We start from the raw sequence: 72,089 nt of genomic DNA, 5'->3' as shown, positions 1-72,089 counted from the left end.
AAATAATATGAAGTTCCACAAAACCAACATGCTTGCATCCATATTCCATGCTAACATGATTCAATTCTTATAAATAAAGTTCTATGCTCAACGCATTAATTCAACGACATTGAACATGAAATTCCAACATAAACAAGTTCATACATATATTCATCATATTCTCAATACAACACACATCCAAGCACACAGGTATGTACGTACCTTGCGTAAACAAACTGATAGGCCACTTTAACGAATTCAAAAATCGCCTACAAAGAATTCTCCGCCTAAAAACAACCAATAAAATTCCCCAATCAATATCCAACAATTTACAGCAATACTAAAGTATTCTAAATACATCCTAAACATATTTTGAACATTCCCCAACATCGAAACTTAATTCATTAACTTCCTAGAATAGTGATTACTACACTAATGATCACCAATTATCATAAACTCCAATAAAGCATCCCTTTTCAAAATTCCAGCAATATAAAATAGTTTAAAACTTTGCCAAACCATAATTAATATGCTTAAAATCATAAAAACAATAACCTTAATAACTCATAAACATCATACCATGATTTTAAAACTATTAAAACCTTAAAAATTCATGCTTTAATAATTAGAAATCATTACTTCAATGTAATCGCATAATCTGAAAATTGAATTTATTATTTAAACATATTATATAATCTGAAAATATAATTTAATCATAATAAATTATAATTTAAATTCAATAAACATGAATTAAATCACTAAACTAATTTAAAACCCTAACTCACATATTAATCAACCAAAACTGAAATTAATTAATTTACAATATCAATATCAAATCTGAAAATTATAATTTAACTATAAAGATTGATAATATAATTCAAGAAACATAAATTAAAATCAATAAACTTAAATCAAAACATTTCAATAACTTAGGGTTTAAGAAAGTTAACCAAATAGGGAGGAGAGAGAGGGGGCGGCCGACGGTGAGAGGCGCGGCTGGAGGTGGCAGAGCTTGCTCGGCGGCCGCGAGTGGTGGTGCAGGCACGGCAGGCTTGGTGGTCGCGGTGGCTGTGCAAGAAAACAAGGCCTTGAGGTGGAGAGAAAAACGAAAGGGAGAAAGAAGAAGAAACAGAGGGGAGATGAGGGAGTTACCGGCGGCGGGGTTGCAGCGACGGAGGCGGTTGTTGCGGCGGCTACGGTGGCTGAAGTGAGGAGGGCTGCAAGGAGGACGAGAGGGAGGAGGCTCACGAATTGCTGTGCGTGAAAGCTTAAACAAGAAGGGGAACGAAGAAGGAGATCGAAGGGTTACCGGCGGCGCGGCGGAGGGGAAAGCTTCCGGCGGTGGTGGCGGCTGAGAGTAAGGGACGCAGTGACGGAAGAGTGAGGGAGGAGGGTTTGAGAGATCCTGGTTTACGTGAATAGTGAAGGAGAAGGGATGGGTTTGTTTTGGTTTTTGTTTTCACGTGAATTAGGAAAAGAGAAAGGGAGTATGTAGTTTGGGTTTTATTACTTTGGGCTTCACCAATTGGGCTAGAGTTAGGAGTTTAATTTTAGGATTCGAATCCAAAACCGAAATATGATCGTTTTCTAAATTCAATCGATTTTCGTAATTCAAATTCTTTTTTTTTTTAACTTAAAATTCTAAAATTATTCTTTATTGCACAAACCGTTAAAATATTTAGAATATACTTAAATAAAATTAAATATACATTAAATATATAATAAAGTTCTAAAATCGTTAAATATTTAGAACGTACTTAAAATAAAATAAATATACGTTAATTATATATTTATTACTTAAAATTCATAAATTCTATTTAAATATAAATAATGTACGTTAAAATATATTAATAAAATTTATAAATTTACGGGGGATTACAATCTACCCCTCTTAAAAGAAGTTTCGTCCCGAAACTTGACACGAAATTTCCCACATTTTCCCCAAAAACTTTTAACTTATTCTTACTAGAGAAGTACTTGTGCCACCTATGTGCACTCTTTTGCCAACTCAAAGCTGTTTGTGTTACTCATGAACACCTTTTCTTATGCGGAGAGTCTATTTGTCTTGCCTAAACTTGTAAAATTTGCTAATATAAGCATACAAATGCATAAAAATGCCATAAAATAGGTAAAAAGCGCGAATTTCTATCGCAATCTACCCCCTTAAAGAAAACGAGTTACGCCCTCGTAACTCACCTCAGGGAATAGCTAACTAAAATTCTCTTTCGACGAATTCTATCCTCAAAATTCCTATTTCACTAAAACTACTCACTTTAGACTTTTCACAACAGATGACGAAACAAAAGAACAAGTCACCACGAATTAAATAATGCTTGACTTGCGCGGAGTTAATAGAAAAGTACCAGAATCCATATCGGCAGATCGTTCATCCTCATTCTGATTCATCATGTACAACTTTCCTGGAGCCTTATTCGGGTTGTTGTTATCGTTTGCAGGCTTATTATAGTTCTCTTGATTGTTTTGTGCCCCTCCAGGCTTTGAATTTTGACCTCCAGACTGGTTAAACCTCACTTGGTTTCCACCTCCATTACTATTTTGTTCCTTTCTGTGCTTAGTGAAGCACTCATACTCCCTATGTCCCCTTTTCTGACAATAGTTGCAGGTCACTAATTCTCCTTTGCAGTTCTTACCAGGGTGATTGTTACTACACATCTTGCAATGATGCACTCTCTTAGATTGGTTCGAGTTGTTGTGGTGCCCCTGATTGTTTCCTCCTTGGAAATTTCCATTTCTATTCCCATTTCCGTTTCTATTCCTTTTTAAGTTTTCTTGGTTACCCTCAGCATTAAAATCTTTTCTCTTTTCCCCAATTATTACAGTTTTCTTGTCCCTTCTAAACTGCAGACCATAAATATGAGCGGCTCTCCCATACACTATGTCTAAGGATGTAAAAGTTTCCCCACCTAATCCCAGTTGAATTTCATCAGTCAGCCCTTGCTCGAACCTTTGAGCCTTTAGCTCCTCAGTAGCTACCACCTCAGGTGCAAACCTCGATAAAGCTATAAACTTGCTATAGTATTCAGCAATAGTCATATTCCCCATCCTAAGGTTGATGAACTCCTGCGCTTTCTGCTTTCTCATAAAAGGAGGATAAAACTTCCCCCTTAAGGCAACTATGAATGAATTCCAATTGAATCCCTCAACAGCACTTAGTCTATTTCCATTTTCCTTCCACCAAAGGTCGGCCTCATCTTTCAGATAAAGGACAGCTTGACTTACTCTCATACTCCCAGGGCAACTCACAGCCTCAAATAGTTTCTCAAACTCCCTAATCCAGTTTTCCAGGAAGGTTGGGTCTGCTTGCCCATTGAAATACGGTGGCTTAACCTTAGAAAGTCTTTCAAACATTTCCCCTGCAGAATCGGGGCGCTCAGTTCTCTCCTGGGTTAGCTTTTCCGCCAAGAGGCGAATCGCAGCAGCTAGATCATTGTTGTTGGCCATTCTAGAACGCGACCTGCAATTAGTATATTCTACTTTAGGTTTGAAACATCACTTATACGTTATCCCATACAATTTAATACTTGAATTGACCATAAAGATCGCCTCAACCAACAATGTTCACATTAATACACATCATTTACGAAGGCACGACAATCGTTTACGAAGGTGCAGCGATCGTCTACAAGATGCAATAATCATTGGAAAATAATCATCCTCAATAATTCGCGAAAGACATTTACGCACTACACATAAGGCATAACATTTTGAATCATATTGGTCATGAGGGTCTAGATTGGCCCTCACTTCCTTTATGTACTCAAATCATTTAATATTTTTGTGGCAATTGAATTGATCCACAATTCACATTGAGTATGCAACCAATAGGAAGATTAATCCACGACGTACTACCTAGAGGTTGGGGTATTATGGAATCCTCAAAATAGAATAAAGAACAATTCCTTGAAAACTTTAACTTTTATTGCTAACTCCATAGAGGTTTATTACATCCTTGAAAATAATAAAGAATATTTCAAACTTCAATAAACTTAAGCCTTAAACAGTTGTACTTTGCTACTTATTCTTTAAAACATAAAAGTGCTAATTAACTATTTATGACTTCAAAATATTTGTGGCCTCTTGCCTATTCATTGCTCCTGAAACTTGCAGAGTGAAATTTAGATCTCAAGATCATCGAACTCTTCTTCAGGGTCTTCATCTTCTTCCATATCTTCATCTTGATTAGGCTCCTTTGCCGCCTGTTCACTTTCGAGCTCTGCATCTGAATCACTAGAAATTTCAATGGTTGGCTCATGGGCCACTAGGTTAGGATTCTCTGCCTCAATACCTACATTCTCATTCTCCACAGCTACATCATTTTCCTCTAGGTCATTATTTACACTTATTCCCATAGGTTCTTCTGTAACTGAATCCCCAACATGACTCCCTACGATTTTACCGTCTCTAAACCCACTTTCTGCCGCTTCAATAATGGTGGTCAGAATTTCTGAATCATATTTCCATCTACCATCCCAAGTCCCATACTTAGTCAAGTTTGGAGTTCCATTATCAGAATGCATGTCTTTAAACTTTTCCTTGAGTTCTAGGTATGGAAATTTGTTAGGTAAGCAATTAATGATAGTGGCTGCTATGATATCCTTTCTCATTAAGATAGGTTGCCCTTGAACCTTAGCATAATATTCACATCCAAACACAATTTTCTTCACATAAATATCTGGGGTTTCTATATCAAGTTTCTCGAAGGATCCTATATTGGTATACTTGGAAAGAAACATTTTATTCCTGAAATAAACAATTCAAGGTCTCACTAACAATTTTCCAGCCAAAACATAAACAAGGTTCAGTAATCGATAAGTTTGGTGGAATAAAACAATTCTTTATGCACTTGTAAATGTAACACTTAAACAATTAGCACATGCACATACATAAAAATCAATTTCTTATCATTGACTAGCTACTAATATACATATAATTCTATCTTATATGCCCTTCTTATACTACCCATCTCTCATAAACTAAAGCATTAGAATCATTTATATAACGAAATAAAAGAACGAAAATATAATAAAATTATAACGTAGCGAATAAATTCGAGAATAAAGTTATTAATTCAAAAAGATTTATATTTCCTAATTAACGTATTCTAACTCTTGAAACAACTTTAAAAAAATTGAACTCCTTTTTAAAAAAAATGTATTCATATTATTTTTATTTATTTGTTTGAATAATAAATAATAAAAAAATAAAAATGTCCAAAGTATCACTTTAACTTGGAAAAATAATTTGATTTCGAACGTAAATAAGGAAAATCGTATACTTTCAAACAAGGTAAAATGAAATCGGCCCCCCAAAAAAAAGTACCAATTTTTGAACACTATAATACGTAGAATCTCGATTTTTTAAGAAATTTATTTTAAATAACTAGATAGTTAGGCGCCTAAAAATTTATTAAAGTAAAACCTTAGCTTCTAGATACCACTTTGTAACACCCCGACAATTCTCTCTTTTCTAAAATAATCTTTTAATATAAAACGTAGAGAATTATCAAGGCATTATCGCCCGTGTGAAAACGTAACGGCTTATTCAGAATTTTGCAGCGGAAAACATAAAACTAACTTTAGGTTTATAAATAATCGATTACAGATTTAGTCCCCAAAAATCATCCAACGAAAATAAGGAAATATAAATAGTACGACAAGTTTAAAGTCTCAATTAACAAACCCAAGTTAACTTAGCAAATCAAAACTAAATACAAGCTCTCTATTCCCGATCCCAATGATGCAACATCTTCAAACCTGCAGATGGACAATGCTTATTGATCCTTAGAGACTGCTCACCAAAGATTGGGTCATCACAGGATCAATAAGGCATAGCCATGATCAACATGCACAAGCAAAAGCACGTAATCAGCAAAGCTGAGTACTACATACTAAAACAATAATAATCCTAACATGATACTGTTGAACGAACACACCTAACATGGTACTAATAAAACACGAGTAAGGGTAGACAAAACATGTTAATTTGACGACCACACTTTACTAGGCTAGGCTACACTGGACTAGACTTTTACGACAATAACATTATTTTAATTGAAATAGTCAATGGACCGAGTTGCTACTAGAAACTTCTTCTTCTTCACTAAGGAAGACGAGGTACGGGCGCGACTCCGTAAACCCCAATGACCTGCGATATCGAGGGACTTTTAAATAAAAATAGAACCGGTGATCAATCCGGCCCCAGAAAAAGTCATAGGCTACCCATGACCCCAACTCCTGATTGTCCGTCACTTTAGACGTGCACAGTCTAAAGCTATTGCTACTCATTTTCACTTTACATGACTTAACTTTTAATACTTGGTTATGACTCATCAAACATAAATATTATATTCAACAAGTAAACACAACTTCTTTTATCTTTGAATTAAATAAGTGATCACAACGTTCAACCAAGAGCCAATTCCAACTATTTTAATCCTTCCTTTATCCATATTTAAAAACCTTTATTAGGTATAAGGTTCAACTACCAAACAAGGTCCTCGGCCCTTATAAAGTAGTGAAAATCTAAAGAGGAACAACGATCAATAAAGATCTAAACCAATATTAAATAATATGAAGTTCCACAAAACCAACATGCTTGCATCCATATTCCATGCTAACATGATTCAATTCTTATAAATAAAGTTCTATGCTCAACGCATTAATTCAACGACATTGAACATGAAATTCCAACATAAACAAGTTCATACATATATTCATCATATTCTCAATACAACACACATCCAAGCACACAGGTATGTACGTACCTTGCGTAAACAAACTGATAGGCCACTTTAACGAATTCAAAAATCGCCTACAAAGAATTCTCCGCCTAAAAACAACCAATAAAATTCCCCAATCAATATCCAACAATTTACAGCAATACTAAAGTATTCTAAATACATCCTAAACATATTTTGAACATTCCCCAACATCGAAACTTAATTCATTAACTTCCTAGAATAGTGATTACTACACTAATGATCACCAATTATCATAAACTCCAATAAAGCATCCCTTTTCAAAATTCCAGCAATATAAAATAGTTTAAAACTTTGCCAAACCATAATTAATATGCTTAAAATCATAAAAACAATAACCTTAATAACTCATAAACATCATACCATGATTTTAAAACTATTAAAACCTTAAAAATTCATGCTTTAATAATTAGAAATCATTACTTCAATGTAATCGCATAATCTGAAAATTGAATTTATTATTTAAACATATTATATAATCTGAAAATATAATTTAATCATAATAAATTATAATTTAAATTCAATAAACATGAATTAAATCACTAAACTAATTTAAAACCCTAACTCACATATTAATCAACCAAAACTGAAATTAATTAATTTACAATATCAATATCAAATCTGAAAATTATAATTTAACTATAAAGATTGATAATATAATTCAAGAAACATAAATTAAAATCAATAAACTTAAATCAAAATATTTCAATAACTTAGGGTTTAAGAAAGTTAACCAAATAGGGAGGAGAGAGAGGGGGCGGCCGACAGTGAGAGGCGCGGCTGGAGGTGGCAGAGCTTGCTCGGCGGCCGCGAGTGGTGGTGCAGGCACGGCAGGCTTGGTGGTCGCGGTGGCTGTGCAAGAAAACAAGGCCTTGAGGTGGAGAGAAAAACGAAAGGGAGAAAGAAGAAGAAACAGAGGGGAGATGAGGGAGTTACCGGCGGCGGGGTTGCAGCGACGGAGGCGGTTGTTGCGGCGGCTACGGTGGCTGAAGTGAGGAGGGCTGCAAGGAGGACGAGAGGGAGGAGGCTCACGAATTGCTGTGCGTGAAAGCTTAAACAAGAAGGGGAACGAAGAAGGAGATCGAAGGGTTACCGGCGGCGCGGCGGAGGGGAAAGCTTCCGGCGGTGGTGGCGGCTGAGAGTAAGGGACGCAGTGACGGAAGAGTGAGGGAGGAGGGTTTGAGAGATCCTGGTTTACGTGAATAGTGAAGGAGAAGGGATGGGTTTGTTTTGGTTTTTGTTTTCACGTGAATTAGGAAAAGAGAAAGGGAGTATGTAGTTTGGGTTTTATTACTTTGGGCTTCACCAATTGGGCTAGAGTTAGGAGTTTAATTTTAGGATTCGAATCCAAAACCGAAATATGATCGTTTTCTAAATTCAATCGATTTTCGTAATTCAAATTCTTTTTTTTTTTAACTTAAAATTCTAAAATTATTCTTTATTGCACAAACCGTTAAAATATTTAGAATATACTTAAATAAAATTAAATATACATTAAATATATAATAAAGTTCTAAAATCGTTAAATATTTAGAACGTACTTAAAATAAAATAAATATACGTTAATTATATATTTATTACTTAAAATTCATAAATTCTATTTAAATATAAATAATGTACGTTAAAATATATTAATAAAATTTATAAATTTACGGGGGATTACACTATTGGTGTAACCATAAGGTGTACCAAATTATTTAAGAACTTGCCTTTGAAGATAAAAGACTGCATTTTTCCTTCTAATCTTATAGAATTTATTTTGGGGGACCTAGATGTAATTCTGGGGATGGATTGGCTAAGTTTGTACAAGGCCAAGATAGACTGTGAAATTCAGAAAGTAATTCTAAGGAACCCTACTAGGAAGTTGATCTCAATAAGGCGTTTTGAGAAGGCCAAGAACTTTGGGGTGATCTCCGCAATGCAAGTGAGGAAATTGGTTAAGAAGGGGTGTGAATTATTTTTTTGTAGTGTCCAAGATGTAAGTAAAGAAGTTGGGGTGCAGATAGAGGATGTCCCAATTGTGAATGAATTCATGGATATATTTTCGAGTGAGATTTCGGGTATGACACCTGCTAGAGACCTTGAGTTCACTATAGAATTAAATCCTGGAACGGCACCTATATCCAAAGCACCTTGTAGAATGGCACCTCCCGAAATGAGAAAATTGAAGACACATTTGCAAGAGTTGTTCGATAAGGGGTATATTAGGCCTAGTGCATCACCGTGAGGAGCTCCTGTGTTGTTTGTCAAGAAGAAATATGGGAGTATGAGGTTATGCATCGATTATAGGGAGCTGAACAATGTAACCATCAAAAACAAGTATCCTTTGCCTAGGATAGATGACCTGTTTGATCAATTGAATGGGGAAAAGTGTGTTCTCAAAGATCGATTTACGTTCGGGGTATCACCAGTTGAGAGTAGCTGAGAAAGATATACTTAAGACTGCATTTAGGACTCGTTATGGTCATTGAGATTTTACAGTAATGCCTTTGGGGTTAACCAATGCACCTGCCATATTTATGGATTTCATTAATTAGATTTTCCACGAATTCCTAAATAAGTTCGTTGTTGTATTCATTGATGATATCCTTATTTATTCAAAGAGTGAAAAATAGCATGATGAACACGTAAGGGTTATATTGGAGACGCTTAGGAAGAATCAGTTGTATGCCAAGTTCTCTAAGTGTGAGTTTCATTTGGAGAAAGTAGTATTTTTGGGTCACTGTGTGTCCAAGGAAGGAGTCTCTGTAGATCCTGCTAAGATTCAAGTTGTGAGTGAGTGACCTACTCCAAAGAATGTGTCTGATATCCGAAGTTTTCTAGGTATAGCTGACTATTATAGGAGATTTGTGAGGGATTTTCAAAGATAGCATACCAATGACCAATCTGATGAAGAAGGAGTCAAAATTTGAGTGGAGTGAAAAATGTGAGGAAGCTTTCCAGATCTTAAAAGAGCGTTTAACCTCCGCACCTATTTTGACATTACCTGATGGGAATGAGGGGTTTGAGGTGTATAATGATGCTTCTAAGAATGGTTTGGGGTGTGTGTTGCAGCAGAATGGGAAGGTGATTGCATATGCGTCGCGTCAAACCTTATGAGGCTAATTACCCTACCCATGACCTAGAGCTAGTTGTTATTCTATTCGCTTTGAAGATTTGGAGACATTACCTTTATGGGCCAACATGTAAGATCCTTACCGACCATAAATGTCTGAAAATTTGGCAAAAAGATCCAGTTGAATCTTGGGGACAACATTGAAAATGAGTACTGCTTTCCATCCTGCAACTGATGGTCAGTCTAAGAGGACTAATCAAACAATGGAAGCTAGGTTGAGAGCCTGTGCTATTGACTCTAAGGGTAGTTGGGAGAACCATCTAGATTTGATTGAATTTTCATACAACAATAATTACCATGCGAGTATTAAGATGTCACATGTTGAGGCATTGTATGGAAAGAAGTGTAGAAGTCCCACTTGCTGGAATTGTTCAGTGAAAATATAGTATTGGGGGAGGAATTCGTTGAAGGGGATATATCTAGAGTTATTCATGAGTTGAGTTACGAGGGTGTAACTCGTTTTCTTTAAGGGGGATAGAATGCGAGAAAATTTCGCGCTTTTTACCTATTTTAATGTATTATAATTCATTTTTATGCTTATTTTAGCAAATTGTACATGTTGATGCAAAGTAAATAGATACTCCGTATAAGAAAAAGGTGTTCATGAGTAACACAAGCAACTTTAAGTTGGCAAAAGAGTGCACATGAGTGGCACAAGTACTTCTCCGGTAAGAATAAGTTGAAAACTTTTGAAAAATATGTGAATTTTCTGTCAAGTTTCAGGACGGAACTTCTTTTAAAAGGGGTAGATTGTAATCCCCCGTAAATTTATAAATTTTATTAATATATTTTAACGTATAATTATTTATATTTAAATAGAATTTACGAATTTTAGTAATAAATACTCCGTAAATAATTAACGTATATTTATTTTATTTTATTACATTCTAAATATTTGAATGATTTATGCAATCAAACAAAATTTTAGAATCATACTTCGAAAAGAATTTGAAATACGAAAACATGTTGAATTTGGAAATATTTCTAATCGGTTTTGGATTAAAACACTAAAAACAATTCTAATACTGGCCCAATTTGTAAAGGCCATAAGTACATAAACCCCAAGCCCCAAATATTTACTCACAATTATTCTCTCTCCTCTCAACTCACAAACCTAAAAACAATTCACGTGATTTTGCTCTCCCTCTCGGTGGAAATCACACGCACAACTCAACCTTCCTCATTGCTTGCAGCGCCGCCACCTTCGTCGATCAACCACCACACGACCACCGGCGATGTCCACCTCCGCCTTCTGGTACTTGTCCTCCTCCTTCTCTTTCGTTTTTTCTTTCTCTCCTCCTCACTCGCTGCTTTGTTCACTCGAGCCAGCACCACCTCTTGCAGCCGCACCACCACCAGCCACGTCGCCTCCCCTCGCGACTACCTGTCGCCGCGCGCCACCCTTGTCCGCCGGCAGCCCACTCCTCACCTCTTTATTTGGTTAATTTCTAAACCCTTAAAACCAATTAATGATTTAATTACGTTTTAAAATTTTAATTTATGTTTGTTGAATTAAGTTTATGATTTTTATGATTAAATTATGAATTTTCAGATTATACATTTTGCTTAATAAATAATTTAATTTTTAGATTATGTAATTGAATTGAAATAAGAGTTTTTATTATTTAAGGCATGATTTATAAGGTTTTAATGGTTTTAAATCATGGTAGGATGATTATGAATTATTAAAGTTATGATTTTGAGCATGTTAATTTAGTTTTGGTGAAGTTTTAAACTAGTTTATATTGCTGGAAATTTAAAAAGGAATGTTTATTGGAGTTTATGATAATTTGTGGTCATTAGTGAAGTAATCACTATCCTAGGAACTTAAGTAGTTAAGTTTTGATATTGGGGAAGGTTCTAATTATGTTTAAGAAGGGTTTGAAGCACCCAAATGTTGCTGAAAATTCAATGTTAATTGATATGAATCTATATTGGTTGCTTTTAGGTGGAGAATTCTCCGTAGGCGACTTTTGAATTATTAAAGTGGCCTCGGAATTTTCTTACACAATGTACGTTCATACCTACATGTTTGTGGTGTGATACTATGAATGGAAACTTTGTTGAATTCACGTATGAATTGATTATATTGGAAATTGAATGTTAGATGCCCTTGGATTAACATGTTGAACATAGAATTTTATAATGAGATTTATATTATGTTGGCATGATTTATTTATGCAAGCATGATTGATTTGAGAACGTTATATTATTTATATATTGGTATGGATCATGATTCATCGTTGTTCCCTTTTAATATTTCACTACTTTATGAGGACTGTGGACCTTATTTAGTACGTTGATATTTACACCTATTAAAGGTAGTTAATCATTGGTTAAGGGATGATTGAATTAAAGTTGGAATTAATCCTGGGTTGTAAGTGTTAGGTTATGATTCATATGACAGTTCATAAATCATGCGGAAAAACCATAAAGCCAGGAAACATATTATTTACACATAATCATTTAGCATAGTTTAGATGCATACTCTTTGTTGCGTGCCTTCCCTAGCTGCGCCCGAACCGAACAAGAACAAGTCTTTAGGACTCCAAGTGTCGTCCCTCCGTAGATAGTCCACAGCACGTCCGGATCCGCCTTAAGATTGACCAACTAGAATCGCCCTTAAGGTTCTAATATTTTCGGTTAGGTAGGCAAGAATATTGGCTGATTTTTCTGCTTAAAAATCTTAGTTTTGAATACTTAAAACTTGTGTATAAATAATGACCCCTAGGCCTTTATTTATAGAGTTATGGAAAAGGAATCGTAATCCTAGTAGGATACGAATTAATTGAAATTAGAATCCTACATGAATTCTATTTAATTAATTTATCCAATTAGGAATAGGAATTTAATCATACACTAACTCTTGTAGATTTAGGAATCACGCATGAGCACAAACTCACACACACACGGCAGCCACAAGGGCTGCCCATGCGCGTGCGAGCAGCAGCCCACGCAGCGCGGCCCACGCATCCGTGGCCTTGGTGCGCGCTGGGCCTGCCTTGCGGTAGGCCTGGGCGCTGCCTTGGCTGGGCTTGTGGCGCGCGTGCTTGCTGGGCGATGGCCCGGCTTCGTGCTGGGCCTTCGTCCGGCAGGCCTCGTCCGATGCTAATTCGTACGATACGCTTCCGATTAAATTTCCAGTTCCGGAATTTATTTCCGATACGAACAATATTTAATATTTCCGATTCCGGAATTAATTTCCGTTTCGAACAAATATTTAATATTTCCGTTTCCGGAATTATTTTCCGATTCCGGTAATATTTCCGATTCTGACAATATTTCCGTTTCCGGCAATATTTCCGATTCTGGTAATATTTCCATTTCCAATAATATTTTCCGATACGTACCATGTTTCCGTTTCCGGCAACATCTACGACTTGGATAATATTCATATTTCCGATACGATCCATATTTCCGTTTCCGGCAAATATCATCGTTTCCGGAGTATTCATTTCTTGCCTGTGACGATCTTAGCTCCCACTGAAACCAAGATCCGTCGGTTCCGAATATTCATAGATGGAGTATTTAATGCCATTAAATACTTGATCCGTTTACGTACTATTTGTGTGACCCTACGGGTTCAGTCAAGAGTAAGCCGTGGATTAATATCATTAATTCCACTTGAACTGAAGCGGCCTCTAGCTAGGCATTCAGCTCACTTGATCTCACTGAATTATTAACTTGTTAATTAATACTGAACCGCATTTATTAGACTTAACATAGAATGCATACTTGGACCAAGGGCATTATTTCCTTCAGTCTCCCACTTGTCCTTAGGGACAAGTGTGCATTTCCTAATTCCTTTGTCGCTCGATGCTTGCTCTTGAACATAAGGTAAGAGTTGTCATCCTTATTATGTCCAGAGGTGTTCCTCGGTTTCAGAGTTCAACTGATCAAATAAACAGATAATCATAGCCTATGATTCATCCGAGCACGGCCATGCATTTCACAGTTTCTAGCTCTCCGAGTGGCCTTGTACAACTTTTAAGCATCTCATCCCGATTTATGGGAGGACAATCCCAATCTTGCGATCTTGAGATTAGACTTCGTTTGATAGGTGATTACCTGAGCGTTGCCTTTATAGCCTCCTTTTACGGTGCGACGGTTGGTCAACGTCAAAGCAACCAGTTCTCAAACAAGTAATCTCAAATCACTCAGGTATTGAGGATTTAGTGTCTAATAATTTTAATGAAATTTACTTATGACAGATTTTCATCTCTTACAGTAAAGTTTCATAGGTCTTGTCCGATACTAGTCTTCCCAAAGTAAGTATCTATGCAAATGATTATGACATTGCCATGTCCACATAGTTCAAGAAACAGAACTACTAGTCATCTTGCATTCTAGTCGTCTAACGTTTTCTATGCGTCCAATTTTATAGAAAACTCCGACTAGGGACCATTTTCAACTTTTGACATTCAAGTTCACTTGATAGACATTTCTTAGTCACAGGACTGGTCCTGACAGTCTATCTTGAATATATTGTCAAATTGAAGGGACTCATTATTTAATACTAAACCAAGATTAAATGGAATATGAAAACACATTTCATATATGATAAATGTTCAACCCCAATGTTTTACAACCATGGGCCTCTAACCCATCTTTAAAACATTTCATGGAATTCAAAGCTATGTTTGATTTCCAGTGCTACAACGTGAGTGTTGCTTCTCACTTGTTGCATAGGTTTAGTTATCATGCTTTGCCAATCTTAATATCCTTTTCATCGAATGTTCTTCGAGATATGATGATAAGATCTTTTGAGTTTGTTTATTATGTGATCTTGTCTTTCTTACTTCGATAGTGGTTCTACGCATTTTGCAATGAAGAATCATCAAGTTAGCAGACGTTTTTCTTGCTTCAAGAGTGGTTCTACGCATTTTTCAATGAAGAACCATCAAGCCAGCAGATAGGTGATCTTCCCAAGTTCAGTGAAGAACTCTTTAAACAACCCTGTTTTATTGCTTCTTAGGCAATAATTACTTTTACTTCAACTGTATAGGTTGCTAGTGATGCTTTGTTTGGTTTTACCTATCCAAGCAGTTCATAGATATGTGGAAGACTCTCCAACTATATCTTAGAACATAGAAATTATTATTTTAATTTCCCACGCAACAACTCATGGTCTCCAACCCATGTTGCCATTTCAAAACACGATGCTCTATAGCTCGTCCTTATCAATGGTTAACTCCAAAGGGTCTTGCTTGATCCTTTGCCAGTGTTTATGCGTGTAGCATCAATATTTAGCATATCTTTATTTCCTTGAATCAAGAACTATTCCTATGTACCATTTCAAGTACCATAAGTATTCTTGATCTCAATCTAGTTGATCTTCACTTAGATCAATAGAGATTGGTATATGTTCGTCATGCCTAAAGTCATACGATACGTTTTTGGCGATCCTCATATTATATCATACATGATAAATTCTTTTGCAGAATAATTCCCAATTGAATTCTATTCATGTAACTTTAGCTTATCTAGTTTCAGTAGATACTAAATTCAGCTAAATTCTTTGACATATAATATAGGTTTAAGAATCTTACTTAGATTCTTTGATGTTTAACTTAGTAAATGCTTATACATAGTTCAAACATCCTTTACTTAGATTTATTCATATGGGTCGAATATCTCCAATGGAGTCTTTCGTGTTTGATTTAGTAAATGCCATTACTTAATCCAAAACAATATCATAAGATCTTTGTAAATAGATCTTAATACCCAGTATGTACTAAGTTTCGCCATGGTCCATCATTGATGAATAATCTCAAATCTAAGTCATTAGCATTTGAATGTTATTTTACAATAGAGAGATATGTGTGTGATACACATAGGACCAATTAAGTTTTTATGTACTCCCACTAAACTTCTTATATATCTATAAGAATCATGTACATTTTATGAAACTAAAATACTTATTAGCTTCACTAAAATACATTTCTAATTCCCAATTGCTTTCTTAAATCTGTACTTAGATTTCATAAGCTAGCTTTCTTTTTCAAGCATTTATTTGGATCCACAAATCCTATGACATACCATGTATATAGTTTATTCCAACATTTGATTGAGGAATACGTTTTGTCATCCAATTGCTATATGTACTAATATGCAATCATTGCTTGAATTATAGACTTGAGCATTACGATTATGCATGAGGTTTCAACACAATCCACATCGTGAATTTGCTTGTAACTTTTAGCAACTAATCTAGCTTTGTGTGTGAACACAATTCATGTTTGATGGTTTTTATCCTTAAAACAAACTTGCAACCAATAGGTGTGAACCTATTCTTGCAAATCAACAAAATTTCAATTTTGTCATCAAAACATTGAGTATGTTTTATGGCCTCTAACCATTTAAAACATTTGAGTCTATATATGGCCTCTAACCATTTTAGGGAATCTAGGTTTCGTCATAGCTTTCTTACAAGTCACAAACTCATTAATCTACAGGATAATAGTTTGACTGCAAGTTGTAGGTTTCTTCACTATTTAATAGAAGAATCTCATAGTTTCATTGACCTGATCTCTATGTTTCTTCACTATCTAATAGAAGAATCTCATAGTTTCAGTGACTTGAATTCTATGCCTACTTGGGTATAGAACATCAAACAATAGAATATCAATAGCCACTTGAAAGTCCTTTAAAGCCTTCTAGGAGATATCTATTCTTTAAAGCCACTTCTAAAGTCCTTAAAGAATAAGTTCGGATTTTCTGAAGCACTTCGAAAAGCCTCCGGAATGTCCGTTTATGTTTGTTGTTCGCCTCGAAGACTTTCGAGGTCTATTTTCTCCCACTTGTCATTTTGGAAACGAATCTCCAAAAGGACATTATTTCGAGCAAACAAACATTATGTTCTCAAAAAATTCGTGGTAGAAACAATACCCTTGTGTTTCATTTGAATAAATCATAATGAAACATATATCTATACTTGAGCCTTAGTTTGTCGAATGACAAACACTAAGCTCCCACTGAGTTTTGCAACTCTCTAGATATATTTTATGAAAAGTTATTCTGAAATTACTTTTCAATAGCTTTGACGAATTTGGTTTAGTTTGGTGGTAGTTGAGCATTTTGTTTTAGAAATTAAAGGAAAAGTCTTTATGATCCATCATTGATCGAATCAAGTACTAATCGACTTCGATCATTCCAACTTAGATATGCCATATCTTATGGACCTAGATTGTGAAATTACACCACACAATCATTGATGATCATATTTGGTCTCAAGTAATCATCAACATGATCTAACCTAGATCTTTATGATTTCTTGCCAAGTGGATTTTATACTTCTGAATCTTTGAACTAGCCAAACAGATTCAACTTATATCACATTTGAGTAAATAAACCTACATTCACTCAAATCCATGTGAAATAATAAAGTCATAAAACCTTTCTTTAGCTTTGAACTCTATCGTCTAGGCGTTCTAACAATAGTTCATATTCTTTGTTACTTTCAACAAGTAAGACTAGTTGTCTTAAAATGATCTAGAAATCAATCAACTTTCAAAAGTCCATCAAAATAGAGCTTATGAATGTTAACTTGTTGATATGGTCTAAGCAACAATGCCAAAGATTTGTGGAACTCAAATCAAGGGGTTGATTTGAACCTAGTAAAGTTCTTTAAAGAGTTGTTTGTTTTAATCAAGCATATTGACTCAACCTGTAATTGACCATTTTATTCAAATAAACAAACAAACATTGTTTTTGTTTTTCTTGAATGTGAGTCTTTCTGTGTTTGAAGCAGAAATTTAGGTATGCTGATTATGGAACAAAATAGCCATTAAGTTCCAGCCTTTGAAAGGACTTAAAACAGACTAGATGACCCTACAGCTAATGTAGCATTGCCATGCTTCATTTCCCACTTGTAGGTCATTAGTGTAGCCTAGCTTCCATTGTTTGAGTTTTTACCGAAGTAAGAACCTCAAGCGGTATATGATACCAAGGAAGTTTGATTGCTAGGTCACTTCTCTTTAAACATAAACTTATAGGTAGAAACGGAATCGTAAATTCCTTTCATTTGTTCCTCGCTTTCCTATTTCTTGTACCCTTTCTTATAGTCTTAAGAATTGAATTCTTTAGTGTTGACTTTTATACTTTGTTAGACATGTCCAATGTCACCCCAACAAGGTTCTTAACATTTAATTTATGTTGAATATTAAGTTTCAACTAGATGATCTTACAAGAAGCTTCTAAAGTTCTCTAAGCATCGATCTATTCGAATGTCTAGGGACTAGACTCATTCGAGAAATAAATGGACAAAGATATTAGGTTGTTAACCATTGGTAAAGCTGAGCGTTTAAGCTCAATGCTTTATGATCTCAAAACTACAGTGTATTTTGAATTCACAAGCACCAATTGGTTTGCCATTCGATTTTGATATTCGAAAACAACCATAAAAGTCGATATAAGAAATGTACATTTTAAATTGCTCACTTTCTCTCTTTTTCCGTAAATCATTCTTGGATTCACTACCAATCGAGGAAATTTACTGTTACCTTTCTAAAAGGATTTATTGCAGTGCAAGATATTTAATTATAAACAATAATTAAAACATACATTGAAGCATGCAAAGTCTAAACATTTATCATGAATAATAACTTGAAATTAAAGCAACCATGCAATTCAAACAAGTTATTAGCATTTTATTCGAATTATGTGTTCCGGCAGGTGTGAATAAAATGATTCCAAGACCCTAAAACCATTGAAGAATTAAGCACAGTTTGTCGACTCAATTCTAAAACATCTTAGGTAAGCAAAAGCCTTTTGCTAATAGTCTAGAAACTACTCTTGGTTGATAGGTACGTCTAAGAACTTATTAGGTAAACCTATCGATTTTGCCACGACATAAAAGGACTCCTTACTTATATCGTTGAGTTTCACCAAAACTAACATGTACTCACAATTATTTGTGTACCTTGCCCCTTTAGGACCAATAAGTAACACCTCGCTGAGCGAAAACTATTACTAGATTGATGTAAAGGATATCCAAGCAAGTGTATATTTTGGCATGGCACCTTTTAACTCAATTTTTAAGTTTGGAACTTAAGGCTCTTACTATGTTGGTTAGATTTTAAGTGAACTAAAATCCTTAATCATGCAACATAATCAAGCTTTTGATCTCATGCATTTTAAGACATATTTAAAACAATAAATAACTTAAAACATGCATAAGATATTTGTGATCTAGTATGGCCCGACTTCATCTTGAAGCTTTGACTTCAAAGTCCGTCTTGAAAATCTCCGTGGGAGGCACCATTTTCTTCAAATAGGATAAGCTATAACTAATTACAACTATTTGATGGTACGCAGACCATATTTGAATTGAAAAATAACTTTGGTACTTTAGACCAATTACATTCAAATTAATGGTACGCAGACCATATTTTCTATCCTATTTGGGCCATACTAGTCACTTCATAACCTGCAAAACAGTACATATACAATATATACCATTCACCCATTCATTATCATGAATGGCCCACATAGCTGGTTAGTAAAACACATTATGCATCACGTAAACATTTGCAGCAATTAATCAAGGGCACCAATAATCTACCAATTATTCAGTCCTTATTAATTCTAATCAAGTTGTTTTAACCTTAAGGATTTGTAGACCTAATCAAGAGTTTATGACTAAAAGCGCTCCCACTCAAACCAATAAATTCATATGCTTTACTAATTTTAAACATAAAAATGTATTTCTAGTCTAACCGGAAACATACAAATTTAATTAAAATTTAAAGCTCATATAAATTTATAATTGAATCCAAAAGTTTAATTTAATTTCAGTCGTATTTAAATTAATTCATGATTTTAATTTTAGTAAAATAATTAGAATAAATAAAATTTATTATAATTACAATATTCAAAATTAAAATCCAAGAAAATAATTTAAATTAGTAATTTTAAAATTAATTAAAATTACGTGAACTGAAATTTTCAAATTAAACATTCAAAACGATCTTTAATCGTAACGCAAACACCCTACGCGTTGCACGCCCATGGGCCGCACGCACACAGCCATTGCTGGCCATGTGCGCGCAGCCCATGCGCTCGTCGCATAGCTGCTGCATCCCCATCGTAAGCCTCCGCACGCATTGGTGCTCGCTGCGCGCGCCAGCGCTCATCGCACGCGAGCTATCGCTCGCAGTGCGCGCGCGCGACATCGCTCGCTGGGCGCGCGACATCGCTCGCTGGGCGCGCGACATCGCTCGCTGTGCGCGCGAGCCATCGCTCGCTGGGGCGCGACATCGCTCGCTGTGCGCGCGAGTAATGCTGGGCGCAGCGCTCGTGGCACGCGAGCTTGCGCTCGCTGCGCGCGAGGCTGCGCGCTCTTGTGCGAGGCAGCGCGCGTTGTGGCGCAGCTCGCTTGCTGCCCACATGCGACTGCCTTGGCTCGCTCATCGCCCATGCCCATTTGTTCATTGCTCGTGGCACACGACACAAGGCAGGGCTGCTGCCTTGTGCTCGTGCACTACGCCCTTGCTCATTGCATTCGTGCCGCACGGGCGACGAGCTCCCTTGCTCGTCGTCGCATGCCCGCATTATACAACACCCCTTAAGGGTAACACGAAGCGTCCATTGCTTCGTGCGTGCAAGTTATATGAACGAATCGCATAAAATTTAAAATTTATATTTAAAATTAATGACAAATTAATAAATAATATTAATTTCATAATTTTAGGGCGAAAAAATCGAAAATTTATTATCCAATTGATTTCCGATTGATATGGATTCAAGTTTAGGTCATAAAAATTTAAAATTTATCGTAAATTTACAATTTTTATGGTGGTTTTTAATCATAGGTTTCTAATTAAATTACAATTAATTATGAAAATCAAATTAATTCTAAATTATTCTAATTTTCAACAAATTAATCATAATTAATAATTAGATTGCATAATTAACAAGACTAGGCATTCAAACTTGTTAAACATATGCAGTAGGTCAATCAAAAATTCAAGATTTATCAACAAGAATCGCAAATATTTAATTTAACATCTTAAATTTACGAAATTTTGCATTCGAAAAACTAAAACCTTCGAAACGTCATAGTTAGGCTTCGAATTTGAGAATTCTGGGTTCGGCAGAAAAATACTATTTTTGTCAAAATTTTAGAATGCCTTTTACATGCGGAATTGACACAAAAATCACTCAATTCGGATGAGTAACGAAGAAACTGCCGAAAAACTGCGTACGTATAATTAAATAAACGCAATTTGCAATTAATTAACAATTACGAAAATTAATCACCCCTTTTAATTCTTGCAAATTTGTAATATTTAACCATGTTCATGCAATTTAGATTATGAAAATAATAAGGGGCTCGTGATACCACTGTTAGGTTATGATTCATATGACAGTTCATAAATCATGCGGAAAAACCATAAAGCCAGGAAACATATTATTTACACATAATCATTTAGCATAGTTTAGATGCATACTCTTTGTTGCGTGCCTTCCCTAGCTGCGCCCGAACCGAACAAGAACAAGTCTTTAGGACTCCAAGTGTCGTCCCTCCGTAGATAGTCCACAGCACGTCCGGATCCGCCTTAAGATTGACCAACTAGAATCGCCCTTAAGGTTCTAATATTTTCGGTTAGGTAGGCAAGAATATTGGCTGATTTTTCTGCTTAAAAATCTTAGTTTTGAATACTTAAAACTTGTGTATAAATAATGACCCCTAGGCCTTTATTTATAGAGTTATGGAAAAGGAATCGTAATCCTAGTAGGATACGAATTAATTGAAATTAGAATCCTACATGAATTCTATTTAATTAATTTATCCAATTAGGAATAGGAATTTAATCATACACTAACTCTTGTAGATTTAGGAATCACGCATGAGCACAAACTCACACACACACGGCAGCCACAAGGGCTGCCCATGCGCGTGCGAGCAGCAGCCCACGCAGCGCGGCCCACGCATCCGTGGCCTTGGTGCGCGCTGGGCCTGCCTTGCGGTAGGCCTGGGCGCTGCCTTGGCTGGGCTTGTGGCGCGCGTGCTTGCTGGGCGATGGCCCGGCTTCGTGCTGGGCCTTCGTCCGGCAGGCCTCGTCCGATGCTAATTCGTACGATACGCTTCCGATTAAATTTCCAGTTCCGGAATTTATTTCCGATACGAACAATATTTAATATTTCCGATTCCGGAATTAATTTCCGTTTCGAACAAATATTTAATATTTCCGTTTCCGGAATTATTTTCCGATTCCGGTAATATTTCCGATTCTGACAATATTTCCGTTTCCGGCAATATTTCCGATTCTGGTAATATTTCCATTTCCAATAATATTTTCCGATACGTACCATGTTTCCGTTTCCGGCAACATCTACGACTTGGATAATATTCATATTTCCGATACGATCCATATTTCCGTTTCCGGCAAATATCATCGTTTCCGGAGTATTCATTTCTTGCCTGTGACGATCTTAGCTCCCACTGAAACCAAGATCCGTCGGTTCCGAATATTCATAGATGGAGTATTTAATGCCATTAAATACTTGATCCGTTTACGTACTATTTGTGTGACCCTACGGGTTCAGTCAAGAGTAAGCCGTGGATTAATATCATTAATTCCACTTGAACTGAAGCGGCCTCTAGCTAGGCATTCAGCTCACTTGATCTCACTGAATTATTAACTTGTTAATTAATACTGAACCGCATTTATTAGACTTAACATAGAATGCATACTTGGACCAAGGGCATTATTTCCTTCAGTAAGTTGTGTGATCGCTTATTAAATTCCAAGATAAAAAGGAAGTTGTAACTATTTGTTGATTGTGTTTTGTATGTTGTTGATGAGTCATAACGACATTAATTGATAAATCATGTAAAGTGAAACCAGATAGCAATAGCTTTAGACTGTGCACGTCTGAAGTGACGGACAATTAGGAGTTGGAGTTCATGGTGGTAGCCCATGGCTTTTTCTGGGACCGGATTGATCATCTATTTTAATTTAAAGGTTCCTCGATATCGCAGGTCATATGAATACGGAGTCGCGCCCGTATTCTGTCTTCCAAATGGAAGCTTTTCAGTTAGACAACTCAGTCCATTGACTAATCCAATTAAATGAATTGTTATTCAAGTCAGTCTAGTAAAAGTTATTTGCGAGTCTTTATGACGTTACTTATCATTGTTTGTTATTTTTTAGAATCATGTTAGGATTGTTCGTTTAATAGAATCATGTTACGATTATTATTGATTTAGTATGTAGTACTCAGCTTTTTTGATTACGTGTTTTGTTTGTGTGTGTTGATCATGGCTATGCCTTATTGATCTTGTGATGACCCATTTTGGTGTGCAGTCTCTAAGGATCAATAAGCATTGTCCATCTGCAGGTTTGAAAATGATGCATCATTGGGTTCGAGATTGGAGAGCTTGTAGTTTAGTTTTAATAGTCTAAGTTAACTTGGGTTTTTTTAAGTGGACTTTAAACTCGTTGAATTGGTTATGTTGACTTTGTTTTTCATTGGTTGATTTTTGAGTTAATTCCGTAGTTGACTATTCACAAGCTTAAAGTTAGTTATTATGTTTTCCCTGCAAAATTCTGAATAAGCCGATACGTTTTCACACGGGCGATAATGCCTTGGTGATTCTCTACATTTTATATTAAAAGGTTATTTAAGAAAAGAGAGAATTATCGGGGTGTTACACCCCGCGTGCCTTGCTGCCCCTGTTGTTGCTATCCGTCGCACACCCCGCACACACACAAGCCATCGTGTGTGTGCCGTGCTCCACACTCCATATTTTTTCGATCTTTTCGTGCCCAATCACATTCAATTCGTGATTGTACAGTGCTATAGGCCGGTTTGGTATAATGTTCTTCTTCCTTACCTATGCTATTTCAATTTCGTATTTTAAATTATATTATTATTATTGGTTTTGATTAATTAAAATGTTGGGATCGGTTATGAACACCAAATTTGATGATTTGTATGTTTGGATTATTGAAGTATGTTTTGAATTGGAGTATTGCAATTTTCAGACTTGAATTAATAAATAAAGTATTGATTTTTGATGTTTTAAATGATTTTAATGGTGAATTAAGGTTAGGGTTTTAATCTAAGCCTAATGGCTAATTGATGATCATAATTTGATTATGATTATATTTTAAAGTCTTGAATTGGCGATTTTGAGTGGTTTTATGCACGAAAATAAATTAATTTCATACTAGGGTTTTAACCGTTCAATTGACACTATTATTTTATTTAATAAACGAATGATTTCTAATTAATTCAAGTGTCTTAGATATTAATAAAGTTGCTGGTAATTTAACGAACATGAATATAATTAAATTTCATTATTTTAATGATAGCAGGTGATTTCTAATCTAGAGCCTTGATTTGCAAAGTGGCCCCCATATTTAGATATTCGAGGTACGTACATGTCTAGGGTAACCACCGTTTACATGAAGATACGTGTGATACTTTATTATTGTGAATCATGTGACTTAGATTATTATGGATTCATGTTTGATGTTGTGAACGAACATGTTATATCATAATGGATTCATGTTTGATGTGGTGAACAAGCATGATTGGATTATTGTGGAACTATGTTTTGTTGAACAAGCATGTTGTGATTATTCATGATCGTTCAATTTAATATCAAGCATGTTGTTCAAGTATTATTATGCATGTATGGTTGTTTCACATGCAAGGGATTGTTTTTATGCTATTGTACTTAATGTCTAGCATACTTTCAGCCAAGTATTCGTGCCTTGTTGCACTATTTATTCTACCCCGTCTGTAGGGTATGTTAGAGAAGTCTATGTGAATTGAACTAAGGATTTTTCGTGCCTAGTGCACACCCCGCATGTTAATGGGCAAGTCGGGTTATCTCAATAGTATATTGAGAAGGAACCATGAGAGTAATATCACTTGACTCTTGTATGTTGATCACAAGCCCTAAAGGATTAAAAAGGGAGTGTTGTTTGGTTTCTTATTGTTATATGCCTTGTGTATTGTATTGAGTTCACTTGGTTAGAAAATATTAATAAACGTAAAGTGCAACCATAACAAGCTTCAAAACTCTTGGAACGTATATACCTCGAGTATGAACAATGGGGGGAGTCTTACCAGAAAACTTGTACTCCTATTAATAATACAAGACGTTGTTTAATTTTCTTTATGCGCTGGAATTCCGTCGGTATATATAGTCCGACAAATTACTTTTTTTTTTGGTGTTTGGTGGGCTCCCAGCAGCCTTCCTTTTATGGATATTTCTTTTGGGCCCGTTTGAAGCTTATTCTTAATTAATATATGAGTCAAGATTCGTGTCAAGAGTCGAGTCTTGTCTCCATGATTAATTGTTTACTAATGTCCCTTTAATTGTTTATTTACATGGCTTTTGCATGTGGATTGTTATTGTGAGTGAAGCATGTTAGACTAGGATTTCATTCTAGCTTGTTCGTACTCAGCTCTCGTTGACTTCGTGCTTCATGTTTCTTTTGGTCATGGCCTTTGCCTTAATGACCCTATGCTGATCCACCATTGCATTTGCGTTGTTGGGGGTGTAGAATTTTAATAAGCAGGTTTGTAGAGATAACTTGTGGTAGAAGTTATCTAGCATGAGATTGTGTTTGAGCGTTGTTTTTCCTACATTCTAAACTCTATTATTTTTATTAGTCTAGACTACTTAACTTATTTAACTTCTAGTTAATGGATTTTAGTTACTTAACGTTTTGGTTTTGGGATGTTATGGTTCCAACTTGTATGGAGGCCATTAACTACCATTTAATGTTTTGAAAGTTAGTTATTCCGCTGCATAATTCTGGTAATAGCCTTAACCGTTATCACGGTGGCAGTAATACTTTAGTAATTCCTTTATTTTAAACTGGAAAATGGTTTTATAAAGGAAAGGAATTATTAGGGTGTTACAGTAGGAGCCATCTAGCTAGGCGGGTGGTCGGTAATGAATCTCACCATGATGACATAAATGAATTGTTTTTATTTCTCTTATACTACGTATGATTTGTTCCTTTTGAATTTATATGCAATAAAAGATAAAATACTTAAATATAAAATAAGAGGCACGAGTATGAATTATATCGGTGGTGGCCAAGTGCTTAATTTTTCGAATAAATAATTATGTACTTATATTTCAAAATTTAAAAGGATATGATCATTCTTATTGTTGTTTTCAAATAATAGTTCCATTATTAAAAGGTTATAATATTTTGTTTTAGAACTACGTATAACATCTTGTTTTTTCTTTTTTTTCATTATATCCAATTTTATTAAAAACAAATTTAATCCTTTTCCTCTAGACTTAACTCTATATTTAGGAAAATAGGATCTACACTGCCCGTTTCTTTTGAAATGCATCCCTTTAACTTTTACACTATTTATATAAGGAGTATTAACTTCGAGTTACTTTCTTTTTATTAATATATAAGGCAAATGACATTTTTTTGAGAAAATAAGGCAAATCTCATTAGATTAGTCGTATAATTGCATATAAATCAACGTAATTTAAAGATAAATATCAGTCAAATGATAATTACGGATAATTAATGGTCAAATAATGCATTGTGCTGGTGAAAGTAATGCTTTTAAAAGATACGGTTGGAGTATTCAATACGAAGTATGAGAGATAGAAATGGCTTTAGATATTATTCAGAACCTCATATTTTATATTTTTTTTCAAATATTATTGCGAGTGTATAATCATGTAATAATTCATTTTGTTAATGTAAGGGACTTCACAGTTACTCACTAAGTTAAATTTGTAAGTTTTTCTACAAAGTAAAATTATAATTTGTAAACCGTGCATCGCACAGGTACGATACTAGCATTATACTAACTAGTTGTTGGACCGTGTGTGCAAAAATATACAAAAATTCTTTGTGAAAATGTTAGGTAAAAGACCGCAAGTGACAATTTATGGTAAATGAGAGAAATATGATAAATGTTAAAAATGATATGTTAAAGTTGAATTTGCATGTAATAGACAATACGAAACCAAAGTACGTTTACAATGTAGGTATCATTGATAGTCCGAAGACGCAATAGCAAGCCCAAATGAGTGTGTATTTCTTAAAAATATGAGACATACTCAAACTCCTCCACGTTCCCCACAAATAATCCAACCACAGTACCCCGAGTTAACAATTTTTAATGTACAATCTCCTAAGATAGAAAATGTAATTAGTGAAATAAGGTATTTAAGATTCATCATATCGTTTGTGGTTGCGTTATTAGCTTTGTTTAAATTGAAAGTGTAAGAAAATAAGTTATAACAATGTTTGTTTCAGCAAAATTCGTAAACGAAATAGTGAAGCACACTAACAAAATATATAAATAAATTATATCACAGTAAAAACACGATCTCTGAAAGTAGCACAAATCTGACATGCTTAAATTTGGTCGTCTATGATCTCTAATCTTGTCCCCACCCCAAAGATCAAGCTTGAAATGGGCCTCCATTTGTAGAAACAAATCATTATTATCTTGAAGATTAAATATTGGGCTTTGTAATTTTCCATAATGCTTCTTCTTTTGTGCAATATCAAAGAAAATTAAGTATTTTCCTCCATCCTCTCACGCACCAAACTTCGGTATTTTCAATGTTTTATGAGAAAGCACAAGAGGTTTCAATTAAAAAGTTCAGCACAAAGCTTCATCTTTATTCTTCTGTTCTTGTAAATGTTCTAGCACATTAACGGACTGTTACCTGCTAGACACTTAAAGAATCAGAATAAAACTACTAAGAAACAAATTTTGGTGCCTTACTTTCATCTAGCACACAATTCAAATTACATGGAATAACATGATAAACTAGTTTGTAGGCCCGGACGACGCTCCGGGTTACTGCATTAATAACATTTATATTATTCTCATTTGAAAATGTTATTAATCAATTCCCTTTTTATTATATTTATTAGTATTTTTTTTAACAATGATAGCATGTCGAGTGTTATAACTCAATGGTAAACACTTCATTGTTTAAACGTGAGGCCGCGGGTTCAAGTCCTATATATGCTTCATTTCTAAATTTTTAAATGCATAAGTTTACATCAAATTAATAATTCATAAACAGAGCGCCACGTGGCACGTAAACTTATGCACAAACGCCTTTTAATATATAGTATAGATTAGTGGGCGAGAAGGGCCTGCAAATTTTTGCTCAGCGAACCTGGTGGAGCCAGAAAGATCTAGCGCCTACCAGGCTGGCGCTAGAAATTTTTAGCGCCGACTTTCGAACACGGATCTGAGCAGTTTTCGCCGAGCTTCTTCGTGATTTAGCTCGGAATTCTTACGTTGTTTCACGAACTTTGATCCCCAGTTATCCTTAATCACTAATATATAAGTAATTTCGAATTTGCTTGATTATTTTGCTTGATTTTGAGTTAATTCCTTAGGAAATTTCATGCTCAAATTGATTTGAGGCTTTTCGATTTAGGCTCATTCGGTTGCAATTGGATGCTTAAATTTGATGTTTGTAACATGTATACAAGTCAAACCCTAAATTCTCTTAGCCAAATTCGTCCCTCAAAAGATGTCATACGAGGATAAGACCTCGTGGGGGTAAGGACGTTGAAAAGAAACCCATACACAAGTCTAGTTGTAATCCCCCGTAATTTTATACATTTTATTAATATATTTTAACGTATAAGTAATTATATTAAAATAGAATTTACGAATTTTGAAATAAATATTTAAGTAACGAATATTTATTTTTATACGTTTTAAATATTTCAACGATTTATGAAATTAAAATAATTTTAGAACTTTTTGTTGAAAAGAAATCGAATTACGAAAACCGTTTGAATTTGGAAAACAATCCTAATTGGTTTTGGATTCAAATACTTAAACTCAATCCTAGTTCTAGCCCAAATTGATAAAGCCCAAATAACAAAAACTCAAATTCTTTACTCCCTCCTCTTTCTATTTCACGTGAAAAGCAAAAAAAACCCAAAACCCCTTCCATTCTCTTTCACTTTCACGTGGATTTCAAACCCTCAAGAACTCCCTCCCTCTCGCTGCCGTCCACCTCCTGCTCTCCTCACCGTCGACCTTGCGGTTGCCCAGCCGCCGCCGGTAACTCCTCCTTCCTTTTTCCTTTTTGCTTCTTCTCCACTCGTTCGTTTCTTGCTCTCCTCCTCAGCCGATTTTGTTTCGCACAGCATCACCACCGCGCCGAGCATTCGTAGCCTGGCTGTAACCGCCGCCCTGCGCCCTCGCCGTCCACCTTGCGCGGTAGTTCTCTCCTCCCTTTCTCTTTTCTATTTCATTCTTTTGTTGTGGTTGTGTATTCAACTGATTGTGGCTGACCACCACTCATTCGCGCAGCCACCGCAGGTAGCACCACCGTGTGCCGCCGTCGCTCAGCCCTGCCGCAAGCCACCTCTGTCCGCCGGCCAACTCTCTCTCCTCCTCCTTGAATTGGTTACTTTCTTAAACCCTAAGTAACTAATTATTTTAAATTAAAGTTTGTTAATTTAGATTATGTTCTTAAATTAAATTTATAATTTTTATGGTAAATGTGATTTTCAGATTTGATGTTGAGATTAAAAACGAATTAATTTTCAGTTTTGATTAATTAAAATTAAGATTAGGGCTTCATAATTTATTAACTTGAATTATGTTTTCTTGAATTAAAGTTATGGGTTTTGTGATTTAAATTATAAATTTGAGATTATATGGATTTTATAATAAAGTTATTAATTTTCAGATTATCAAGTTACATTGAAATATTGGTTTTTGATTGTTTAAAGCATGAAATTCAAGGTTTTTATAATTATTAATCATGATAGGTTGAGTATGGATTATTGAATTGATTGTTTTGAGATACTAGGAACGTAGGTTGACCTTGGTGAAGCTTTTAAATGAATTTATATTGCTGAAAATTTAAAGTACGATGTTTGCAAAAGTTTTCAACGAATTTCAATCACTAGTTCAATAATTATGATGCTAGGAAAGCAAATGTTTAAGTTTTGATATTGGGGAAAGCTCTAAATATGTTTAGGATACGTTTAGAATGCTTTATTATGGTTGCCAATGACTAGAAGTTGATTGTGATTACTTGTTGGTTGTTTTAGGCGGAGAATTCTCTTTAGGCGACTTTTGAAAGTGTTAAAGTGGCCTATCAGTTTGTTTACACAAGGTACGTACATACCTGTGTGCTTGGAATGTGTGCTAATTGTTGAAACCATGTTGAATTGTTGATGAACTTGGTTATGTTAATGTTATTGATGAACTTAGTCAGGTTGAATTTGCATGTTTGATACTGTTGGATGAACATATTAAACCTTTATTGCATTTTGAGGATTTTAACATGTTAGTATGGAAGATTGATGCAAACATGTTTGATTGGGAACACTAGATTATTTAGTATATAATTCAGATCAGTTAATTGTTGTTCCCTTTTAGCTTTTCACTACTTTATGAGGGCGGAGGACCTTATTTAGTAAGTTGAAACCTTATACCCATATTCAGGGGTTGATCAGTATTAAAGAAAAGATTGGAGTTAATTGGAATGAGTCTTGTTTGATGCCTTGTGATCACTTACTCAATTCCAAGATAAAAACAGTTATAAATAAATGTGAGTTGCATGCCTTATGTGATTGTTGAGTCATAACAGGGTGTCAATTTGTAAATCATGTAAAGTGAAACTGAGTAGCAATAGCTTTAGACTGTGCACGTCTAAAGTGACGGACAAACAGGAGTTGGGGGTTCATGGTGGTAGCCCATGGCCTTTCATTCGGACCGGATTGATCACCGCGTCCTATTTTCAGTCAAACGTTCCTCGATATCGCAGGTCACTGAGGTTACGGAGTCGCGCCCGTACCTCGTCTAGCTAGAAAACTCGGTCCATTGCCTATTTCAATTAAAATAATATTATTGTTATAAAAGTCTAGTCCAGTCTAGCCTAGTCTAGTTAAGTATGGTCGTCAGATTATCATGCTTTGTCTGCCCTTATTTATGTTCATTAGTGTCATGTTAGGATTGATCGTTTAATAGTATCATGTTAGGATTATTATTGTTTTAGTATGTAGTACTCAGCTTTGCTGATTACGTGCTTTGTTTGTGTGTGTTGATCATGGCTATGCCTTATTGATCCTGTGATGACCCATCTTTGGTGAGCAGTCTCTAAGGATCAATAAGCGTTGCCCATCTACAGGTTTGAAGATGATGCATCATTGGGATCGGGATTAGAGAGCTTGTAGTTATATTTGTTTAATTAAGTGATTTAATTTGTTAATTTGGACTTGAAATTTGTCGTACTATTCGTGATTCCTTATTTTCGTTAATTGGTTTTTGAACTTAATATGTAATCGATTATTTATAAACCTAAAAGTTAGTTTTATGTTTTCCGCTGCAAAATTCTGAATAAGCCGTTACGTTTTCACACGGGCGATAATACTTCGATAATTCTCTATAGTTATATTTATAAAAGGGTTATTTTAGAAAACGGGAATTGTTGGGGTGTTACAATAGTACTATGTGCATTTATGTTTTTAAAGTCTGTTCTATTTTTCGATGTCAGGCCGATTCTAGAACAACCCTTTTTGTGTTACGAGTAATTTAATTAGGCTCAGGTCTATTCAACTTATTAATCTGAAATGAACTTATCTGAAGTAAACTTAACTTAAACTCTGTTATGTTCACCTCATTTTCACTTATTTTAGGAAAAATAAGTTCAGATAAGTTCAAAAAAAATAAGGGTTATCCAAGTAGAATTAAAAACTAAAATAAGTTTATATAAGTTCAGATAAGATAAGTTCAGGAAAATTAAGTGTAAATCAGGTGAATATGACCCACCTTTATATGAATTTATTTTATCTAAAAAAACCTAGTTTGTCTAAATAAACGTAGAGCGATTTCCTTTAATATTGTTTAAAGGACGTCAAATTCTCAAAATGCGCCACTTTCTAACTTATTTCCCACCATACCGTCCACGTCAGCATTATCACTGGTCTATTTTTTTTTAACAAAACGGCACTAAACCGCTATCTGACATTGTTTATATATTCCCTAAATAAAAACTTAAAGTGAGCTTCCAAAACAAAACTTACCGCACCCTCGTTATGTTTTAAAGCAAACCGCCACCTGAGATAGCGGTTTTGTTTTAAAGCAAACCGCTATCTCAGATAGCGGTTTATAACATTGAACCGCCATCTGAGATGGCGGTTTGCTTTAAAACGAAACCGCTATCTCAGATGGCGGTTCAACGCTGAACCGGAAAAAAAAAAAATACTTCTCTTTCTCCTTGGCTGACGTGGACGGTATGGTGGGAATTAAATTAGAAAGTAACGTATTTTGGGAATTATTAGATCTTTATGCAATATTGAAGGAAATCGCTCATAAACGTAATTGTGTATGAAAAATTCTATTAAAAAACTTTCTTTTTCAAAATTTATTTTAATTAAACTTATCTAAACTTAACTAAAATTATATGAAATTATTTTGTATAAAATAAGTCAAAATAAGTCACAACTTACCAATGGCAATTTAACTCCCACATATATGTGGCGCCAAAACCACTAAAACCAATCCCCTCTCTCTCTCCTGGAGCTCCACTGAAATTTCCGCAAAGCTACTCCCATGGCTCTCCTAATCAACACCATTAACACAACATCACTCTCTAATCTAAAATCACTCTCATTCCACAACTCCTTCCCCCAAACACTCTCTCAATCGACACGAAAATCTTCTCCAATTCGTCTGTGGCCAAATCATTTCACAATTGTCCAGCAATTGAATAAGGAAGAAGAAATTAAAGGCGATGATAGTTCGAATAAATCACAAGATTCTTCGATTGGGAAACATAAGAAGAGATTATCTGAACAATCGTCGTGGGAAACGAAGGATTCGAGGGGCAATGATTATCTTTACAAGCTTGGTGCTGAGGCTGATAATATGAACATTGCTGTGGGTGCTAAGTCGGGTGTTATTGATGATCTCTTCACCGGAAATTTTCTCGGCCGAGATTGTAATGCTCCTCTCCCGCCTCATTCTTCAATCCCATTTTGATTTTGGTTATTTGAAGTTATCGTGTTGTTAGAATTCAATCAATTGCTCCAGTTTTAGCTGAAAAAAAGTTGTCATAGTTCCGATAATAAGGGGTCTGGATAACATGACAATTGACAACTAATTCAGCATAGAACAACATATGATGTGAAAAAGAATTGGATACGCATTTTGTTATGTTATTGAAATTATCATATTGTTAGAATTCAATCATTTTCGGTTTTAGGATGTACGGAAAAAGTTACCACAGTTGCGAAAATAATATTGTTTATGATAGAGAGGTTTGGATAGCATTAATACTAATTCTGGATATAGGAGTGTAAATAACATATGGTGTGAAAAAGAATCGGACATTCAACACATGATAGCACCATCAGTTCATCACAATTGTATTGTATCACTATAATTGTTCTATAACATGTTATCTCAGATGACTATAGGGTTGTGTGCTCGTTCAAATCAGATTTCATATGGTATGCTCATGGACTCATGGTAGTTCATAGATCATATGATGATTCTTTTACATTTTATTCACTTGTAAAATTCATTGTATTGAAGATTTCTGTATTTTTTGGGGGAATGATGTGCAGCGGACATAGTATTCGACTATAGACAAAAGGCCACGAGGTCGTTTGAATACTTGCAAGGCGATTATTACATCGCTCCCCTATTCTTGGTTAGATTCTTTTTCTATATTTTTATTTGTCTCCTCTCATTTTATGATTATTTGCTTGCTGTTTAACTGATGCAAATTCTCAGAGTACATATGATTCCTAGTCTTGCTTTTCTTTTACTGGTTGAATATAGGAGTGAATGAGGTAAGTTAATAAGACAATTTAGATAATACTTGTTATTCTTTCGGGCACTTGACAAAGAATTTTGCTGCCTTCCTTCTAAGGTTGGTTGGTTGTGGGCCTTATGGCAGGTTCAGGATTGACTAGTGTGTACATGCTAACCCCTGCAGTCCTGTCAGCAGTAGGATCTGTATTTGTGAGTAGCCCTTGGAAACCTGATAGGCGTGGTCTGTTTTGGTGCATTTTTTTTGTTTTCCGTAAACTGTTTGGTTTTGATATGCATACTTCAAAATGGAAGACCACTGACTACTAGCAGTCGACCCAAGATAAATTTTTCATATAAGGAGTAGTATTTCTTTTTGGGATTGCTTATTTTACGTATTTAAATAACATTTACATACCTATATTGTTTAATATTGCATTTCTTTGGAGCTAAACACAGAATGAGATTATTAGAAATAAGCGGGCAGTTATCCATCAGATGGGCTTGTGCGTCACTTTGTTGCATGGCTGAAGTGCTGAACTGGTCTAAGCTCAAAAGATTGTCCCTCTCAGGAAATTGTGTTTCGCAACCACTGTTTAGGGGCTTTGTTTTTTTAATTTAAGTGCTGAGAAATCAGATCAATTGGGCTTGTGGGTTTGAATTACATTGATTGTATTTTAGTTGGCAGCCTGTTAGACTTGATTTAATGAGGTTCCAAATCTAAGGATACAGGATATGGTACTTGCTTGGCTTATTATTAACACTGAAGCAGCCAGAAGACCGAGCTTTATTAGCAGAAAACTGTTTAGCCATTTTAGGTGTTACTAAGGTGCGTGTCAGTCCAATTATTGTTCGAAGGAATCCTAAGATTTGTCTAGTCAAGTTGTCAGACATAATTTTTTTTTCTTTCTTTGAGTTTTGTATTAGTACTTTAGCTTATCCACTTAGGTGGTTCGTCCAAGTGTCCAACTACAATGCAACTATTTGATACGCCTTGAGTCTGGTTGTCTTTTGCATATTTTGGCTAGAGTAGGACCACGTTTTGTTATTGGTAGGTACTGTTTACGTAGACAGACCAAACATTTTTAGCGCATTTTCCAAAGCGCTTAGCTTTTTGTCATCTTAGTTTTTCACAGCATTCTAGATAGATGTAGAGTGTGTCTAGTCTCAGTTTCTAGCTGATTTAGGTGAGTGTATAAGACTATAAGCCTGCAAGATGTTTATGTACGCTGTTTTCAGATTTGGTTGAGAAATTGAAGTGAGAAATTCTCCCTTGCAAATCATACTTTGTTTTGTGAGTGAAGCAATTCAAGTTACCCTTGTTGTAAGGAGATTGAATCCTCTAACGATTAAAAACCCTAAGACTAGTTTCTTAAAGTGAGTGAAGCCTAAAGCAAACTACTCTTAACCCCCCTAACACAAACCTAGGTGAGTGAAGCTTGGGAATTAAAGAACCCTCCTTTTCCCCTTCACCAAGTGGTATAAGAGGAGATAAGCTGAATTTACATCCTCTGTACCTTCGTACACTTTACAGTTACAATGTGTGTTGATCTGTGTAACATCACTGTGACTCTACGAGGGTTCTGGAATTTAATGCATCAAGTTAAGAGAATGCGAGGGTCAGTTTCAGAAATGAGCCAACCAATCTTCTCAACTTGATGATGTATACAAACGTAAAATGGTTATTGAAATAAGAAGAGGGGTATGGTCATGTCTGATCGCAGTATCAAGCTGGAGTGCTAAACCACAAAAGCATCCAGCCGTAGGCAGAAAAAAAAGGATTTAGAAAGAGTACATTGACGGGAGTACATGTACTTCACAGTCTTTTCTGTGTTTTGAACCTGTAAAACATACATTGCTGCATCACTTGTTCCTCTGAATTCAAATACTTTGAGGAGCAGTGTGGGCCCAAAGAAACATTTCCAGTTTACTGCTAGAAGAATAAATGATTTGGCATGGAATTTTGGCTTGTTGGAGATACTTTTTAGTTGAAAGTAATTGAGTCCTCGCTACAAGTTTGGAATGGTTGATTGAGGTTATTGATGTAACAATTTAATCTGATTTGAAAAGAAGTCTTGCCAACTTGGACATTTGGACTGAGTTGCTGACTCTTTGAGTCAAGTTCATAATTTCATATTTTTCTCTTAGGTTTTGCTATTACAGTATTACTAATGTTCAACTTGCTGCAGGACATAAATCCATGCTTATTTTGTGGACACTTTCTGTGATAACTAGAAAATTATAAGAATGTTTTTTGTCCTTTTGAGCCCCTTCATATAACCCCTTTTCTGTATAATTTACTTTCTTTAGTAAAATAACCCACAATAGTTACTTTCCTTTTCTCATGTGACAGGATAAAGTTGGTAAGTTGCCAGGAATCACCAAATGATAATTTTGTGGATATTCCTTCAGTGATATTTGTGACAGGGTAATCTGTATCTGAACTCTGAAGTAAATTTTACCTCTGTTATTATTTTATGATACGCTGCAATGTTCGTTTTTTCCTTTTTTATTTACCATCTGGAACATGAAATTGGTAACAATGGGATAAATTCATGAATGATGTGTCATCTTCCTTTTTTATTTTCCCTGTAAAATTAGCATATATCGTTCCACCAACAAATAATAAAACAATGCTAAGGGCACAAACTGTACGAATCTGGACAATCCAGGTTCTGACTGACTTTGACACCACATATCCTGAAATAGACCACAAACACGTGGATGGAACTAATAAAAAATAATTTTCCGGCTAGTAAATCTGCAGTGTTATACGAGCAACATATTGGTATAGAAAGTAAATTTGAGAATCATATCGCTTTTCAATTAATCTAAACATCTGCTGCAGGAGTGCCAATATATTGGAATTACCTGATACATATATGTAACTGGACTTGTATCAAAATCAGATTATCTGCTTGTGTTCGTGATTTTTCAATATCTTTCCAAAATGACCCACTAGAATAACATGGATTCTTATTCGTTATTTTCTTTGGTTAAAGGAAACATCCGAAGAAAAATATTAATCTAAATACCAATGCATTTTGTTTCTTGCACACCTATCTTTTCAATGGCCAACGTGATAAATTGAAGTGGACGCTGGATTTTCAGTCAATAAGTAACTGTACTATTATAAGTTCATTTCATGCCTGGTCATGTTATTTGGATTTGTTTTGACGTATTGAACTTTTTGTTCTGTTTGTGCAGTTTGCCACATCGTAAAGAATTTCATTGCTCATATTCTGAACGCTAAAGTTCCCCTGATCCTAGGTAATAATGGTTCTTTCTATCTCACTTTTCATTGGCTACTGAAAAACAAAAGAGAAAGATTTGTGCAAGTGTGACACCCCAAGTCCCACATTAGAGGATTATGCGAGGAACGATCAGTTTGAACTTTGAAGATATATAACCACTTAACAAAACTTGGTCTTTATTTGGGCGTCAAGGGTCATTTCTGTTGACCTGTTGGGGGATTTCCCTACACAGCGGAATAGCGGATAGTTGGCAGTGGTATTGAGCTGGATTGTTACAGAGCTCAGCTGAAAATATGGAATTATCCAGATTGCCTGGTTATTGATCTATGGGAGTCTGCATAAGAGAAATAATTTTCTTATAGGAGCTCAATCCCTCCTACTAAAAAATACAAGATCTTCCGTTTTGGAGTTCAGTGGTCATTATATTTCAATCTATGGTCCCATTCTGTACTTCTCCGCACTCCATAATGGATTGAGTTACAGAGATGTGGGGCTAGATATTGTTACAGAGCTTAAGCTATCATGTTTTCCCATTTTCTTGATGTGCTCTTGAAGAAACATGGTTCTTAAATTTATTGACTTTGCAAATGTTACAGGCCTTATTACTCTTATTTTTATTAAAGAACTCAATGCATTTACCCCAAATTATTATTCCCTATACTCAAACTCAAAATCAAAACCCAAAAAGCCACAAATCATTTGGAGGGTAGCTATGCTTCTAAAGATTTTTATATTTAATTATTTTCCTAGTAATATAACTTTTGAAGCTTTGGCTTGAGAAATCATTTTCGGTTAGCACATTAATGATTCTCCAAGTATTATGGGATTTTGTTTTGCGGAGTTATTGGATGTTATTACATGGAATGCAGAGATTGAGACACTTTGATAACTATAATGACTTCCTAAGTGTTGGGATCTTGAGAACTTGTATGAGATACATGGATTTGACGGCGCTAAGACATACTGAGTAGTTGAAGTCGGTGTATCTTTGGGTACGCTGCAATTGTGTTGTTGTACGAATAGGAGGTTAAAGTGATTGTGGGTGTGACGTTGCCAACCGTTAGTCTATTTGTGAGTGCCTATCAATCACCATGTAGTTTTGGATGGGGAGGTGAATCCATGTCACGGAAAGCACATCAGGCCATCTGGGCTATGCAGAGATTACACTTTCATAAGTGAAATAAGGAATTGTTTTTTTCACAGTTGGGTTTTATAGTTAGGGTAAAATCAGGGTCTAGGTAGTGTATTCTCCACGTGTGCCATGAAGGTGATGCGTGTCGCACGGTTAGACTCACAATAGGAAATAGACAATGCATTCAATTCTGGGAGGAGGCGTAGAGGGGAGAAACCTTTATGTGTCCAATTCCAGTTATCCTTGTGTCATTGCACCCTGCTGCATCTATTTGTGCTTTCCAAATTCCATATTGAAAGTGTATTTAATTTCCATTTTTATAGGCTGTCATGGAACTAGAAGAGCTTTATTTAATATTTGATGGTTTAGTTCATCAGAGGGAAGATTCCGAGTATGGGATAGGTGATGCATCAGAACACTTCATCCATGTCCTTTCTGGATCTTCCCTTCTCCAATTGCCAACTTCATTTGGAAGACTAAGGTTCATCTTAAGATGAGGGTTTTTGTGGACATTGGCTTGCTTAACATTATTACTCGTGATATATACTCCAAAAGAGAAGACCTGATAGTGATTGTAAGTTGTCTTGCCAGATAATTATATGTTTTATATCCTTAACTGACTAATGAGTCAATAGTGAAACCTGCTCACGTGTCTTTCTTTATTTCCAGGTGGCACATAATTTCTGGAGCTGGCTGTATTCTAGTGCATGGGAACCTTAGGTTTGCCTTCTCGGTGTTTGGGATTTGTTGCACTCGTGATGTATAGGGATTAAATCTGCAGTGGGGAAGTTGATGTGGTGCACTTCTTTTATGGTGATTCCCTAGTGCATGCGGTTAGGACGACATAGTGCATTATTCAAAGATCTTTATCTTGAGATTTGTTATGGGATTAGGACACTTGTTTAGCTTCCTTCTAGGCTAAAAAGTTGCTAGTGTTTCAAGAATATGCTTGATTCTGGAGACGTAAGGAATTGGGTTAATTTGTGATACATGCTTCTAATTAATGACTGGTTGTCCTCCTAGTTCTTACTTGTTTACTCTAGCACATACATGCGTGCTCTCACACATACACACATAAGATAAATCTATAACCCTGTGTGTCTTATCAACTAGGTAAACACATTGTTGGTCTTTACTGATGGACCTTTTTCCTTTTTCCTTATGTGCTATGGCATGAGTGCATATATATAACTTAAATGTATTGTCACTATTTTGGACAGGAATTTGGGGAGGTAAAGGTCAAGGGAAGACATTTCAAACGGAGCTTATTTTCAAGGTTTTGGGAGTCGAGCCAGTTATAATATCTGCTGGAGAACTGGAATCCGAAAAAGCTGGTTTGTAAATTGATTTCTATCTGTACTCCCTCCATAAATTGTTTTTGAGCTAGTTATTAAGTGATCCTTGTTAGAAACTATACTATATACCAAAACGGAAAACAAAGAAACTAGATTAAGGTGTGATAATTACCCCATCGAATTTAGAGATGGGGGTGCAAAAAAAATGAATACAAACCTTGTAAGCTAATAACCAAGAAATTTTGGAACCAAGTTAATTTAAATCAGAATTTTCGGGCCAAATTTATTATAAATCATAAATTCATCCATCATTTTATTAGTCTTGGACCCATTTTTAGATTAATAATCAAATGGTTACGTTAAAACACTTTATTGATTGTAATGCTAGATAGTTAACTACAAACAATTTTATAAGTTATTTGTTGTAACTTTTTATATATGTTAATAAGTAAATATGTCCATGACAATAATATCATATAGATCATAGTAAGTTGATATAATACTTGTTTAAGATGGGTGAATCAAGAATCAACAAAATTGAAGTACCTTATTTTATTTGCACTATACATGTAGTAAATATTTCCACTACTTCGCTTGCTGCTACTGCTAGTAAAGCAAAACTAAACACAGTTAAGAAAAATGTGTTTAACAAGGATCGAACCTTTGACCTCCGCGCCTCTCCAAACACTTACGCATATTGCAAGTTTCCGTTCCTTTACCACTGAGACAAAGGTTAACTCAATTACTTAACCAAAGCACAGTTAAATATATAAAGCTATAAAAAACATCATCTCCTTCCTATGTGGGAAGACTTTGTCCCACATATTCACCATTGAAGATTGTAATCCAACAATCCCTTCATACATAATTGAGTAATCGAATGCTTCTTTTGTGATTTTTAGTTGTTGACTGGATTCTTTTGTGATTATATGATTACCAGAAAGTATTTTCTTCACTTGAAAACCCCTTACCTGAAATAGTCAGTACTTATATGAACTTCTTGGCCTTTTTCTAGAACTATTTGAACTTGCGATAAGTTGTTAAATGAACTTGGAATCGCTTATCTGAACTTATCCAAACTTATTTGAACTTCTATGATTGTATTAAAAAATTTGTTTGAACTTATTTTTCCTACCATTTATTTTTTGAAGGTGAAAGAGTAAGGCCTTAGTTTTATCATTATCATGAGTTGTTTGTCATGTCTTTTGGAATTTGTTTGTTCTGCTTCTTTGGGTGAGTGCTTCTTTTTGCCTCTATTAGTCACTCTACCAAATGCATGATAATGCAACATTTAAGGCGCGTTCTCTTCAACTTATAGGACCTTATAAGTCCTGGTTTAAAGTTTATTAGATGATTTCTAAACTTTTAGCCATTAGAATATTTATAATCGTCAATTGCGAACCATTATTAGTAACAATAAATTAATAAGGTAATTCTTATTTACCTCTTAAATTAATATTTACATCTTATAGGACATTATTGGAACTTGTATGACCTTATTGGACCGTATTGAACTTAAAAGACCTGACACTTATTTAATTAAAGTGTTATAAGTTGAAGAGAGCACACCCTTAGTCTAGTAATTTTTCATTAAGCGATGCTTGCATTTGATACCTAGTATAATCTAGTATTCAACCTTTTAGTCTCACTACTACCTCCCTATTAGACTCTCTTAGGAATCAAGTTTATGGAGAGAATTTGCATTATTAATTGTTAAATTTTAAAAGCGTTTAATTTTAAGCTCGATGATGCAGAAATTTTAATCAACAAATCTATTACATTATACTAAAACAGACACCAGGAGTGACACATGTCACTTCCTGGTGCAAAATTTTCCCGCCAAAAACATTTTCTAAAAATATATCTAGTTTAATTCTTTTTTATTTTTCATCCTTTTTTATAAACTGGTTATGTATGGAAAAAAAATTAGAATATAAGAATATGACAACTAATAGATATCACATAATAATAATTTGCTTTAAATAATTTTTGTAATATTTTAGTCAAATAGGTATATCAAATGGAAAATTTATTTACTTAATATTTTGGTCAAATTAGTATATTAAGCATATAAAATATGTAATACTTACCAATTTTTTTTTTTTTTTGTAATACTCCGTAGTAGGACGAAAATTGTATATTAAATGATGAAATGAGTATGTAACTGATCTATTATAATGCATTTGCTTTATGAAGAGAAACATATCTGTTAAACATCTTATAATAATTTTAGATATCCGTGCGTGCACGGGATCTAATCTAGTTATACATATTTACTTGTCTTTAGCATGTGTCAAGAGGATCATTGGTGAAAATTATTCTAAGTTTACAAAGGATACATATGGATAGTTGTCATTCATTAATATCCAATTTCTTGGTTATCTAAAGAATCTTCCTTCGACATTATAATTATGCCTCCCATCACTAAATATGTTTTAGAATATAATTCCTGTATGTACTTCATTTTGTCACTTATCCAAGAGAGGGAGGTCAAACCGTTTTGCAAATGCAACAGTGACAGCTCTAATGTGATAAACAGTGCTGTATGGTGTTTCTTACTGTCTGATTTCCATTACAGGGGAACCTGGTAAACTAATACGGGAGAGATACAGAACAGCCTCTCAAGTGGTGCAGAACCAAGTTAGAAGCTTTTCCTCTTTCTCTAACAATTTATGTAGTGTTTGGGAAGTCTCTGCCAAATAGTTGACCAAGTAATGAAAAGGGATTTTCTTTGGTGTGGTATATCACTGCTTATATGGGCACAGGTGATTAGGTGAATTGTATAAGACAACAATTAATCCATACATATAAAATGACTATCAGAAAATGGCCTTGTACTTAACAGTTAACTAATTCAATTCCTATTTGCATCAGTATTTTCCAAGGATGGGGGAGTTCTTTTCATTTTCATTTTCATGTTTGAATTAAATAATTCCTCGCCTTTCCTTATCTGTAGGTTGAACCAGTTAGTCCTGTTTAATCCCGAAATAATAAAACAAACCTACACTTAACTATGCTAATTGTTGCCTAAATCCCTAGTCCCCGCTAACCACAAACCTTAAAGAGTAAAAGTATAACATGAAGTGGGACATTTTTGTCACTATTTAGCAAATTGCGACATCATAAACAATCTCATACTAGTGAATAAGGTAGCCATGGTATGGAATTATACTTGTTTATTACATTTAGAATTAGGAGAAAAATCATCAATCCCGGGTAACCAACAGCATTGATTGCTACAATAGCAACGTAAGGGTTCCCATTTACAACTGTGTGTCACTTATGTCAACTTGTTTAGGAAATTACAGACTAAACAACTCATATAACTAGCATAAGACATCACCTTCATAAAACTAATTCCAGACTTCCAGAGCTTATTTATGACTTCCAGAGCTTTTTATAAATAAACTGTCATTTATACAACATTAAGGACAAGTTATTCAGAAAAGGACAAGGTATTCAAAAATACTCAAAGAACTAATTATTGTCAAACCAAACACAGGAATGTATAATTTCTTGCTTTTCACTCCCCTTCCTTTCCTTTCCTATACTAAAACCAAGCAGGCTGAAGAATCGTTCTATTAATATGTAATGTATTGAGGATCTTCTTCTGTAATCTTCAGTGGAAAGAAATTGTGAATAGCATCAGTATCTTAGAGCCTAATAGAAAGACACCCAGCTCCAAGGCCTAAGTCCATAATGCTGTCTTCCCCTTGGCTTGTACAGGGAAAATTGAGCTGTTTGATGGTCAATGATATTGATGCTGGGATCGGTAGATTTGGTGAGCTCCTATCTTCTCAGAATATGTAATTATATGAGTTAGATAATATGACTACACTAACACAAGTCTAATTTTTACTGCAATATCTTCCCTTTTGTAGGAGATACTCAAGTGACAGTTAACAATCAAATTGTATCCGGAACTTTGATGAACTTGGCGGATAATCCCACCAGAGTTAGCACCGGACAAAAATGGCGTGAAACGGATATTACGAATAGAATTCCTATTATTGTCACAGGAAATGACTTTTCAACAATTTATGCTCCTCTAGTCCGTGATGGGAGGATGGAGAAGTTCTACTGGTATGTATTATGCCCAGCAGCTCAAATAGATATAACAACTTAAATCTACTTTTACTCGGATCATACAGTGATCCTTGCAGCCTCCTGCCACTATTTATGTTTATGGTTATTTAAGTGCTTATCGGTTAAAAGGTCTATAAGCTTAGAAAGGTATGTAGGAGTCAGAATTTACAAATTCCTAACTCACATAAATTTGATAAAATGATGGGGAGAAACAAGGGTTACAAGTTACAACCCAAAAAATAAAAATTACTCTCTCTTTATTCTATAATTCTCTTCTTCTGCATTATACATTGAAAATCAAATGCTTTATTTATAATTGTTAATTTATTAAACATACAGAGGATGAGAATTTGTCTCATTATCAACCTTTCACTAATTTTAACCACTGTTAATAAAAGCAAAGTAACTCTAACATTATTCTAAATTAAAGTTTGAATTTCAATACACCCCCACAAACTTTAATTGTCATAAAGCATTTCTGATAAATATATTGAGAGGCTAAAAGCTTGAGTATCTTATATTATGATCATCAAATATATAGTACATAGACAATGCCAATCCTACTAGGCAATAGGAAGCAAATAACGTAGACTAACTGCTAAAATAACCCAAAGACTAGAATTATAAACTAACTTAAATACCAACTCTAGTAATAGAATTATATCCTAGTTCTAATTACCATAACACCCCCCTCAAGTTGGAGTATGGTGAGGATCGAAAATGCCCAACTTGGATAACAAGTAATCAACTTATGGTGATCTGAGCCTAAGACAAATTAACATTGAAAGGACTTTGAATCAAAATAATTGGAAAGTATTACGGAGAATGCTACAATGGAAGACCCTAAAGCGAAAGTCATTAGAGAGAATGCCATAAAATGGATGAACGAATGTGGAGCGGAGATAAGAATCGAATCAAGAGCAGCGGCCATAAAACAGATGAGGGAAAGGGACGGGCTTGCGGATGAGTTAAGTAAGATTAAAAAAATGGTTAGACCAGGAGAGAAGTTTCTGGAAATCGTTAAAGCCCTTTTGTTCAAGAAAAAGGAAAGGAAAACGGAAAAGGAAACGAAGAAGTTGAGTTGTTCAAGAGGAGTTTTTGTCAAGATCATCATCATCAACAACTTCTTACAATAAAGCTTCATTGGAATATACTGTTAATAAAAAAAAAAAATACCCGTTTCAGCAACAATTGATATTATCTCAGCTGGGAAACTTCATCAGGAAAAGCTTCCACCGCCGTCGCCCATTCAATCTCGTTTACCTGGTAACAAGTCTGCACTACCAGATTTAAGACAAGAGTTGTTGTTGGAAGTAATAATGCAAGAGGAGGACGAAGATGAATGTGTAAGGTCACTAATGGAACTAAGGCCAAAGTTCTCGTCGTCGTTTCTGCCATCCTCATCACCTTCCTTACCAGAGAAGAAAAGCAAGCAGTCGACAACGGAGAGGGAAGAAGAGGAATGTGAACGGTCACTAAGACGACTAAATCAAATGTTCTCAGCTATGTCATCCTCATCACCTTCCTTACCAGATAAGAAAAGACAGCAGCCGGCGACGGCAACGACGAGAGAGAAGATGAATGTGAACAGTCACTAAGACGACTAAGTCAAATGTTCTTAGTTATGTCATCCTCATCAACCTCACTACCATCGTCGTCATCGTTGGGAATAGTGCAAGGAGAGGAAAAGAGGCAACACATTGCCGACAAGAAAAGCAAGAAAAGAAAGTTGCTGCCGCCGGCAAGGGAAGAAGATGAATGTATACGGTCACTATTAAAGTTTTCGTTGTCTATACCATCCTCGTCAACTTCAACATCATCCCTAACCCTAGGAAAAAAGCATATTAATAGCAATAAGACAAAATTGAGGGTTAGGGTTACACCACCAACGTTGGCGGCTTCACTACCCCAGGAGTTCATGACAATAAATAAAGGAATACAGAGGTACGGACGTGAAACTAGTGATACAGAAGCTAATAACTATGTCTGATCATGACAACAGACAAGATTGGTTGAGTTTAGGTGTTGGAAATATCGTGTCACGGGATTTTCTCCATGAGAATGAGAAGGAGAGGTTGGGAGTAAAAGTCAGACCTAAACCAAGTATTAGGGCTATGTAGATTGAGCCATCATTAGAGGTAAAATCCATTGACTTAAGTATTGGGATGTGGGTCACCAATAGTTGGAAAGAAGTGAAGCAGAGGAATGGGATACAAGTGAGCCAAAATTTCCAAGTTTGGTTTTTTAGATGTGTTGGAGAGGATAATGAAGGGGATAAGCTTGGGTTTGCTCTGATACCATGATAAATATATTTGAGAGGCTAAAATTTTTAGTATCTTGTATTATAATCATCAAATATGTAGTACATAGACAATGCCATTCCTACTAGGCACAGGAAGCAAATAACGTAGATTAACTGCTAAAATAACCCAAAGACTAGAATTATAAACTAACTTAAATACAAACTCTAGTATTAGAATTATATCTTAATTCTAATTACCATAACAATTTCTCTCAATCTTCTGAATATATCATGAATATATCATGAGATAGGGGCTTCATAAAAATATTTCGACTTGCTGGTGGTATTACAATACTGGAGCGCAATTGTTTCTTGCTAAACTTGATCTCAAAGAAAATGAAACCTTGTATCAATATGTTTTCTTCTCCCATGTTGTACCAGATTTTTCGCAACCTTCATTGCTCACGTGTTGTCAACATATATTGTAGTAGCTTCTTCTTGAGCATGACCAAGTTCTTGTAAGAGATTTCTTAACCATAATCTTCACAAATCGCAGATGAAGCTGCTATATATATTCTGCTTCATAACTTGATAATGCGACTACTGGTTGTTTTTTAGAATTCCATAAAAGCAATTGAACCTAGATAAAATGCATACATTGTTTTACTTTTTCTTTCATCTTGATCACCAGCCAATCACTATCAGAATAATCAAACAATGTTGCTTCATTTCCATAAGAATACAACATTACAAAATCTAAGGTACCTTTAGTATACCTTATTATTCTCTTCGCAGTGCACCAATGAGAATTTCTAGGTGTTTCCATGTATCTACTAACAAGTATGACTCCATATACAGTATCAAGTCTGGTGATAAACTTCCAACTAAACTCTTGTACAAAGTTGGACCAATTAATTTCCCTTTTCCGACTTTTGTCAACTACAACCCTGTTTCGATAGGTGTGCTTATTGGTTTGCATGAGTCCCTTTTAAACTTCTCAATAATCTCCTTCGCATATTTCTTCTGTGAAATAAAAATTCAATAAAAATTCCATCAGTTCACATTGCTTTACCTCTATGAGTCTATGCCAAGAAAGAAATTCATTAGCCCACAATAAATATTACTCTCTTTTTATTCTATATTTTTCTTCTTCTGCATAATAAATTGAAAATCAAACGCTATATTTATAATTATTAATTTGCTAAACATGCGGACGATGAGAATTTTTCTCATTATCAATCTTTCACTAATTGTAACAATTGTTAATAAAAGCACGCTAACTATAGCGTTACTCTAAATTAAAGTTTGAATTTCAACAAAGTCAGGCTGACAATGCAAACTGATATTCCTAGTTTCACTATAGTTTTGATGACTGTAATTCTGCATCTGAGATCAGTTGTCTATATTTTTGTTTCATTATTTTCTTTTTGATTTGTCGAAGTGAAAATCAACATTACCTCTGACAACAAAACCTGGAAACCAGTAATATCTGTTTCCAGTTTTTGATTTTTCAATGGGTAAATTATCATCAGTTGTACTAGTCATCTTAACTCTCCAAACTGACCACAATACCTGGAAACCAGTAATATTTGTTTACAAACATCTGATCTTCGTTTTTACTAAAATCTATCCAGCTCATAATGGTCATGACTACAAAATGAGCCTTATATATCAATTGGTTTTTATGTGTGTATGAGAATGAAACGTAGAATTGAGCCTGTCAAGACCTCTGAGTATAAATAGCTATATAACATAGAATAGAGGTATGAATCATAGATTGTTTTCTTTCTTTTATCTAGTTTGAAGTGCCTAATTGTCTACTGTAGCAAGGTGTCTTAGATGGGTACTCTGGGTTTAATGAAGAGTCTGAGTAGCATAGTCGCCTAGTTAGCTCTAAAACTTCCATACTACTGTAATAGTGTTTATTTTTATGAAAAACTGTATCACGGTTGTAACTTCGCGTATTTTGTCATATCAGGCAGCCAGATCACGAGGATATTTTTAACATTGTTAACCGGATGTATGAAAAAGACGGTATATCAAGGGAGGAGGTTCTCAGCATTGTGAATACGTTTCCTAATCAGGGTAATTGTGTACACGTTTCTTCTCAAATATAGTTCTCTGGACTCCATATTTATCAACATAGAACCCTGATACACTGAAAATTAAAGAGAGACAGACTTTTCCCTCTTGGTAAACTATGATTTGTTCAGATCCCTTGGGGGAATCAATCAACACTAAGAAAATTTAATCTTGCAAGAATGAATCAATGGGTTTTAAACCAAGAGAATCACTCCCCTGGATGCTTTTGACCAGATTACTTTTGTAAATAAAGAAAGCCATCATTTTAGAAAACAAAATTATAAGAGTCCTGCAGAATATGGCCATGTAAAATAATTCAAAGTTTTACTAGGATTCTTAATTTACAGGAAAACTGAATCCAAACTATAGTTCTACATCAAAATAATTCCAGTAGGACTTCTCTTCTTGGCTGCTCACGTTTAAACGGATAGAACAGTTTTCTATGCTAAAATGGTAGTTGTTTTTTTCTATCTCAAATTCTCAACTAATGGCCTCCTTTGGTTTAAGTGAACTCCATAAAATGGTTACAAGATTAGAACTGTGGCAGAAATTCAATAAAAAGCCAGAAGAGGTTCCCATCGTAAGAAAGAAATGAAAAAGTATTCGATGAAATTGATGCTGCTGCAATATTTTAGTTTTCTGATAACTAGTGATTTGAACAGAAATACTTTGCTACTTAGTAAACACATCTAAGAAACTAATTTTCGTAGGAACATTTTCTTTCGGGATCCAGTACTAGTTTTTCAATATAGATGTAATAAAGAACGTATCTGATCCCTCAAAAATAAAAGAACATTTTATTAACAAATACTATCTCCCTTTTTAAGCATGCAGCTTTGGATTTCTATGGAGCTTTGAGATCCCGTACGTATGACCAATCTATTCTTAAGGTATACTCTTTTTTGCTGGGATCCATCAAATTTGCATGCACTGAAAAATCTTGTTAGATCTGAATTGAAAATTCTTTCAAGTGCTCTCTGGAGAAATTTAAAACATATTTTTTTCGAGATTTATGCCTTATGTATGACAAGTGGCTATGTGTCTGGAGCTTTTTCTTTTCAATCTATTACGTGGAGACAACATTTGAAATTTAATCAAGTAGTGTAACGCCGTAGATTTTTTTTTTTTTGTGAAATGAAAGCTGGTCTTTAGAATGTTGTTTTCTTAGGGGAATCATTCTTGTCAGTAAGTTAGAGAAATTACTTATTTTACTAGACCTTTGTCACGCTTAACAAAATTTTTGCTGCTTATATCTTTTCGCGTAATGTCTGATTTGTGGATCATCCGACCGAAAGAAATATATATGTATGTTTTTTATCCATTCTAAAATGGTAGGTTTGCCACCAGTAGAATCTGGCTTGCTAAATACAGTTCATGCATTTATGAAAATCAGCTTCATTCACTGTTCAGTTTATGTACTTCAAAATGATAGTTTCCAATACTGAAGTCTACCTTCCTTTTTTTATGGATTGTCAGCTAATTATTATTTCCTTATTTCCTTCTAGTGGGTTAATGATTGTGGAGGTGTTGAGAATCTAGGAGCCACACTCTTCAAACGAAAGAAAGGCGAAAAACTTCCAGATTTTGTGCCACCTGAGGTAGCATCAATTACCAAACTAACATTTAATTTTTGACTTGCAATTCACTAATTATTTCTGTTTGTGTTGGGTATCCACTGTCTGAATCTTGTCTGTCTAAGCTAGAATTTCTCGTGGTTTGACACTTGCATTGACGGTACTTTTTGAATATTTTTTTTTTTTGCCCTAGAGACCAGCAATTAATGCTGAACTTAGGGCTTTTTTATCTACAAAGAAGTAATACAAGAGAATTTAACTTAACAAAAACAATTGGTAGACATACATGCATTAGTAGGGGGGGGGGGGGGAGACATACTACATGCATGAAAGGAAAATGCTAGGTGTAGTCGTATTTGTTTTTTCATACATGACATTGTCACACCTTTTACTATATGCTATGTTTTTTGGAAACTAAAGTTAACAGTGGAATCAAATCCCCTGCATACTCCAGGCGAACAACAACCTGGCTTCAGTTTGTCAATTACACTGCTAAGAAGGCTTGTGTAAGAGACTCTTCATATACAAGAAGAGGAATACAAGCTGAACTAAAATGACAACAAATAGGCCACAAACTACAAAATATGCATAGGTTACTCAGAGCCTGCATCTGTTCTTCTGAGCATCTAGAAGCTGTTCTGAAATCTGACTACAATGTGTATGAATAGCATCCCAATTCTTCCACTGAGCAGAAAACTGCCATTCATTCCTGCTCAGACAGATCCCATAAATGAATTCGGAAAATAGCATACCATAAAGTTTATAATGAGTGGGGTTTTTATTTGTATTTCTTTTTCTAGAAATCTTGACCTCCTCCCCCAATTTCAGTAGTCACTGGTCAGTATAGGTCCAGGAAATTCAGTCATCTGCAGTATAGAAGACCACATTCTAGAGCCAAAAGGGCAAAGAATTATGAATGTGTAAACTTTCATCCCCAGATCCGTACAAAGAACCAAAAGGATCGCAGTCCACATTCTAGCTAATGAGCTTGTAAGCTGTTAGCAATCTCTGATGCATCAGGGATCAAGTGATGAATACACACAATTCTTCTCCATTCCTCTCTCTGAAAAAGACCTAGCAGCAGTTAAAACCTTTCTTTAATGAAAAACTGTTCATCTTTTAAGGTTCAAGCCCACCCTCCAAATTTATTAACAAGATCTTCTCCATCATCCGAGAAACACTGCTTTTACTTGAGTAAAATTTCACCTCTCTTTCCTTGATATAATACGCACGATCCACTCAAATACGCATGATCCACTGAAAATTTCTTCCATGAACCAAAGGCCCTCTTAGATGGAAGTTGCATTCTGCCCAGTGTATTAGGAGATCCTCACTGTCCAAGTTCTAGTGATAAGTTACAGAGAATAGACAGAGAATAGAGAATAGGAGGAAAACGGCTTGAGGGCTTGTATTGATAATCACAAGTATTTATATGACAGTATAGCAACCCTAACTTGCCTAAACTCCTTAAGGAAATATACACCAGAATATCAACATAATATTTACACAATATTCCTAATACTCCCCCTCAAGTTGGAGCATGTAAATCACGGATGCCCAACTTGCGTAAAAGAAACCCAAACTGTTGCCTTCCAAGCGCTTTTGTCAAAATGTCCGCTAGCTGATGACCAGTAGGAACATATGACGTAGAAAGATTACCTCGAACCAACTCATCACGAATAAAATGACAATCCACCTCTATATGCTTCGTACGATCATGAAACACTGGATTTTTAGCAATATGGAGGGCGGATTGACTATCACAAAATAACTTCATTGGCTGGGAATGCAAAACACCAAGGGAGAACAACAAAGATTTCAACCACTTCAACTCGCAAGTGGCAACAGCCATAGAACGATATTCAGCCTCTGCAGACGAACGAGACACTGTAGGTTGCTTTTTTGTCTTCCAGGAGACCGGAGAGCGCCCCAAAAACACCAAATAGCCAGACAACGAACGACGAGTTAAGGGACATGCAGCCAATCACTATCACAAAAAGCAGTCAAACACAAGTCGGACACAGGACGCAACAAAATACCCTGTCCTGGACTACCCTTTAGGTAGCGTAAGACTCGTAATTCAGCGTCCCAATGTGTCACCTGTGGATCACTTAAAAATTGTGCGAGAGTATGCACAGAATAACTCAGCTCGGGACGAGTAACAGATAAATACACCAGTCTCCCGACCAATCGACGATATTGATCTGGATGCTCAAACGGCTCACCCGAAGCATAAGCAAGACGATGATTTTGCTCCATAGGCGTGTCAATAAGCTTGCAACCTAACATGCCCGCTTCTGTCAGAATATCCAAGGAGTACTTCCGTTGACACAAAAAAATACCTTCGGGCCCACGAGCCACATCAATCCCCAAAAAATATTTTAAAACACCAAGATCTTTCATATAAAAGCAGGTGCTCAAATAAGTCTTAAATCGAACAATAGCACCATGATCAGATCCTGCAATTATCAAATCGTCAACATATACAAGAACATGCAGAGAGACATTACCCTGAATGTAGCTGAACAAGGAATAATCAGCATACGATGGTTTGAAACCAAAATCCCTCAAGGCACTAGACAACTTCGCAAACCACTGTCGAGGAGCTTGTTTCAAGCCATATAGAGACTTACGTAACCGACAAACCTTACCCGGAGTAGGAGTACTGTACCCAGGAGGAAAGTGCATATAAACTTCTTCATCCAGATCACCATGAAGAAAGGCATTATGCACATCCATTTGATGCAACTCCTAATTCAGCGACACAGCGACCGCCAGAAAAAGCCGAACAGTACCCATCTTAGCAACAGGTGCAAATGTCTCATTATAATCTACACCTGCAACTTGACGGTTACCAAAAACAACCAAACGCCCTTTAAGACGTTCCACCTTCGACTTGTCTGTGTACTTAATTTTGTACACCCAACCACTACCAATCGCCTTTTTACCAGGAGGAAGGTCTTCAACTGTCCACGTACCACTACGTTCAAGAGCATCAATTTCCTCTTGCATAGCCTGACGCCAACCCGGATGTTTAACAGCTTCTTGAAACGAAGTTGGTTTCTTTCCCTTTGTAATTGCCATCAAAAAACACCTATGTCTCACAGAGAAATTATTATAATCAACATAACAAGCTATATGAAAAGGTTTACCTGAGGAACGTGATTGAGAAGGGGTAGTCTTTGTTGGGGCGGGGTCTATATTTTCAGTGATCACAGTATTAGTAACAAATCCACGGAGCTTGGATGACGGAAATTTTGTACGATGACCACGACCAAGGGACTCTTCCACACTTGGCTCAATGGGCAGTGAAGCTCGGGGTGAACTCCCCCTCAATCTCAATGGAGTCATGACATCACACTCATAGGTACCAATACGAACTGACGAGGGAGAAGAAAGCATGGGCTCCGTAATACTACTACTACCATGGCCATTAATTTCACCTACCACATTGCCATTAAGAACTCCAGCCACATCATGCCCACTAACGTCACTCCTAACAACATTTTCCAAACTAACATCATTTTCTACACTGACTGCACACTCCTCGTCATCCCATAATATTGGTTGACCAAAATATTTTTCCCATTGCAACCTTCTGTCATCAGTAAGAGATTCAAGATACGGAAACTTATTTTCAAAAAATTGCACATCACGACTCACAAAAAATTCATGTGTTTCCAAATCGTAAAGACGCCACCCTTTTTTTCCAAACGGATATCCTACAAATATGCATTTTCGAGATCGTGCACCAAACTTATCTTTAATACGAGGCCTATTTGTAGCATAACTCAAGCAACCAAAGACACGAACATCATCATACGAAGGAGCCTGGCCAAATAAACACTCATGGGGTGTCTTACCATTTAACACAGGGGTAGGCGTTCTATTAATAAGATGGACAGCAGTAAGAACACATTCACCCCAAAAATATTTAGGCAATTTTGCTTGAAATCTCAAGGCACGAGCAACATTTAAGATATGACGATGTTTACGCTCAACCCTACCATTCTGTTGTGCCGTATCAACACAAGTCGTTTGATGCAAGATGCCCTTTTTTGCATAAAAAGATTTTAAACTCAAAAACTCTTGACCATTATCACTACGGAGGACCTTAATTTTTCGATTAAATTGAGTTTTCACCATGGCATAAAAATCTTGTATTAAATGAGCAACCTCATACTTGCCAACCAATAAATACACCCACGTAGCACGGGAAAAATCATCAACAATAGTAAGAAAAAATCGAGCATTACAGCTAGATACCACCTTATTTGGTCCCCAAATATCACAATGAATTAAATCAAACACACCAGATGATTTATTAGTACTTAAAGGGAAAGAGTTTCTGGGTTGTTTACCCATAAAGCAAATCTCACAATCAATGTCACAACTATGATGCAATCTACTACTACCACTGGCTAAGCCAGGTAAAGAAAATACTACTTTCATAGACGGATGTCCCAATCGCCTATGCCATAACATACTAGCATCTGAAACTGCTACTTTGTTCGCCTGCAGACTACGAACACGAACCGGAAGAAAAATATAGACCCCATTAGACAGCACCCCCGCTCCAATCAGGTTCCTCAAATTGTGGTCCTGAATAATACATAGCTTGTCAGTGAAAATAACAATTAATTTTTGATATTCTAACAATTGAGACACAGATATCAAATTACAAGTGAGAGCAGGAACATAAAGAACATTATCCAAAATTAAGCCATCACTCAAGACAACTCGTCCTTCCTTAGTAGCAGTCGTATTTTTTCCGTTAGGTAAACCAACGGGCGATGATATATCACACAGACCAGTGAACAAATTAATATTACCGGACATATGGTTGGAAGCTCCACTATCAATAATCCAATCATTAGAATTATACGTACCATGCAATTTTTCTGTGGAAGATGATGATTGTTTAGAGCTTTTGATGGCTGCCATAATTTGTGACCACTGTTCATCGCTTAATGTAGGCGCACTTGCCTTATCAACATCACTAAACTCCTGAGAAGAGACTTGGTGTGAAGTGCCAACATTGGCAGCGAAACCCCTGCCACGACTAGCAGCATTACCACGGCCTCCACGCCCACGACCTGCTGATCCACGCCCACGGACCCTACTACCAGAAGGAGTGTACCACTCGGGCCACCCAATTAGCTCAAAACATTTCTCTTTCACGTGCCCAGTCAAGCCACAATGACTACACATTCTAGCATCACGAGCCTCTGCACCCTCACGGCCAGCAGGCCTAAGCGGTCGACCCGACGATGCACCACTCGCCGCAAAGCCCACTGCTTCCGATCGAGTACTTTCTTGGGCCTCCGACACAATTTGCTTCCTCTCCTCAGCAATGGCCTTAGCATAAGCAACGTTTAATGATGGTAAAGGCTCCATCATCAGCAAATTTGACACAACACCACCAAATTTTCGGGAATCAAGACCAATACAAAACTGATGTAATTTCCCTGTTTCTTGAATCTGAACATACTCAGCAGCAGCTGAACAAGTACAAGCAGGCATCTTACTATAGCTAGCCAAATCTTGATGCAATTTACACAATTCACCGTAATAACTAGCCACTGTCCTTCCCTTTTGCTTACAATCAGAAATTTGATTCTTTAATTCAAGGATACGAGGGCCATTGCCTAAAGAATATCGAACCTTTAAATCATCCCATAACTCATTAACATTATCAGGAAGAATAATAGTAGAACGAACAGATTCATGAAGTGTATTATAAAGCAAAGCAACTAGCATAGAATTGACAATACCCCATTGAGCGTAGTCCTTTGATGTCGAATCCGGGACAACAATCGTTCCTTCAACAAAGCCGAGTTTGTTCTTAGCACGGAGATTATTACGAAGAGAGCGTGACCACTCTTCATAATTGTCGCCCTTCAACAGGATAGGGCTGATGACAGTCCCGGTACCTTCACTCGGGTGAAGGTAATACTCAGAGAATGGCTCATAACGAGAGCCGGAAGAAGTCTTCTCGTCGTTGTCACCCATAGCAACACGCCGTCAATAGAAAAGGAATAGCAATAACACGTATTGCACACCACAAGTAGCGGAAGAATAAAAAAAAAAAAAAACAAGCCCTAATCAAGAACACGCCTTGACAGAGAGCAAATAAGATATATCGAGAACAAGAAAAATCTCTAATTTAGAGATGCTCCGATACCATGATAAGTTACAGAGAATAGACAGAGAATAGAGAATAGGAGGAAAACGGCTTGAGGGCTTGTATTGATAATCACAAGTATTTATATGACAGTATAGCAACCCTAACTTGCCTAAACTCCTTAAGGAAATATACACCAGAATATCAACATAATATTTACACAATATTCCTAATATCTAGCTCTGGACAGTGAGGTTTAACATTTCTACTTACTTGCTACCTCAACCCCTCTCAAGATCCCCCTCCCCCTTTTAAAACAAATTAAAGAGAGAGGCTACCAGTTAGAACCAGGTTGTGGGCCATGGCGATAATCTTACCTAACATTTAACTGCAAGAGCACCAAAATGTATGACAGGGTAACCACGTGAAAACGATTTACAATGTATCAACTTATCAAAAAAGAAGTGACTGATGCATTTCAAGGCTGCAGAAGGTACAATCTTTAGAGAAAAAACGGAGATAGCTGCGGCGAGAAAGTGTTTGATTTCTTGATGTAATCACACAACAGATAGGTTACCAAGGAAATTGTTTGATATGCCACTTCTTTAACCAGGTATTTTGCTACCTAAAGTTGTCTGGGGAAGGATACTATAGCCATGTGCAGGTGCTGATCAGATTGGTATACAAATTAGCATAGGTCCAATCAGCAAAAAAGTATTATGGATGATCCTGTTTCTTTGGTATCTGAGAAAGAAATGGAAAAGTGTCTTTGTTTTCTTTATCATCAAGGTACATGTTTCCATAGATGAACTGAGGCGAACTTATACTGAAGATTGCGTTTTTGGAAGCAGGACAAATCAACAAACAAAAGACAATAATGAATATTGGGGAAAAACAGCCTTGCCACTTGCATTGTTGGAAATAAGTGTTCTTTTTGGAAAAAGAAAGTTTAGAGAAATAATTGGAGATGCATTATTTCTTGATTAGATGATGTTTTCTATTTTATTCCTTGGCTTTTTTGGCGACTGTTCACCCCTTAGATCGTGTAATGCTTGATGATAAATTATACAGGTATGTTATACAACTAGCTTATACTCCCTCCGTCCCGGAATACTTGGCCTGTTTTCCTTATCGGGTCGTCCCTTAATACTTGACCTGTTTCTAAAAATGGAAATATTCTAACAATATTATATTATTTCTCACTCCACCCCTATTAACCCACCTACCCCCTACTCCATACAAAAATTAATTAAAAATTCAACCTCTACTCTCCCCCAACCCCACCTCTTAACCCACCTCCCACTAACTACATTAAAATAATACCCCACTATCAACTACTACCTATTAAATTAAATAAGTCAATTCAAGTCCCTTAAACTCTGTGCCGGTCAAACCGGGTCGAGTATTCCGGGACGGAGGGAGTAGTTTATTTAAATCCATCTAGATACATCTAGTATGTACATGGTCCTAGATGATAAATTATACTTCGTAGTATGTACTGATTCATGTACTCTAAAGTTATTAACAGTCTAAAATGCGGGAAGATTGTCCTTTTTAAGTTACCATGAGAGCCCAACCTACATGATATGCAAATATATATTTTTGCTCGATTTTGTCTCAAAGTTGTTTGAGATCAGCTTCAGAAAACCTATGTTTTAGGTATTTGTCAATTCCTGTTCTCACTTCTTTTTCTTACACCTTACCTTAAGTGGTAGTTGGCATCATTCCATGCATGACCCTTAGCTGTGAATGTATTTGTACTTCTGGTATTGTGAACTTAAGAACTTTGAAATTTCTAGAGCTAGATTCAACAAAACTTATTCTATGCGTAAATCATATTTTGTAGTACTTCATACATCTTATTGTAAGATTGTTTTTTTTTCCCCTGTCCGTCTAACTTTAAGTACTAATTTGTATGTTTCTGAATAGCAAAATGTTGAGGCTCTTCTGGAATCAGGCTACTCTCTTGTCAAAGAACAACAACTCGTCATGGAGTCAAGACTTTCTAAGGAGTATATGAAAAATATTGACGACTAGAATCCAAACTGCTTTTTTTTTTTTTTTTTTTCCCTATCACCATTTGTCTGGAAACCTTCGTTGTATGCGTTCCTTAATCCATATATACTATGAGATATATCTGATTCTTTGGTTTATTATATTATTAATAGTAATTGTAAATAGACAATATCTTCTTGTTTCTTATGTTAGCATCTGCTTGGATGCTCAAATGACAATCGCTAACTGTTGTACCCGGGTACAGGCGTACAGCCAGCTCTGGCTGTACCCCCAAAAACGATGCGCTCATATTGTTTGTTCATTCTTGTCGACTGTTTGTTCTTTTTTATTGTACTGTTTGTTCATTCTTATTGTACTGTTTGTTCATTCTTGTTGTATTGTTTGTTCTTTCATGTTGTTTTTTAAATTCATCATCAAATTTTCATAATTGTTGTATTTTTTGTTCTTTCTTCTGGAATTTTATGTTCTTTTTTATATTGTTTGTTCTTTCTTGTTTATTTGTTTTTTTATAATAATCATATGGCTAATGTTCATAATTAAACTCTTCATTAATCTTTTATTCTTTCTTTTTGTATTGTTTGTTCTTTCTTGTTGTATTGTTTGTTCTTTTTTGTTGTTCTTTAAATTCATTCATCAAACTTATTGTTGTATTGTTTGTTCTTTCATGTTGGCTTTAAAATTCATCATAAAATTGTACATAATTGTTGTATTGTTTGTTCTTTTTTCTGGAATTTTATGTTCTTTTTTATATTGTTTGTTCTTTTTTGTTGAATTATTTGTTCTTTCTTGTTTATTTGTTTGTTCATAATAATTATCTGCTTTATTGTTTGTTCTTTCTTGTTGTATTGTTTGTTCTTTCATGTTGGCTTTAAAATTCATCGTAAAATTGTTCATAATTGTTGTATTGTTTGTTCTTTTTTCTGGAATTTTATGTTCTTTTTTATATTGTTTATTCTTTTTTGTTGAATTATTTGTTCTTTCTTGTTTATTTGTTTGTTCACAATAAATATATGGTTAATGTTCATAATGAAATTGTTCACTTCATTGGTCTTTTATGATTTTACAAGCGCCTATATTGTTTATTTCCAAATAAATAAATAAATGTTCATTTCCAAAATAGTAAATGTTCATTCCAAATAAATAAATAAATGTTCATTTTCGAAATAGTAAATGTTCATTTTTGTAGTTTATTAATAAATAAATAAATAAATGTTCATTTCCAAAATAGTAAATGTTCATTCCAAATAAATAAATAAATGTTCATTTCCGAAATAGTAAATGTTCATTTTTGTACCAGTATATTAAACGTTCATTTTAAACAAGACAAAACGACATCGTTTTGGATGGGGGTACAGCCAACTTTGGCTGTATCCGGGTATAGCCAAAAATTTGCGCTCAACTGGCTTCCAATTGAGTCAGCTTACACTTAGCCCAATAGGCCTCTCCTTATCCTGTTATAAAAGGAATCAACTCGTTTTATACGACTCAGGCCCATTATAATAAAGCTCAACAACCTTTATTATCAAACGCTACAAGTATGTCATCATGTGGGAATTTCAAGGTACATTTATTGCTAATAATTAATGGTTGCATAGGTATGCATCTATCTTTAGATACATACTTCCTCCGTATTTATTTAAGAGATACACTTGACCGGGCACGAATATTAAGAAGAAAAATTAAATGAAATAAAATAATAAAGCAACTGGTGTTGGATAGATATTTTAATAATTAAACAAGTGGGGACCATGTCATTTTGGTGGGTGGGAGGTAGGGTGAGTTTACGAAATTATTTGTTTAATAGGATGGTGGGTCATAGGGTAAATTAGATGTATTATTTAATTAGATGGTGGGGTTGATAAGTTACTAAAAATGGCAAGTGTATCTCTTAAATAAATATGGCCGAAAAAGGCAAGTGTATCCCTTAAATAAGTACGGAGGGAGTATGAGCTAAAACACACTACATTATACTTCCTCTGTTCTTTTTTATATGAAACAATTATTTAGGCACGTTTGCCAATGCACGATTTCAAACATTAATATCTTCAACTACAGATAAGAAAAAATTATAAAAAGCTGATATTTAAAAAGTATTTATTGAGACGAATTCAATAAGACCCCACACGGCTATGTTTTTTCCTATGTATAAACCATAAAATGAAGTCAAAGGAACATGCATGAATAGTGTCAAAAACTCAATTATGTCATGTAAATAAGAACAGAGGACGTATATAACATATCCATTTTTCTCTCCTCTAATCTCTCACCATTTTCTCTCTCATCAAACCCCATTTTCTCTCATCATATTACATATTTCTCTCTCCTTAAACCTCCAATTTCACTCTGATGGATTCCACGGCGGTGGTTACTCATGTGATTCCGGCGAATTTCTGGTCGGATCCGTCGAATTTCTGCTCGAATTTCTGGTCAAATCGGTCGATTTCTGGTCGGATCTGTCGAATTTCTAGTCGGATCTGTCGAATTTCTGTTCGATTTCGGCGAATTTTTGATAGGATCCGTCGAATATCTCTCTCCTCTCTTTACTCATGAGTTTCCTTTGTAAATCGATCTTTAATTTGCAGTTATTCGACGTTCATTTGCTGCGAATTCGTGTTTAATAATTTGCTAGTTTCGTCACTAAATTTAATTGTGATTTTAATATACATATTGTCGTTAATTGATTTCGTGGTTGGAGATGTTCAAATTATTATATGTAGATGTTCATTTTTTTTGAACAACAATTTTATGCTGCGATTTTAGATCTACCACCGTGCATGTTTAATTTATAAAGTTCGATGTTCAGAATCGTAGAATGAACTACATTTGGTGACTTGATATTGTTGTTGTTGTTGGTATTGTGGTTGGGATTGTTGTTCTTGGTGGTTGTGGTAGTTATTGCTGAATATTAATTCTGAATTTATTATGTTCAATTTATAATTTATCATGTTCAACTTATAGAAGATGATGTTCACAAATAATAACACTTTTGTGTGAGTTCAATTTTTCAACTCTCGTGTTCAACTTATAAAGAATAATGTTCAACTAAATTCAACTTATAAAACTATGATATGTTTATAAAACTTTTGTGTGATGTTCAGTTTCTCAAGTGTTATGTTCAATTTATACAAAAATCATGTTCAACAAATTTAACTTATAAAACTAATATATGTTCAATATTTTGTGTGATGTTCAGTTTCTCAAATCTCATGTTCAACTTATAAAGAATTGTGTACAACTAAATTTAACTTATAAAACTATGATATCTTCAACACTTTTTTTGATGTTCAGTTTCTCAAGTCTTATGTTCAACTTATACAAAATCATGTTCAACTAAAAGGCAAGCAACAAAATTAATAAGAAAGCAGTATACCATCAAACAACGAGCCAAAAACATTTTTTAAAAACAGATGTTCATTATTCTTTACTAACAGATCATGTTCAGATTTTATAAGCAGGTGTTCATTATTGTTTACTAAAATATCAAAACTGGCATTGTCTAAATATTGTCATGTTCAGTTTATAACTAATCATGTTCAACTTATAAAAGATAATGTTCACGAATAAGAACACTTTTATGTGATGTGCAGTTTGTCAAGTCTCATGTTCAACTTATAAAGAATCATGTTCAACTAAATTCAACTTATAACCTATTATATGTCATAAATAAGAACACTTTTGTGTGATGTTCAGTTTCTCAAGTCTTATGTTCAACTTATACAGAATAATGTTCAACTAACAACATTATGATTTCCTGCAGGAAGGAAAAGGTTAATGTGAATGCGCCAACAAAAGAAAAAAAATCGATTTAGAAATGGAAGATGTGGTATTAAGAGAGGCTGCAAGGATTGAAGGCATAAATAATAAGAAAAGAATCTGCAAATAAGGAAGCAAATAGAAAAAGAGACCGGTGTAGCGAAAAAAGTGGAAGCCGAAATGAAGGAAGCAGAAAAACTAGAAGTATATAGAACTAGAAAAAAGGCAGCAACAACTAAAATAGAGGAATCAGATAGAAAATAAATGACATGTTCAATTTTTGAACATGAATGTTCATTAAATTACTTTAAATGTCCATTTGTTTACTCCTTATGTGTGCTTGCAACTTACTCAAATAATGAGACTTTTTTTTTTTGGAAAACAAGTGTGATAAATAACAAATGAAAAAAAAGTTAATTAAGTTTTTTTTAAAAAAAAGAGGAAACAGAATAATGCATTAAAAAAGGAAGGCTTAAACTGCTAAAATGAAACCGTTGAAGTTCATATGCATGCAGAATTGCATGCATACCTATGCAGCCAAAAAATTGGGCATTTATTGCCTTCACACACAAAACCTAGTAAGTTGTCTCTTACGTGGACTTAATGATCGACTTGAGCATCGTGTACATTTGAGCCCAACACCGAATGAAGGAAGGTCTTCGCCTACACAACGAATTAAGCCTCATTCGAGGTTACTTGTTTAATACCCGAAATAATTTGGCGTCATCTGTGGGGAAGACACAATCAAAGCCTTGAAAAAATCAATCTTTTCTTTTTCTAGACTTCATCTAAGCCTAAACTCTTAGAGCAAAGCACAACCATCTGCATCCACCCAACTGGTGGGAACGAGCCTGAAACCTCCAGAGCCACGTGTCCTACAGCTTCCTAGGTGGAGGCGGCCATGAACATCATGCAAAGTTACATTTTTCATGCCAATGCAACAAAGGAGGGTGCCCCGGAGTCTAGTCGAAGTCGAATCCCAGAAAATCGAGCTATTAGACAACCTACCAGGTGAAGGTTAAACCTGGAGGCGGGACCCTGAAAAGAAAAAAGCTACAGGCCACGCCGCTCTCCATCTTCGAAGTTCATAATTGTAATGCCCCGTATTTTTATTATTTCATAAATATAATTTTAATATATTTATAATTTAATAAAGCATTTTAAAAGTATTTATGTGATTATGAAATCAAATATATAATAAAAGAGAATTTAAGTACATTTAATATTTATTAAAGTTATTAAATGTATTTTAGGAAAGAAAAAGGTTTTATATTTCCTTAAACGGAAATAACTTTAATTAAAAGGATGGAGAAATAAAATTAGAAAGGATGGCAAAGTAAGTAACATTGAGTTTCCTAAGCCTCACTTGAGGCCTAAGTAAGGGTTAGTATAAATACCCAAGGGTTCATGAGAATTAAACCCTAAATACCCTTTTGCCTCTCCTCTAATTTCTCTCTCTCTCTCTCTCTCTCTCTCTCTCTCTCTCTCTCTCTCTCTCCTCTCTTGGCCTAGCATCGCATAAGGCGGCAGCAGTCAGCGCCGCTATAATACCTCGTATTTTTCTGTATTCATAAAGCATTTTGAAGATTTTTAGAATTTAAATCGCATTTAAATATTATTTAAATATTTTTTTAATTAATTAGAATATTTATTATTTTAATTAATTACAAAATGAATTTATTATTCGAAGTCTGAAATTTATTGAGTCCGATTTTTAAATGGTTTGAATTAATTCTAAGCCCAACTCGTTCTACTAGTTGAGCCCAACTAAGATTCCTAATCTCAATTTTTAGTTCAAACCCAACCATCTATTTTGCAAAGCCCAATGTTTAATTATTAAGCCTAGTGACAGGCTAAATCGCACTCCTATTAAAGATAAACCTAGCGTTCACCAACTAAAAATATAGCAAGGGAAGCAGGGATCGTATCCACAGGGAAACAATGTTCTTTCTACTATTAATCGGCAATTCTAGACTATTGGGAAACAAGAATATGGATTGATTTGTATAATATAACTAGGACGATAATAAAATAGGGAAAAATCAGATATTAAAAGGTCTAGGGCATAGGTTCACCGATGAACAACATTCCAGGATGACAACAATCGATATTAATCAATAAAACAGTTAATTAGACTTAGAATTAACGGGCTCTCGCTACGTATTAATCCCAATTCCACCTATTGACACAAGCCTAAACATCAAATTGCATCTCTCGAATCTTAATTTGATATTGCGAAACTGATACAATCAAACCTGCACAAATCTAATTGCAAAGTAAATAGGAGCAATCAATAGGAATTAGCATCTAAACCAACAATCAACAACAATTAATCATCCCTTCATATTCGTTCATGGATCCCCAAAACCCTAGAAAATCAACTACTCACACATATTTAAATTAAACCAAATAAACATATTAAATAAAAAGCATGATTGAAATTGAATAATAGAATCAGAAATAAAGTAATACCTAAACGAAGAACGAAGAATTAGCTGAAAGATTGAAGCTTTAAATTAATAAAATTTGAGTGTTTGGAGAATAAAAATTGAAGTTTTAAGCTAAGCAATAACAATAATACGAAGTTCGGAGGTAGAGAATTCCTAAAACATTAATTACTTATATATAGTGCAAACTAAGCAAAAGAAGACGAACTGGGACCGAAAACCAGGCACCCCGGTTTCCAGAAACCGGCCGGTTTTCGGCCCAGTCAGGCACACCAAAGCCATCAGGTAGAGAAAACCGGGGCCACAGGTTTCCCAAAACCTGCCGGTTTCGCACCTAAGAGAAACTTTCTTCATTTCTGAAAACCTGCCGGTTTGCGAAAACCGGGGCCGCAGGTTTTGAGCTCAATTTGACGTATTTGCCTTGAGTTTGAACTTGAGGCCTAGGCCCAACTCCTTTAGGCCAAGTTTGACGCTCGTGGCCCCTTTGAAGCTAGCTAGATCATCCCGCAATGCCTCGGGATCCGTGTAGTCATCCAAGAGTGATATGAAACGGGCCTCTAAAGATCAATTATGAACAAAAACAGCCCTGCAACTAACAGACAGTACACAACACACATTAGCACTAAAATAGGCTCCGAAGAGCTCAAATGAGATGAAAAGTGCATACGGGACGGGGGTTAAAACTATATAAAATATGAGTGTATCAAACTCCCCCAAGCTAAACCTTTGCTTGTCCCTAAGCAAAGAGCATCAATGAGACATAAACGATTAACTCACCCCAAAATCTATGCAAAAAGATGGGTAATAAAACAAGAGTCAAATCAAGGCAAGCAAATATCATGACCGAAATCTCTAATCCCCACAGTTACACATCAAACCAGTACAAAGTTCAAGCAAGGCTCACAAGTCATACGTATAAAATCAAGATCGGGCCTCACCAAGTGAATCACTCTTCTCGTTATGTGGCGGGCTAAGCGAACCAATTGTGGCCCGTTCACTCACCTTCCCATTATGAGCATGCATACTACCGAATGAGTAGTAGCCCCTCCCAACTCACAACACTAGTGTGTTTGAAGGTTCTCCTAAACACTCGACCTACACCGGAGTCGACTCGAAATGCGCATATGCTCCTTGGCCCTTGATAAACGACAATTTTCTACCTATTGTTATACACACATTGCACAATGATCAAAAAGGTCTTTATATAGCCTTGTAACGTTGGCCGGGTATAAACAAGGGGTAAGGAATATTCTAGATATGTGAGTAATAAAGTCTAACTTGGGGAGCAAAAACAACCAATGATACCAAAGAAATCATCTCCGAAAACTAACTCATCAATAACCAAAACATAACCATAAGGGAGGAAGTAACCAATAGATTTCGTAGTATGAACCAACTTTTACCCTTTTCCTTGCTTTTCTAATACTACAAAATAAATGACATATTTTTGTTCTATTTTTTTTTTTTGTATATAACGACGAAAATAAACAGCTAGATATGTACAAACCATAATACCCATAACCACAAACTTTAGGTGCCAACTAAAGAATACACCTCTTTCTTTGCTAACTTCCCGAGTACACGGAAACACAACCTTGAGTAACATAGGCCTTTAAAGCCAATCATCTCAATAAAATAAACCGATACTAACAAATGATAGCTCCCCCAAGCTAGACTCGGGATAAGTAACCAACGGGGCTAATAAGGGTTATTTTGTGGAGTTAAATGAAGAAAACGGTCAAGGCAAAATATGGGAAAGAAAAAGCAGGAACATATGTATCTAAGATCGTCTGAAAGCTTCCTAAAGAATGGCCTTTCATCATGCGCAAAGTGCAAGTGTGTTAAGCATACTAATAGTCGAAAACCAAAAACTCAGATCAATGCAACACCAGGAATTAAGCACTCTGAAAAATCAAGGCTCAAGACCTCACAGCTAACCGCAATCCAACATTATACATATGAAAAGTGGGACAAAGTTGACCTTTGACAAGAGTCAATATAACTGTAGTTCATACATCAAACAGCCAATCCAATATGCTCACCTGTCTTATCAGCTTGAATCATCAAAATACAATTTCAAACCAAAGGGGCACAGGGAATTAATTGTCTAAATCTCATTGATCAACACGTATTTTTGTATTTTTAATTTTTTTAAAGCAAAAATTATCAAAGCAAAAACTATCCTAAAGAAGCAAGCAAACACACACACAAAAAAAAATAGAAAAGAAGAAGGGAAAACATACCAATATGTACAAGAAGCAAATACCTCCCCAAGCTAAATCGGACAATGTCCTCATTGGCTCAAAGGGGTATGGAATCGTCACCAACATCATCATCGTCACCATTGTCATCGCCACCCACCTGTCCACCACTCGGACCCGCACCAGAACTCCCTTGCCCACCATCATGGGCAAATCGACTCGCTAGTTGGCTCTCAAAGTGATCGAATCGGCTCTCGAAGTGACTCTCAATCCGGTCAAATCGGCCCCATAATTGACTCTCAAATAGATTGAAATGGGAAGTGAGAGCGTCTTGGTTGACCTCTAGTTGCCGGAATCTAGCATATATGATCTATGGGTCTAGGGGCCGGGCTCACCAGGCTGGCCTGCAGCCCGTGCTGCATCTCTGAAACAGGCTTGCTCTTGTATAGGTTGCTGAACAGGAACCTGCTCAGCGGGGATTCCATAAAGATAGCTAGCCTGATCGGGGATAAAAGTTGTGAGAGCATTATTAGGCAGTGTGAAAAGAGGCTCCCCATTAAACATCCATTGAATCTCTCCAGGTGCTAAACTATGGTTCACGGGCCTAATCCACCCTTTCCTCTCCATATACAGAAGTGTCATGTCATTACCACCCTCAACATGCCCAGTCTCTGGTTGAACAAAATTATCTACACTCATAGCTAGGTGAGTGATCATGCCTCCCAACACAATGGGGCGGGTGGATGACTACTTTCCGAGTGCCTGAAAATGTAGGGCCATGTGGTGGGCTACATTGATCTTATAAGAATTAGCTCCCCTGTACACCCAACTTCCCAAAATCATCAACTCAGTACTCCGGACATTATTAGGCTCAAATCTCCCAAAGAAAGTCAACCCGAAGAACCGTTGGCCTACCCTAAGCAAGGGGTGTTGGAAGGAAGTGGCATGGAGATGTTGCACATTCTCTTTTACCTCCCCTGTTAAAGTGGTCCACAATTCCAAAACATTGTAGGGAGCGGGGGGTTCCTAAGGTCCGCCTACATTCATACCATACACTCGGGCAAAATCTCTCATAGACATGCGGTAATTCTGATTGAACATTCGGAAAGATACATGCGTAATTTCACTACCACGCCCTTTTTCTACATTGAAACTACTCAAGCATTCAAGAGTAAGACGCCCATAGGTTTTTCTACCACAAATGTCATACATTCTACCTATGCCAGCATGTTGAAATAGTTTTTTCAATTCTTTATCAATCCCTAACTTGTTCAGACTTTCCTTATGCAACCAACGAGTGGGATGGATGGGTTTACCTTTGAGTTGCTTAAACCGGCATTGTTGATCATAGGACTCGAACACCACATCCGGGTAAGTTGTGTCTTGCTCAAGCTGCACTTCGGGAGGTGGTGAAGGTGCCCTACTCGTACTTGCCTCTGCCCTTGACCTTTTAGTTGGTGCCATTGAAGGATTTTCAAGCTTTTTGGGTGAAATCCCTCTTCCAAGAATCTGAGTGAAAAACAAGGAATTGATGCCAAGAGATGAAAGAGGGAAGGATGAGGATGATTTTGATGTAAGAAACTTGTAATTTGATGGAGTAATGAAGGTGGTATGAGGATTTGAAGAGTTAGGGTTTTTGATGGTTAATGGGGTTTGGGAAAAATTTGAGGAAGAAGATGAGATGTGAGTATGAATGTCGTGGAACACTGCTGCTGCTGCCCTTCTGATTCGAAATTTTTCCCGAAAACCGGCCGGTTTTCACAAACCTGCCGATTTTCGCAAAACGAAAGACCTTCTGATTTGCTCGAAACCGGCCGGTTTCGTGAAACCTGCCCCCCGGGTTTTCGCTGAAACGGTCTTTGGCTCACCCCCATAACTCCGAAAAACGGCCGGCCAGGTTCTCACAAACCTGCCGGTTTCCGAATTTTGCAATGTTTCCAGTTCCATGCGAAACCGGCAGGTTTCTGAGAACCTGGCACCCCGGTTTTCGCGAATTTTCTCTTCTTTTCCTTCAATACTTTCCTTAGACGCTGATTTCTTTGGTTGCATACGGAACCGGCAGGTTTTGATGAAACCGACCGGTTTTCGCTAAAAATTTCCACTTACGACCAAAGGGACCCCAAAAAATTCTAAGGTATGAATAAAGGTTGAAGCTCGAAACCGGCAGGTTCCCACGAACCGACCGGTTTTCCTTGGTTCTTTTAACACGACCATAATCCTCCAAATTGCTCATACTTGGTACTGAAATCTGCACATTACTCAAACGACCAAGTGGTAAAATTCCGCTCTCCTCACTTCTCTAAGGCTATAGAACCTAAACTAAGAACATGAAAAAGAAATAATAAACAAAGGACATAGACTAAAAATCAAACCAAAGTAAGCAATAAAATACGGGTTGCCTCCCGCAAAGCGCTGGTTTATTTCTAGGTCCCGCTCGACCTCATTACCTCGAATATGCAGCTCATGGGGCGGAGGGATTGAGGTGACGAACCTCAACCACTCCTACAGTAGCCCCATCATGGTACAACTTTAGACGTTGCCCGTTGACTTTGAATCGCTCACCATTATTGTTTTCCACTTCAACTGACCCAAACTTGCTTACCATGGTCACGGTGAATGGCCCAGACCACCTAGACTTAAGTTTTCGAGAAAACAACTTAAGCCTAGAGTTGAATAGTAAAACCATGTCGCCTACCGCGAACTCTCTATGGAGAATGTGATTATCGTGCCACCTTTTGGTCTTTTCTTTGTAAATCCGGGCACTATCATAAGCTTGTAGTCGGAACTCATCTAGCTCACCCAATTGAAGTAACCGCTTCTCACCGGCTAACTTTGCGTCCATGTTGAGCCGTTTGATTGCCCAATAAGCCTTGTACTCCATTTCTACTGGTAAATGACACGCCTTGCCATACACCAACCGATACGGGGAGGTACCAATAGGTATCTTAAAGGCGGTTCTATATGCCCACAGAGTATCATCTAGCTTATCGCTCCAATCCTTCCTAGACTTCGCCACCACTTTCTCAAGGATAGATTTGATCTCTCGGTTAGAGACCACAACTTGCCCACTCGTCTGAGGGTGATAGGCTAGCCCAGTGCGGTGATAAAACCCATACTTGCGCAGGAGCGCATCCAGATGCTTCTCATGGAAGTGTGACCCTCCATCACTAATCAAAGCTCGCGGAACCCCAAATCTAGGAAAAATGACCTTATTGAACAGAGAAATGACCGTTTTAGCATCATTAGTAGGTGAGGCAACGGCTTCCACCCACTTCGACACATAATCTACAGCAACAAGGATATACAGATTACCCTTGGACGATGAGAATGGTCCCATGTAGTCAATTCCCCACACGTCGAAAACCTCAACCTCCAGAATTCCGTTATGTGGCATCTCATACCTCCTCCAAATAGTGTCGGCCCTTTGGCACGCATCACAAGCCATAATGAAAGCCTGTGCATCCTTGAACATAGTAGGCCAGTAAAAACCACATTGTGACAACTTAGCGTTAGTCTTTGACGATCCATGGTGACCACCATAAGGTGAAGAATGACACCTACTGATAATACCTTGGACTTCCCATTCCGGAACACAACGCTTGTACAACCCTTCAGCAGTCTCACGAAACAAATAAGGGTCATCCCAAAAATAGAATCGAACATCATGTAGGAATTTCTTCTTCTGTTGATATATGAGATCGGCTGGAAGAATACCCCCTACAATGTAGTTAGCAAAATCTGCGAACCATGGTGACTGACTGGCAAGTGCAAGTAAATGATCATCTGGAAATGAATCATCGATCGGTGTAGACCCCTTACCATCATCATACCTCAATCTAGACAAGTGATATGCAACCACATTCTCAGCCCCTTTCTTATCGCGAATCTCCAGGTCGAACTCTTGTAGCAGTAGTATCCATCGAATAAGCCTAGGCTTGGCTTCCTTCTTTGAGAGCAGATACTTAAGAGCCGCATGGTCAGTGTAGACTATCACCTTGGACCCTATCAGGTAAGTACGAAATTTGTCCAAGGCATAGACTATGGCTAGAAGCTCTTTCTCAGTAGTAGCATAATTAACTTGAGCTTCATATAAAGTCTTACTTGCATAATAGATGGCATAAAAAACCTTTTCCTTTCTCTGACCCAAAACTGCCCCAACTGCATAATCACTTGCATCACACATTATCTCGAACGGAAGATCCCATTCGGGAGAACGAATGATAGGAGCCGAAATCAGTGCCTGTTTAATCCTGTCAAAAGCCTCAAGACAAGCATCAGTAAACACAAATGGGGCATCCTTGAGGAGCTGGGTAAGTGGTTTAACAATTTTAGAAAAATCCTTGATAAATTAAGCGGCGATAAAACCCCGCATGACCAAGAAAACTTCTAACACCCTTCACATTAACTGGAGGGGGAAATTGTTCAATCACTTGGACCTTAGCTCGATCCACCTGAATGCCCTTATCGGATATTAAATGTCCCAAGACCACCCCTTCAGTAACCATGAAATGACACTTTTCCCAATTTAGGACTAAGTTACACTCTTCACATCTTTTCAAAACTTTAGTCAGATTTAGCAAACAAGAATCAAAAGAAGTACCATAGACACTAAAATCATCCATAAACACCTCCATGATAGAATCGATAGACTCAGAAAAGATGCTCATCATGCAACGTTGGAAAGTAGCAGGTGCATTACACAGATCAAAGGGCATCCTACGATATGCAAAGGAACCATAGGGACAGGTGAAAGTGGTTTTTTCCTGGTCGTCCGGATGTATGGGAATTTGAAAGAAACCAGAATAACCATCCAGATAACAGAAAAACTTGTGATAGGCTAGCCTTTCTAACATTTGATCAATAAAGGGAACGGGAAAGTGGTCCTTTTTAGTAGCAACATTCAGACGCCTATAATCAATGCACATGCGCCAACCTGTGACTACCCTAGTTGGTATCAACTCATTTTTCTCATTTCTAACCACAGTTGTCCCCCCTTTCTTTGGTACTACCTGAACATGACTCACCCACTTAGAATCAGACACAGCATAGACAATACCCGCATCAAGCAATTTTATAACTTCATCTTTTACAACATCTTGCATGACAGGGTTCAAACGACGTTGGGGTTGAATGCATGGTTTATGATTTTCATCTAGATGTATCCTATGCATGAAAAAGTCAGGGCTAATCCCCTTTAAATCATCAATATTGTACCCAATGGCCCTTTTGTGCTTTTTCAACACAATAAGAAGTTGGGATAACTGGTTTGCATCAAGTGCAGTACTGACGATCACAGGGAAAAGTTGTTCATCATCTAAAAATGCATATTTAAGGTTAGCAGGAAGAGGCTTAAGTTCGGGTTTCTTTACCTCTTTAACAGGACAAACCGGCCGAACTAACCTCTTCAATTTGGTGCCCTCTGGTTCAGACCCTTCACCAACAAGGGCCAACTCTAGAGCATCCACTTCAGCACTCCAAGAACTGCTATCACCTGCAGAAGACTCACAACAAAGCACTGCCTCCAAAGGATCTCTTTCGAGAACTTGGGAGACGTTATCACGCGTAATAAAATCAACCACATCAATCCGATAGCATTGTTCTTCCTCTAGCATGGGACTTTTTAAGGCACTATTCATATTAAAAGTCACCTTATCATCCCCAACAGACAAAGTCAATTTCCCACTTTTAACATCAATGACCGCCCCTGCCGTGTGAAGGAAGGGTCTACCTAAGATAATGGGAATTTGAGAATCCTCTTGCATGTCTAGTACCACAAAGTCTACAGGTATATAGAATTTACCTACTCTAACAGGGACGTCCTATAAAACACCTAAGGGGTATTTGACAAAACGGTCGGCCATTTGCAGAGTGATATTAGTAACCTTAAGCTCACCCATATTCAGTTTAGTACAGACAGACAAAGGCATGACAAACACACTAGCACCTAAATCACATAAAGCTTTATCAATAAATACAGTGCCAATGTTACATGAGATGGAAAAACTCCCGGGGTCTTTAAGTTTAGGTGGAGACTTGTTTTGTAAATAAGCACTACATTCCTCAGTAAAAGCTACAGTCTCTACCTCACAAAAAACACGTTTCCTGGTCAAAATATCTTTCATGAATTTAGCATATGCAGGAACCTGTAAGATTAATTCAGTAAAAGGAACCGTTACCTGCAAATTTTTGACCACTTCCAAGAATCTTCCAAACTGCTTGTCTAGCTTATTCTTGAGTTGCCGGTTCGGGAAGGG

The 72,089-nt window shown here is 36.1% G+C and overlaps 1 protein-coding gene across 1 annotated transcript; it reads left to right on the top strand.

Moving 5' to 3' along the window:
* The first annotated feature begins 32,357 nt into the window (after positions 1–32,357).
* On the top strand, positions 32,358–57,620 carry LOC110794212 (ribulose bisphosphate carboxylase/oxygenase activase, chloroplastic). The gene is made up of 12 exons (XM_021999156.2): positions 32,358–32,814; positions 33,443–33,528; positions 35,983–35,992; positions 36,837–36,899; positions 39,236–39,349; positions 41,889–41,950; positions 43,037–43,091; positions 43,192–43,393; positions 47,617–47,723; positions 48,555–48,610; positions 49,226–49,318; positions 57,348–57,620. The coding sequence occupies exons 1-12, from the start codon at positions 32,427–32,429 to the stop codon at positions 57,453–57,455; spliced, it is 1,344 nt and encodes a 447-aa protein (XP_021854848.1). The 5' UTR covers positions 32,358–32,426; the 3' UTR covers positions 57,456–57,620.
* Positions 57,621–72,089: the final 14,469 nt, after the last annotated feature.

This window comes from Spinacia oleracea, chromosome 2 (assembly GCF_020520425.1).
Source record: "Spinacia oleracea cultivar Varoflay chromosome 2, BTI_SOV_V1, whole genome shotgun sequence".
NCBI lineage: Eukaryota > Viridiplantae > Streptophyta > Magnoliopsida > Caryophyllales > Amaranthaceae > Spinacia > Spinacia oleracea.
Note: the sequence above shows the minus strand (reverse complement) of the source record. Positions and strands in the feature narration are given on the sequence as shown.

What these genes read in the sequence shown, in the direction of transcription:
- LOC110794212 (XM_021999156.2), top strand. Translation starts at nt 32,427, where the DNA reads ATGGCTCTCCTAATCAACACCATTAACACAACATCACTCTCTAATCTA. An exon ending in AAATTTTCTCGGCCGAGATT is followed by an intron (nt 32,815 to 33,442) that starts GTAATGCTCCTC and finishes AATGATGTGCAG; the next exon opens with CGGACATAGTATTCGACTAT. An exon ending in AGGATGGAGAAGTTCTACTG is followed by an intron (nt 43,394 to 47,616) that starts GTATGTATTATG and finishes TTGTCATATCAG; the next exon opens with GCAGCCAGATCACGAGGATA.